This window comes from Lethenteron reissneri, chromosome 13 (genome assembly GCF_015708825.2).
Source record: "Lethenteron reissneri isolate LAM-NWPU_2019-01 chromosome 13, ASM1570882v1, whole genome shotgun sequence".
Classification (NCBI taxonomy): Eukaryota; Metazoa; Chordata; class Hyperoartia; order Petromyzontiformes; family Petromyzontidae; genus Lethenteron; species Lethenteron reissneri.
The window spans coordinates 3494528-3566616 of record NC_083791.1 but is presented as its reverse complement, the minus strand read 5'-3'; the positions used below and the strand labels follow the sequence as shown (position 1 = coordinate 3566616).

The following is a 72089-nucleotide window of genomic DNA, read 5'->3' as shown; positions in this document are numbered from 1 at the left end:
GAAGGCCAACACTGCACAAGAGGGGGTGGGTGGCCAACACCACGCCAGGCCACCGTTGTCTTCACAGTGCCGATGTTCACACGCCGAACCAGGTACTCATTTCAAGCAACTTCGACGTAGGGAGACACAGGGCCTTTTCAGATATTAATTCGTGTTGGCCGGTTCAAATATCAATGCGGGAGTCGAACTCGATCCACCGGGTTTGTAGCTAAGTCCGTTAACCACAACTCTATCACTGCCATACACAAAGATAAAGATCACCTTTATAGACTGAACAGACCTTTTGGGGCAAGTGCTGTTCGCGAGCACCTATGAAAGCCAGCACTGTACATGAAGAGGGGGGGGGGGGGTCAGCACGACACCCTTTGTCTCCCGAGTGGCGATGTTTACACACTACCCCAGGTCCTCATTTGAGGCTGAGTCCAGCTAGGGGAAGCCCAGGACCGGTTCAGGTAATCGCCACTGGCGTTGGCCGTGTGCGAGAATCGAACTTGGGACGCCGGTTTGGTAGCTCAGCGCGCCAACCATTTCACCACCGCTCCCCACATACACACGCACACAAATGCATACACACACACACGTGTTCTACACATGCAACAGGACCCGAAGGCGCCTTTGAACTCCAGAGGGATGGATCTAAAGGAGGTGAAGAGAGGAACCTAAACATCCCCACACAACGTCGCTGTACGTTCCGTGGCTAATTATAAACCGGTGCGCAGACGACCGTGTGGGTAGACGGGGCCATGCAGGTGTGAGTCCTAATTGCTTCACCTTGTGGGCTCTGAGCCTCTCTGTTCCCTCGACATTGAAAGAAAATTGCAGTGCAAACACTGCAGCGCAATTATCGTCCCCCGGAATGCCCTAATCTAGGGCATATTCTAGGGCATTGCGGCTAACATGCTCTGAAAATGCAGGGAGTTTTGAAATGTATGGAATTCAGTTGTATGATAATAGGTTTTTACCATTTTTTCTGGCAACAAAACAGGTGTTAAGATGTTAAAACACCAAACTGAAACTTTTTACGAGGAATCATATCTGCATTAACCACAGTGCTTGTGGTCAGAAAAAAACCATACTCTGATAATATATGCATTGTCTTTGAAACGTATTGCTCCACACCAGAGACAGCTTTCTTTTGAGCCTTTTGGCGTCCTCTGGTCTAACACCATATTCCGTTTGATGTTGTAAATTTTACATGCGATATAAATGAAATCAATAATTTCGTGTAAGAAATGTGGTATATGAAATGTGATTGGCAGCCAAGGAATAGAACACATCCGAGAGGATGAACCATCGGAGGAGATTGAGTGATTAAATCATTCCACGTGCAAGTGCTGGGTGGATTAATACATCACACGATTCGAAGAGGTGGTGGCTTGGGGAGGCCTTCGTCCAGCAGTGGACTGACCACGGCTGATAATAATGATGATTAAATGGGAAAAAATATTGTTTTAGCATATTGTTTACTTCGGGAATCTATAATGAGTGTGTATTTCCAGGAGGACTTGTGCAGAATATGTAAACGTGTATTTATGAGTAATTGGTAGAAACTGGAATGAAACTGGATTTTCTCAGTGAAACTCACGTATGCGACAATAATTTTTCATTTTACCAGGTAAGGCCCACTGAGCTGTATAGCTCTTTTTTTAAGAAGCGACCTGATCACAAATGATAGCTCAACAAAGTGGCTTATAATGTAGACATTTATCACAGCTAAATACTCTCAACAGCAGGGAGTCAGCGTCGGGATCGGACCCACGACCTCCTTTATACTAGACGAGGCAGTTAACATCTCACAACCGTGGCGAGTGAAATGGGCTTGGGCAGGACATCACGAGATGAGACGATAGCCAATGGACGAGACTGGTAACCGAGTGGCAGCCAAAGGAAAAGATGCATTCCAAAACTACGGCCACCGTGGAGACGGAGCGATGAGATTGGTCCATGCGCCCGAGTGAGACGGATGTTTGATGCTAGCGGTTAGCACCGGGCTGTGAGAGATGAGCCAAACTGAGCCTACCAGGCGAGGTATTAAACACCTTGGTCACTGTGGCGCCCACACACACACGAACACGTCAGCAACCTACTTGCCGTGCCGTCGTCTAAACCCCAATTGTCGCCCCTGCTGTTTGGGTGTCTCACATTCGCCAGAGTCTTCCTGATTCTTCCCCCTCGCTCTGCTCGCCTTTTTAACCCCCCCCCCCCCCTCATACCTATTGTCTCTTTCACCCAAGTTCTTATGCAGCCCTTGCTCAATCAAAGTAACGTGGCAACAACTCCTATCTCTTACAGATTTAATAACGGTGCTGGCTGCTGTTGAACTCTTGGCGTATTGGACCGTTGGGCATGCGCTCAGCATTCGTGATGAAAAAATAAAATCTATATAGCAGGTGTGACTTACCATTTCCAGCAAAAGTCATTTAAGTTTGCAACAGAAAATTAGCACGTCTCTACGTGCATGTTTATACGTACAATAAAACAAGCCAATTTTTTAACAAGGTCTTTAAACACGTTTTGTTTTAATGAAAAGACAAACGTGTATTTTTTTTCGTTCCGCTTCCCACTAGAAGGCAAAATATTTTGCAAAGAGCAAAAATATCCTCCACAGACACGACAGCTGGGCAAAGGGTGACGCACGTACACGCACGTGCGTACACACACGCGCGTACACACACGCGCGATTTGCTTAAGCGAGGCAACACACATTACCACCACATGTCTGCAGCACAGGGACCAAAAGAAACAACGTACAAGTGTTTGTGTGTTAATGAAGCTGTAACACAATATGGAACGTGTGTACGGCAAGGGCAATGATAGTTTCAACAATTCGTCACTCAGAAACCACCCGCGAGTCTCAAGGCTTATTTTCAGGAGTTTCCTGCTCTGGCAAGCTTCACCAGTTTCTGTTTTGAGTATTTCTTTTTGACGACCGAGGAAACTGGAAGAATTAAAAAAAATCTACGAGTGTCATGCAATACCACGTACAAACACAATTAGACAGTACCTGTATTCTAAATCTATTGTCTGCACTGCCTCCGACAGCAACTTTGTTTTTCGAGATGGATATCCTCCCATAGGCTCAATACGCGAACGTCCCACTAACCCAATTTCCATACCGGCTTGTGGTACCGCTCAACAAAGTAAATCACCAAAAATACTGCCTTTCCACAGTCTGATTTCAGCCAAAATAGTCTCAAACGGTGTTCAGGGAATTATTTTCGTACACCACTTCCATCTCAGCTTACTTTGTCCTAAACCTGTTCACAGCATTACTGTATAGGAACGCAGGGTACAATAATGTAGGATTGTTTTGGATATAGGTGGACCCCGTACTTCAGTGGAAGGGCATTAAGCCGCTTATCTCTCGTCTAAGTCAGCCGAGCAGCTTTCAAGAAAATATTGAGTGGGGAGAAATGTATCATTCGTATGAATGAGTTTGCGTTAATGGGTCGACGGTTCCCATCACGGGAAGTGAAATGTCCGCTGGTGGCCAAGTACGAGGTCCATCGAATCGTTCATTTGGGCGGGAGGGGGGACACTTGGGTTCACCTCATCATCATTATCAGCCATGGTCAATCCACTGCTGGATGGAGGCCTCGGCTTGCGGCCGCCACCTCTCACGATCCCGCGAGGTAACATATCCTGGTTTTAACGTGATTGTGATTTTTTTTGGGTAGCCATCAATGACGGTCGCTGCAGTGCGCCCTTTCAAATGTGCTTCTGCGGCTGTCTGGAACGCTCTTCCTTCTGCTATTAGTAAGCTGCTGAAGTTATGCACTTTTAAATCATATAGATCGATAACTAATTTCTTTGGAACTGCTTTTCGTGTTTAGTTTGTTGTCCTTCTCCTGCACCTCCGCTGAGCACGATGTTCTACCTACGGTGCGAAAGAAGTTCAACAAACATTAATAAAAATCTACATGATACCTGCACACGAGCTGATTCCATCGCTCCGTCTCCATAGTCTGCGTCCTCTTGGACGCGTTCCATTCCTTGGTTGCCTCTCCGTTATTATTCTTGACCATCGCCCACCATCCCTCCTGGCGACGCGTCCTGCCCAATCCCACTTACTTTCATTCATAGTACGTTCTCTCGTTCCCGTATTCACCTTTCTGCCTTAGCGAATCATTCATTTAGAGACATTTGCAATGCCGCGGCTAATGAATCGGAATATTGATTTATGCTGGAGGAATCCGATGAGCTAGAAAGATATATTTTTGGTCACAGATGTCCATGGGAGAGTATGAGCAAGCGCATAAGCGGTGGGGGGGGGGGGGGTCTGTGTACATCGAGGGGCTATTCTTGCTGGTGTCGTGAAACGGACACCTCGGTTTGTTTTTAGGTGGAGCTGCTGGTCGTGCATGTATTTTTAGATGTTTACTTTTTAAGGTTCACTTCCCCAAATCTGAAATGAGGAGAGGTACCTTAACAACGCTGGATTCTATTCTTCAGAATTCATCGTGAGCACGGTTATTACTTGAGTGTGATTGTGATGGACATATGTGTGCATATGTAATATGTAAATTGTATGCATAGGCCTTGCTTTTTTTTGAGTACTTTATGTGCGGGTGAGTGACAAGCTGAGCCTTGTTATTTATGCATATAGAAACAATAAAAGTCAACGGGAAAAGTAGCAAATTTGAAGAGCGATATTCATACTTAATATGTACTGTAAGTAAGCCAAGGCATAGACTGCAACGCAATTCAGAAACACAACATGATACATCGTACACCATTCTAGATTTGAAGCTTTCGTGACTGCAAGGATTCATATTCTTAGGTTTTTTCGGTAAAGTCACGTAGGTAAAAACATCAAAATTAATGAAAATAAAATAAAAGAAAAAAGAAAAAATCACTTGATACAGCTAATTCGGCTGTGACGGTCCCACCTGATGACGGAGACTTGTGTTGCCTCCGAAACGTCGTGATTTTTTCTTTTATTTTATTTTATTTTCATTCATTTTGATGTTTTTACCTACGTGACTTTACCGAAAAAACCTAAGAATATCGTACACAATATAATTTGCTTTCATACCGTCCGGCCCTTCAGACATCACACTGTTGTCTGTTCGACAAGTGACCCATCAATGGGCCTCAACCGTAGATGCAGAAGAGGGTCCCTCTTTGACGAATAGTGAGCGACTCCGGGGTTGGGTAGAATCGAAGTGAAGATTGACGCTAATTTAGAGCCCGTACATGATCACCCAAGTGAGTGCGTATTTGTTATCTCTGCACGTATCTGGCCAGGCAACTCGGTGGGCGAATGAACGGCTCACAAATCGGAAGGTTATGAGTTCAACTCCTGGTTAGGGTGGTTAACTCAGCCAATCTTCCCTCCGTGGTCGATAGAATGAAGAAGAAAACTTTGTGTGGAAATTAACAGTGGTTATCCCATTGGGAGATTTGCCCCCACCAGAGGAATGTGGAATGTAAAATACTCGCCCAGCGCTGTAACCTGGAGATGAGTACCACCTCAATGCTCACTTGAAGTGGTACTCGGTTGACTATGTACGGCGCGAAAGAAGTTTAACGTATCTTCTTGGTTCTTTCGGTAAAGTCACGTAAATAATAAAATAATAAAAATAAAACATAATAAAATAATTCTCACGACGTTTCGGCCACAACGCAAGCAGCCGTCTTCAGGTGGAGAACAGGTCTGTCGAGGTGGAGAACAGGTCTGTCGAGAAGGCCTTCTCGACAGACCTGTTCTCCACCTGAAGACGGCTGCTTGCGTTGTGGCCGAAACGTCGTGAGAATTATTTTATTATGTTTTATTATTTATTATTTTATTATTTACGTGACTTTACCGAAAGAACCAAGAAGATGAATCCCTGCAGTCACGAAAGCTTTAAATCGAAATTTAAGTTTAACGTACATACATGAGAAAGAAATCAGTTTACATGTTTTACTTGAATCCACATAAGCAGTGTCTGCCATTGCCTTCCATAATGGCGGCCAACTCTGATGAATGAATGCATAGTATTGTCACTTAACGTTTACTGCGAAATGGGAGTTCAAGCGCAATCGAATGAGTGGATGTACTTTTTGACGAACCGAGCCAAGACATTGAGTGAGCAGCTCAGACATTGGACTTAGCAAGGCGTTTTGGGTGTAATTTTAATATATAAATAACTACAACAAAAGTAAATAAAAACTTGCAGGAAAAACAACATGGCTTGTCAGAATTAATTCCACCGATGTGGACTAAGTGGCTTAAAACGAACTGAATAATGCCTTCAGAGAACACTCGTCGTGCATGCCACCCTTGCAGAACGTGCACGCGGCCAAAACGCAAGCAAATTGACACAACAGACGCAGAGGCGCACAAGTCGACAACCACGCACAACAACGCTCGTGCATGTGACAAACCCACTTACGAACACAAACACGCCACGTGACCGACGCACATACACACGCACACACACGCGAGCATGCGTCCACGTGACCGACACTATAACCCGCACACGCGCGCCACGCACGGACCACTCAAGAGGCAGACCACACATGCAGTGGGTGCCTTTGAGCAGCGCTTGGGTCTGTGCTCTGGCGGCTGAGATCACCCTGAATGTTAATGAACCTGGCAAACACAAGGTCTGACTCCACCTACCTGGGAGGGAGAGTTACTCATTCTGCGATTGGGTCTCCCCTTGCACCATGCGAGCGCGCACGGGGGTAGAGGCGCAGCGCGGACGCAGCCCGTGAACCCCGCTGCACAACGTACGTTGGTTAAGCGTAGTTTAAATGCACCGTCTAATGCTTTGCGCAGATTGTTTACAATAAGGGAAAAGCGCGAGTGACTGAACGCGACGTCAGTTTTGTTCGGGGTAGGAGCAATTCTCGCCGTGCTATCGCCAGTTTGAAACCGGTTCGAATTCTGGAGGAGTTTTATTGATAGGTTTTTTCCTCCCATGTTTTTTTTTAGTTTTCGCGAAATGAAGGCAGTTCTTGTAGCTTGTTATTTTTCGCATGTTCTACATTAAAGAGAGAACATTAAAATGTCTGAATAGGGTTCTCACTTGATTGCTTATATTTAGTAATGGTTACGATTTATTCAGCCAGCATTTGTTCAGTGAAAAAGTAAACAAATATTAACTTTAGTTTTTATGGTAATGCAATGGCCACGCTTACTAAATGTACTAAAACGACTGACATGGTTTTGAGAACACGATTATCTTTGAGTTGACAATGTGTAGCAGGGCATCACATTTTGTCATCAGGGATATAGAGAGGTTCTCAAGTGGCCCTTTCTCCAGCAGGGGTGTGACGCTTCAAGTCTTGTGACTTTAGATCAGGAGCTAAATGTCAATGTTGAGGTCTGGCTGGCCAGGAGATGGCTTCAGAAGAGAGTTCGTGTCGTTTTGCTATTCCTCCTCTTTTGAAGGAGCGCATGTCACAGTGGTTTACTATATGGCTCATAGTGTGCGTTGCTTGGCCACAATCGCACGACGTGGCTTGTCTTTAATTTTTTCATTCATGAAACGGATGTGCCCATCACCCTGCTGATGTTCAGATGCGGCTGATGGTACCTATCCTTATCATGGACGCTCATACAAACTTTAATACATAATTTAATGCATTTTAACATTCATTCTTATTGAGTTTTGAAACAAAACATCGACAAAAAATCCCTACAATAATTTGGACAAATGTAGCTCAAGTATAAACAAATATATAGGACGAGGTAAGACTGTCTTTCCTGGAAATAAGAATCAGATTTTTTTTTTTTACAAGCGAATCTATCCATAGCCTATTGACCTTTATGCACTTTACTTGTAGATGATGTCCGTTATGTGCCTTGCGTCCCCTTAAATGTGTGTGGCCTGTGTTTATGGGATATTGTTTATGGCATCAAAGCCAAAGCCCTGCTTCGCCCTCTCGTGGGGCTCTCGGTAATTGCAGGAGGATGCCGTCACGAAGCCCTTTTGTCTCTCGCATGGGGAGGCCCATTCACGCGGAGTGAATGCGTATGCCATAGAAAAATATGGCTGTAAGACGTCCTTTGAATAACTCGCTGTAAGCGAGGCCTTGTGGAAATTAGGCTTAAAGTTAAAACACAATGTCTACTGATCCCACACTCCACCCAGATGACTGTTAGTTCATCATCAGCCATGGTCAATCCACTGCTGGATGAATGCCTCTTCAAGCCGCTGACAGATCTCACGATCCCACTATGCAATGATCCACCTAGCACTTGCAAACAAATTCGTTTACATCGCTCCATCTACTCGGTTGATGTCCTCTTGACTGCCACTCCGATAATATTTTTGATCATCGGCCATCATCCTGTCAAGGGAATGTGCCCTGCCAAATCTCACATCGTTTTATTGGTGACATTATTGACATACGGTGCACTTGAAGCATACATTCTTGTGACATGTTAATATAATTATCTGATAAGTACATATTACAGTCTATGCCAATGTAATCGACTCACACATAAACTGTACAATGTCTTCAATGAATACATCCAGGAGAAATTCATGCAACAGGTGTTTACATATGGAAGTTTGCCTCCGAAAGATGTGGCCCTACAGCTCACTACTGTTAATTCTAATTAATTTAGGGGGAGACCAATGCTGGCATCTTTTAAAAAATAACGAGCAGCGGTACACAGGAGGGGAAAATGGGGCAATTTGCCCGGGTATCACACAAAAGAGGGCTCCAAAAATGCGCCTGTAGTTAGCATTCTGCCCCATGCCTCCAGGAACCTTTGGCCTGGCCCTGGTGATACAGAATGGCTTACGCTTGCAGGAAATCTCTGAACAGAGCAGTGAGCACTATGAACCAGTTCTACAGTGGGCCGTGATTGGCCAAAACAATCGGACGACCCACACTTTTAATCCAATCTGTCCAAATGCACAGGCACGAGCACAAAAACATCAATCTTATTAAAACGTGCAAAATGTCAAAAAAATAATGGAGGATTAAAGGAAAAAAAATAAATCTGCTGTCCGCAGTTAAGAACATAATCTCAGTAAATTAATTCTGGAAAGCTGTTGCGATAATTTAATTATTTACAATTATTACCGTATTCTTAATATTTATGATTATTTTATACCCGAGATTGGCAGCACTAATCATGGGGGTGCGAGAGCGTACAGGCAAGTAGAATGGGCTTTGGTTCGCAAGGGGTGAGCAGGTCTTTTTTCAATAACTGTTATAAAAGGATTTGTATTTAGGGCGCTGTGCATGCGTGGTGTGGTGTGGCTGTTCCCAGCACCCTGCTAAGAGGGTCAAAATACCTCCCTGCCTCACAGTCACCAGCGCCCCCCCCCCTCAGCCCCCCAACTCTCGAGCCCCAGCCACCCCACAGGGGCCCCCCTTCTCACCCCCGTGGGTCCCCACAAGCTCCCCCTTCCCAGCAGCGAGCGGCCACCAACTTTATCCCATCCCCCGTCCCATGCCATACTTCATCAACGTTTAGAATCGGACTTAGGAAACCAACGCTGCCATAATGCGGCCAAACCTTCCAGGATTTGAGCAACAAACAAAAAAATGTATGAAAAAAAGCCCTTGCACGCTAAATTATCCCCCCTCGGAGCCAATTTTTTTTTCTGTTAAAAAGGGGGGGGAAAAAATGGGACCTTAACCACCAGGGGCTGGGAATGGCATGTTGTCCTGGGACACGCCGTGCGTGAATGGCGGGTATGTGTATTGCTCGCTACTTCAGGAAGGACGGGTGTGGGTGGAGGGGTGAAGCAGTCTTAGCCTCCTCTTGACCGAAACACGCACTAACCTACTCAGCGCACCCTCTCTCTCCCGCCCCCTCCGCAACCTTTTGGCCCATCCTGTCAGCTTGACGCGGTTCACACACACGTTGATGAGTGCGATCCGGAATATATTTCACAAAACAAGGACCGTCACTAAAATGCTCTATGTGTAACACTTACACCCATGGAGCGAGTCTGGCTTTTGTATCAGTCTTCCGTCTGGCACTGGCCTCGCCCGCGTGCTTTCGCTGTGAAAACCCAGCATCACAATGGGAGAGAATCAATAACTAAGTGAATACACGCATGCATAGAAATGAAGAGGCTCATTAATATGGAGACAAATGGATGGATGAAACTAAACATATATCGCTAAGGTGTTGTTCTCAGAACGCAGGCCGTGAAAGTGCATGTTTTGAACTTTCCTGTATAACCATTGTAATGCTGTGGCCTAACCGAGAGACACAAAACATAACATGCATTACGCCTAATGCCTCTGATGCAAAGAGATGTGTATATACAACAATAGTTTTTTTAATGTACATATCACTTGCATTTAACACGTGCAACGTGCACTTCTACCATGGTATATTAATATGTTCACCCATTAAAACCTCTCCGAGTTTATGCACTGCCATGTTGATTCATGTCTTTAAATATGTTAGTTGGCCTCTGGGTGACAAGCACGGTTCACAGTGAGAACTCACGCACAGGAGAGATGGACAACTCAAACGAGGTCACATCAGGCACTATCCTACTTGCTCTACTGCCTCATACAAGCCCTCTCACTGCCGCATAAGTGGATGTTCTAAAGTGCATGAGCTCAGTGAAACTCTCCAACCCTGGCTCCGCTGTTGCTGGATTAGAGGTGCGCTGAGCCAAACCTGACACGAGCATTTGCATGCGTAATTTATCATAGCGTGTACATCCAATTTTACTCGCCCAGGAAGACACCGTGGCTGGAACGCCCAGCTCACAATCGCGAGGTCGTGGGTTAAAACGGCGATCGAAAATCAACTCAATCTGTCATTCCCCAGCGGTCTATAAATTTGCCACCGCGAGGAATCAACATCAATCAACTTTTTGTAAGTCTGTCTACTGGAATGTGAGATTTCTTCCACTGGCTCATGGCCACCAATGAAAAATTTAAAAGATTGCCACCATCCTCCCTCTTCGCATGTTGACTTGGCTGGATACAACAAGAAGTATTTTTAACTTGTTGCGTGTGTACGTTTTTTTGTGAGCACAATAACTGCTGTCCAACAACATTCGTCACGAATATCTAAACTCGCCAAAATGGGGAAATTGCGTGCGTACTATACAAGCGTAAGGTATTTGCACCGTGCATGCAATAAAATTGAGTTGACAATGGCTTTACGATGAATATCCTGCACGCATGCAGCGTGACCGTTGTTGTGATCATATTTCCAGGCAACTCTGCGCACCCGTGTCCACAAACATCACTCACGCTGGCGTGAAATATTACGATGATGGAGCGAATTTCACAATCGCAACCGTAACGAGCGGCAGAGTCTCCGATTCCAACATTGCCCCCTTTGTCTGTGGTTGACGCCGGGTCTGGCAGGGGCGATGTGACCATGTGCAGAATCCACCCAGGCGCCACGTAACGCCACAAATTACAGGGCGATTGCTCGATCCGCCGGGTTGCCTGAGGTCTCGGTACTGTAAAATTGTTCTGCAAACAAAAAAATCCTTTCATAAACTGCGCATGAATGCGCGACAAATTGAGGGCCTTAATGGAATCAACACACATGCACGCGCGCGCTCAGGCACAACGGCCAACGTGTCTCCGGGCTCAAAAAAAGCCAGCAATGGGACGGCTCTCATGTCTGTTGGCCACCCCGAGCCGTTTGCGGAAATGTCACATTCCTATGCCAGGTGCCAGTACCAGCATGATTATTGTTGACTCCTTACACAGTTGCAGGCATATCATGAAGCCAGTTGAGGACGATAGGCTTATTCGACCCCTGACCGGCGTTTGAACTTGTGATCCTTTGAGTGAGGCAAGTTCTCCAACTTGCAACGCCACCTGGCCGGATATGAATTATGCCAATTAAAATGACGTACAGTTATTTCGTCAATTCGCTGCTGAATGAAAGCCTCCCCATGCCGTGGCAGTCTTTTATTTTGACCGTACCTCATCACACTGGTCAGTGTGGGTTGATGATATTAGTGGGGGTCCCAGGACCAGTTAGGATATAATTTGCCACTGATGTAAGCCATGGCAGGGAATCAAACTTAGGGCGCCGGGTTAATCGCGCACGAAGCTAACCACTACGCCAACACTCTGCCCCAATAGTTAATGATGCATACAGGGCGATGCTGCCTTCATGTAACGGTCAGCACACATCACTTGGTCGTTGGTTAAATCTCCTGGCACGGCAATTGAAAAACCACCCGTGCCTGTCCACCGCCACAGAACAAAAGGGTACACCACCGTTAGTCGATCGGCAAGCTGCACGTGGTAGTGTAAAGTGTGAGTAGGCCCACCTCTTTGCGAGGTGTCTGGTGAGCACGGAAGAGTAGACCAAATGCCTTCTAGAGGGACTATCTTGCTCTCCCTGTACTGGAGATCCTTCCACCAGTCTTGTCAAAAGCAAGAAATTACACGGCTGTACCTTTACCTTTTTACAACGTACCATGGTGTGCGGTTTGTGAGCAGGAAACAAAATGTTAAGAGACCCATATTTATTTGAATTATATTTCTGAAAACAGGCATTCTAACCAGCTTCAGTTTCAATTTGACTCGCGCTAACCTTTCATATTTTTTACATGATGAAGGGCGTCACGGTGGAAATATGTCAACTCCCTCGCCTGGTATGTGGGAGCGATAGGTTCAATCCCGACCTTGGTTTTTCCCTCCACATTTAAAAATATGCGTCTCAAGTATTTGGCTGCTACAAATTTCAATACGAAAACCCGCTTCTCAACTATATATATATAGCTCAGCGGGCCTTACCTAGTAACATAAAAATGAGTTTTAGTTTTTACCTTATTTACAGCATCGCTGCTATATATGCACACTATATACACATCATACTATAACTGGCACCAAAAGGGGTCTTAAAAATAAACACATTCCATATAAGCTGCGTTAAGTACGTTTGTTAATCCTGTCAACTCAGAGCATCCATCCATGACCCTGGCCATGTATTATCATGTCATTGCCCTCTCTGCACAACGTTGACTGCAGCCTCCGCTGTGCTATGAGCACCGCATTAAACTGTCGCGTCTGTGTCCCGCACGTAAAACGCTGCCGCTTTCAGCGAGAGACCAGGACAAAACACGGTATTCATGTCGGCACTGTAAACGGACACCAGCACCATTCGATACCGATGACCCTGGTCACGTTCTCTACACCCCCTGAGTTAAACTCGAGGTCTAATTAATACGAGTTCACTGCGTTTCTATGAGTTCCCACTGGGAATTTTGGTTATGTCATCGAAGCAGCACTCGCTAAGACAATTGCCGGCTGTATTCATGACATGGTCGCACAAAACCCACTGGGTTTTAATATTTCCAAGCTTGCGTACCTACAGTCTTTTCATATTCACGTTTTAATAAATTTTCTGATTGGGGAAAAGTACCGGAAACACATACACGTGTGCCTTATTTTTGTTGGCAGTTCTGTGGGTTTTCTTTCTCTTCACCAATTTGGGAATGCTATTGGGAATTATCCTGGGAATTATTGAGAATTAGCCTTTTTTACATTAAATTCACACACGCTGGTTTAGCGTCCGGCAAAAAATGGAAAAATGCCGTGCTGGCAAGAGCCACACAAATCATTCCCAATCGGGGTTGACATTTTGTTTTGAAAGTTCCTTGACAAGATGCTCCATCCAGACTGACATGATCGTATGTCTACTATAGCTTTGATTACTCATTTCAAATCTAGCGTCCATTTTGTGAGGACTACACACAAAATTTGAAGGTGCACTGAAGTTGTGCTGTTGTAAAACATTTATATATGTATATCTCTAAGAAAATTATTCATGTTGAGGACTCCTTGGTGGCCAAAGCAATACCATCATCACAGTATCACGACACTCACTGGAAAACTGTAGCTAACGTTGAATGGAAGCCAGTGATCCCATGAATGTAACAGTTGCCGCTTCAGTGCTCTGAGATGGCCATTTATAGCATCAGCATTCTAAACCACTGAACCACTTAAAAGATGCCTTGATTTTCATTGTCTCTGGGATAACGTTTTTCAGTCATACTAATGCTGTAAGAGTAACTCTCTTACGTTGATTTGAAAGTGTGTTCATATAAATTAAATCTTGAATGTCTGTCGGGAATACAGTCAGATACAACCTCTTTTTCATCATGAACCATGGTCAATCCACCGTTGTGTGAATTCCTGCCCAAACTGCCACCGTCTCTCACGATTCGATGGAACGACCCACCCAGTACCTGCATACGAACTGATGTCATCACTCCAACTTTTCTGATGACGCCCTCTCAGGCGCGTCCCATTCCTTGGCTGCGACTCCGTCGTCCTTCGCGAACATTGGTCGTGCAACTCACTATTTGTAGATGTTTTGTTTATAACCCTAGCTGAAGTAGCACGGGGACTATCAGTTACCCACCCCGCATCTCACTGCTCCTTTCACAGGCTTTGCAATGCATGTGTGGTCTTCTTACCCATGCCACATTCGGTGTATTCTATGACAGTCTATAGCTGGGCATGGCTCACTTATATGAGTCCTCCGGGAGGGAAGCACATCCGTGTGTCTCGTGCCCAGGACTTCCTAACGCTATTCTCGAAGGACTAGGCGGGGGAAAAACGGATGAAGCTGCGTTTGCCAGCAGGTAAAACTTGCCATCGGACATGTGTGTTGTTTAGAATCCTCACTGAAGGCAGCATTCACATAATTTATTGCCATTGACACAGAGGGCAGCCAGGGTCAACGATGCCGATTCTATAGACTCCACACCAAGTTTATGCACAAGCGCAGTGAAACATTAATCTGTTTCCTGTGTATGGTTCCTTACACGACACATAATGCACTGCCAACTACCGCTGCAGTTTCTGCTGAATATTTTACAGTTGGCACCAAGTACCCAGGCAACTAAACCACATTTCCACGAATTTCTCGGCCTCTGTCTTGAAACCGCTTACAAACTAAAGGCCTTTTATGACTCTTCGTTACTAATGGATAACGTGCAAACACACTTTAGAGCTTCTGTCGGCAGTTAAAATACTCTGCGGTCTTTTATTTACTGGCCAATTGTTTTATAATTAGCTTTAAATAGCGTGAATTAACCTTCAGTTGAAATTGTACTTTAAGCATTATGTACATTGTACGTACGTAGTCAACATAAATATTTCACTGCTAAACTAATGTGAAGTGGTGCTCAATTCAGTTGGCAGATCTGAGCCATTGGTTGAAATTCCACGTTCCTGTGGCAAGCCCAGTTTATGTACAGGATGACCTGTGCTTAATTATGCCAGAGTCGTACTTATTTTATCGACTTTATGGAAATCGTGACACCGACCAGGCGTTGAACTTACATCCTTTTAATCTTGATTTGAAGCTTTCGTGACTGCAGGAATCCATACTCTTTGGTTCCTTCGGTAAAGTCCTTTTGTTGGTGAGTTGACTTCTACAACCCCAGCACAATCTGGCTTGCCAAATGCTAACGTAGACTGGAACTATAGTATGTAAATAGGGTGTCCATAAAAGTAGAATGTATTATTGAAGACATTATACATTTATAGCAGTTGGAGCCTGAAACGTAAAACTATACACACACCTACGTGGCATAACTATTTTATTGCATGAGCTTCATCCCACTAACGGGTGACGTTAATGCCAAACTCGGTGACCTTAATGTCAAAGTAGGTAAAAGTTTCATAGATAAGAGACTCGCTGTGCCATGAAAAGTTCTAAGTTCTAAGACCGAGGGAGTTAAACTGCTAACCGTCGCAAACATCGGTGGCAAATTACGTCTGAACCACTCCAAGCCTCCTTACTGCACCCACATGGAACATGACGGCGAAGATGTATCTCACCGTCCTGTGCGAGAATTCCACACGTTGCGAATGTGATCGTGCTCATTAAAAAAAAAATACTTTCATTAGATTTTTGCGCAGAGCGTTGGGCAACAAAAAAAAACACGTGACCGTGCTCATTTTAGATCACATGCTTTGCCCTCCTCGTCTCCCCAGTCCAGTTCGAGGTGCAGTCACACAGAAAGCGAATTGCGATTACATTTCTGTGCAGTTTTAATATTTATTTTGAAGCATAAAACAAAGCAAAAAAGTTGAACAAAAAATGGCCACAATTTCGGTTGTCACAAGCCCCCACGATCTGCTTTTTTATTACTTTTTTAGTGCCCTGAGTATCGCTTACCTCCATTAACCCTTGACCGATGGGAACAGTTTCCCCCCACACAGCTTACATTGCATATCTTGCGGAGCATGGGCCCTGAACAGATACAGTGTTTACAAAACTAAACTCTATCGCTCCAGCAATTTAGTATATTTTGCAAAAACTAAATCATAAAATCGCAATAAGTTATGCAACGCTAATTTATACTCCTCGGTCGACGATATTTTCTATCTTGAAGTGTTAATACTTCAACAGTTAGCCTGCTTCTTTATTAATAATCAGCTCAGTTGACTCATTGCTGCAAGAACAATAATAATATTAGCGGGCAGCACAACGTGGTGTTCAACTAGGCAACTTATAATTCACCTGAATACGCTATGTAACACAATTTTTGTTCCTGGGTACTAAGTGTTTTTTTTAATTGCTTATGCCTAAAAAGTATAGAAAATGGTTATTATTCCCCACAAACTTTGCTTATGTGACCAGGACTTTATGTGAACGAAAGACACAAATTCACACGTTTTATCATTGAAAATAGGTACATTTCAAAATATCAATGTCCTGGTCACAAAAGTAAAGTTTGTGAGGAATAATAGCCATTTTCTGTACTTTTGAGGCATAAGCAACTAGGAAATAACACTTGCTACCCATGAACAACTTTTTTTTGTTACACAATGATATATATATATATATTCACAGGTTTTGAATCTGCTTGAAAGAACCAATAATATAGGGGCAAGTGACTGCACGAAGGTGCAGCGCTGCTGCAGTGTTAGCGCACTGTGCCATGAACCCAGAAATTTGAGTTTCATTCCTGGAAGTGGCCAACATCAGTGACGGCTAATATCTGACTACAGTCCTTGCCACCCTTCAATGTTCTCTGGCCAGTGCGGTGAGGTATGGTCAGTGAAAAGAGCCGTGCATTGTGGTTACTTACGTGCAGTACACACATGCATCGGAAACTCGGTTTGTGAACCGTTAGTCTGGGAGTAAACAATGGACCTAAACTCCTTGTGCAGGATTTATTGTATCGTAATAGACTCCTCCTAATGGATGCTTAATGGATACTGTGTGGTAATGGAATCCAGCCGGGTGGCGCTGCGCTTAGAGTGCTCAGCCAAACAAACGGAAGGTTGTGGGATCAAATCCCAGTAAGGGGTCAACTCCGATTATTATTTCTCTGGGTTTAATACAATCGGTGCACGTAGATATCCGTGAGTCGGCCGTGATTGTCTTAGGGATAGACTTCCACCCAACTCAGGAATGCGGAATGTCAACTACAACGATGCAGGATTATATAAATCAAAGATGAAAACTGCTCTATGCTCGCGTAAGTTTGAGGAGACATTGATTTTTTTTAGTGGATCCTTACCTGGCGCTTAACAAAAAAAAACACAGCCAGATTTATCGACTGCGAGATACCTTTGACACGAGACAAGATCGATTAAAAAGAAACGGCGCCGTGAAAATGAGCAGGCGCAGGTTCGGCAGCAGACACACGCGAGGAAACATAATCCCGCAGAGCTGGGCAACAAAAAAAAACCGAGCTGAGTCTCCGTCCAACAACGCAGAGACGAGACCGAGTCGCTGAGGTCAGCGCAGAGACGAGACCGAGTCGCTGAGGTCAGCGAGATACGCAAAAGGCGGACGGGCAAACAAGCCCACAGGGTGCCCTCAATTGCCTGCATTAATATTTTTCGCATTTATTTTTAAAGTTGATGCGCTCTCTGATGGCGAGGCGCAGCTGCAGTCGTTTGAGCTTCCGGCGCGATGAGCTCACGTTCCTCCGCATTCCTCACGATATCTCCTCGGAGGCTGGAGTGTTAGCCGAGCACTCGAGGATGAGAGAACGTTGTCTCGTAGTCGTCAAGAATCCCCGCATCGTGCGCTGACAGCTTCCTGTGCGTACCGCGTTCGTGACTCTGGTCATCCTCGCTGCAGCGGCGGCAGCGGCTTTTGGCTGGCCGTCGAACAAGGACGGTCGCTGCATCGAGCGCTTTCAGGTGCGCTTCTGTGGCCGTCTGGAACGCTCTTCCTTCCGATGTTAGAAATCCACTGGAGCTATGCATTTTTAAATCACCTGCATGGAAAACGAATTTCTATAAAATAGTTGTTTTGTGTTGCGTTTCAACATCCATGCATGCATAGTGTCCAACCACGGAAGACTGCTGCACCGTGACATGACCTCGATAATAATGAGAATAATAAAATATTGTCAACAATTGAACGCAACTGCGCTCTGCTGCGCCGTGGTGCGTGGCGCTAGCTCGTGGGAGAAGAAGCGCCCAATTGCGCGGCACCCGTCCACTAAAAACCGCAAAACAATTCGGTACCCGAAAACACGGAGGGGCGGTATGGGGATAGACGATTGGGTTCGGGTGGCGACTGCACCGGCGGGGCGGTTGGCATCAATGGCATCGGCCGTGATGACCCCTTTCACCTTTGACCTCGATACAACTCAAAGAAACGGAACGGTGTCTTTGCGCATACTACTGTTGCCGCGAGACCCCTCGCTGAAGCAGATTTGAAAGGCTGATGTTTCACGAAATGGATATTCTCTTATACCCCCCCCCCCCCCCCACTGACCTCTGCAGGAGGGTTACTTTGCACAAAATACACTTGAATATTTTTGGTTATTTTTTGAGTTGCAATAAGCCTATGACACAGACGAACTAAGGTCTATTTATTTAATAAAACCATATTTTGTTGCAGCTTTCATAATATACCATTTTATCCGTAAACTCACTTTCGACCGAAGAATCGAGCACGGAAATTGTAGATTTTACTTCACTGAATAATCGTAAATGTTTCCAGATCTTTATAGACACACTCAGCATTCTGGACTGTTCATTCCCCGATGAAAATGGGAGAATTGCACTGGTGCTTAATGAAGTGCTATCAGTTTAAGTCGCGAAGAAGAATGCATTGATGCTTGTAAAAGTACCATTACCTATTTATAAGCCTCTTTAAATTCTCAACCCATTACTTGCTATGTAAACATCGAATATATATGCGTGTATCATATAAAGCCACATACTCTTTCAAACGGTATGTGTAAAACGTATGTTTGGGGGCTTTGAAATGCCATGAAATTTTAACTTTGAATACATTCAAATCCTACACCATTCACTCGGCACAATCTACACGTTTGCTCGAGTGACTCCCTACTCAGATCTAGTGAAGGGGCTGAGATAATCTCTGACGATGAGCCCGAGCGGGTGTTAGAAATCCACATTTTGATGCCGGGGGCTCCAGTATCACCTGCGGAACTATCGCTGTTACCTGACCGCAAAGCGGTACTAAATTGATGGATAGGGAGCCCCCTCTATTTATGAACATTCGACTTACGAACTTTCAGAGGTACGTACAAACCTGTCCATATGTCATGTAGATTCCACATGAAGAACCAGTGGCATCTACAGCTACAGTAGATTATACAACTTTTAAAGCCATTCCCCGTGTTTAGTGTACATGCCGGTCAACATATTTGGAATCGACAGGAGTAAAGTTGGGATTTACGAACAAACCGACTTACGAACAGACCTCTGGAACCTAACTCGTCCGTAAGTAGAGGCGTCCCTGCACTGCACTTCCGTATGGCCGATGTGTCGAGTCATTTCCCAAGCAGGATTTTTAACAGTGGCTAAGAGTGGCTGTGACTCGTGCACTCTCACCAAAGCGCCACCCAGCTGGATATAGGCGTTAATTAGTAATGCATTACAGTATGTTTTTTTTCCGTGGGAGGGGGGGTGGGTTAGTGAGGTTTTTTTTGTGATAAAAAATGATTCACGTGAAAACAAGAGAACTTCCACGCCAAGTCTCAATGGAGTGCCTGAGTTATATCTTCTCGCGAGCTGCCTTTGTTGGCTATTGTCATTTTGACCGTATAGACTTGTTAGTTAATGATCTTACAGGGTCATGTTCTCACACGCACACATCACAAAGACAAAGGGTGTCCTTGAAACCTTGTGCAGAATGCTACTTTCTCGCCCACTCCCCCCCCGTCCTCCATCTCTCTCTCTCAATCACAGCCAGCATGCGCTGCCGCGCTCCGTGACCAGGCACAATGGGTTAGCAAGTGAAGTGTTTTTACATCTCTGGCTTAGTTTTGTTTGCATCTTCGAACTTAACCAAGTGTAAGTCTCCGAGGAGAAGAAATTATGGCCGAGTGTGGCTGCGCTTCGAAAGTACGCCACGCTTTCAACGGGAATGCCCCCAAGTGCATATCTTGGTCGAGAATCAATGTAGCCATAGAAATTGGGGGGACGTCAATAGTGATCATCTAACGCATCAACTCAACCACCACCATTCGAATGTGGAATTGTCATCGTTGGATTTTGACTTAAAACTTTCGTGACTGCAGGAATTTATATTCTTTGGTTATTTCGGTAAAGTCACGTAGATAGAATAATAATAATGTGAATAAAATAATAAAAGTTAAGAATAAAAAACACGACGTTTCAATCGCAACACAAGCAGTCGTCGTGGTTTTTCTTTTTACTTTATTTTATATTTTATTTTTCTTATTTTTATTCACATTATTATTTTTCTGTCTCCGTGACTTTACATAAAGAATCAAAGAATATTGCCATCGTTGGCTTAGAGCAGCCAATGAGGATGAGCGCACTTCCATATCTTGATTGGGCAGGGTGGCATTCGATTTGAGTTTTTATTTAATTTTTTTATAAAACGTGAACTGGCCATAGATTGCATTGTGTTGAACTTGAGAAGAGAGCATACTGCACCACTTAAAAAAAATTAAACTATGCAGGTTTTTCCGGTCCACATTTTAAATTTCAAGACACCTCATTCATTTAGTTCCACATCACTGCAAACGTTGACAATACATATCTCATATCTGATTAACTTCATCACCAATATTGTCTTAACTTAGTTTCATTTTCCAATCGTAAGTAAATCGTTTCACTTATCACAAGAGTCACATCCCCATCATAAATGTATATGTTTATACAGAAATGGATCATCAGCAGTCCTATCCACGGCTGGTTCAGCGATGTTGCAATCGATCTAATTCCTGCACTTCAGCTAATTGCTATATATTAACTCCTTCGCCTGGTATGCAGGAGGTCGTGGGTTTGATCTCGACCCTGACGCCTGCTGTATATTTGGAGTTTATCACGTGGAATTTTTCTCCAGGTTCTCCGGTCTCACCCTCCACATTTAGAAACACGCGTTTCGAGTATTTGGCTGCTATACATTTCCACGTGATAAGCCACTTCCGTTGAGCTATCATTTGTGGCCAGGTCACTTCTGAGAAAGAGCTACATAGCTCAGTTGGCCTTACCTGATAAAATGAAAGATTGTTTAAATAGTAAACAAAAAATGTCTCCACCCCCGTAATGGTCATCTTCTCACGTGCTGATCCCTTGCCTGGCTGCCACCAGTCTTGGCCACGAGCGGCATTGTTCCACAATGGAGGTGTTTTACTTCTCGAGGGATTTTAGGTTGAGTTGACCTTTGATCCGTCATTTTATCTCCCAACGTTTCGAGCGTGTGTTGAGCGCCCTGCCACAGCACCTGCAACGCACAGGAATGCTACCCCTTTGCTCCTGTGACTTGGCTTTGACCTATCTTGTTTATGTGCAGCGTCTTCAATAATAACAATACATCATTTACAGCCAGCTGCAACTACTGCCGGATGAAGACCTTCCCAGACCGTGTCAGTCACGGCCGTCATTGACTATACTTCACTGCATTGGTCTGCAGGTTCTTGAAGAGACGTGGGCCGGGATCAGTTTGGATACCGCTCCCTACTGATGTTATCCATAACCAGGAATTGAACTCGGGCCATTGGGTTCACGGTGCACTGTGCTAACTGTTCCACCACGGTGCGATTGATCCTTGCGTTTTTAACAATAATAATCGCAACTCTGCTCCGTCTCTCCACGTAAAACAAAAAAAAACACATTCATCCATAAGCTTATTGACTTTCCCGACCAAAATTATCAAGCAGCACTCATTTTAGCAAGCAAACCCTGGACCGGTTTGAACCTTCTGGGAATCATCCGCAGAGTCTGTTCTTGCTAGACCAACGTCACTGGACTATCAATCTTTAACAGCGCACTCCGGGTGGAGAAGAAGCATCGGGGGATGGGGGGTGTGGAAGGCAGAGAGGGAGAGAGAGAGGTTAGGGGGGGGGGAGAGAATGGGTCACAATACCTGTTACTATCGCAGTGTAACGGTAAACAAGGGGGCAATGTGCTGTCAACTCTGCTTGCCCCCGTGGCCCCTGCGTAACTCCCGACTGGTGCCCCTCGCCCCCACCCCCCCATGCCTCCACCCACCCCGCGCAGCACGTAGCAGGGAGCCCAGACAACCGGCGATCAATCATACTCCAGACGCGGCATTCCTGACCAGATGGGGCCTCCTATCGAATTTCGCCGTATGGCACTTGGAGAATTCGCGCTGGCGCATTTTTCGCCGCCGCAGCGCAAACCTCCCTCTCTCACGCTCTTCCACGCCGCGCTCGCTTCGCACACAACGAAGGGCACGCCGAGATCTTTGCGCAAGCGTAACGCACGTTCAGGAGACCCGTGGATCTCGAGTCGAACTAAGAATACGAATTGACGGTGTCGTGATACTGCATTGGCGGCGGTGGACGAGCATGGGGGGAAAAAACGTTCGTCAATAACTACTGACAATTAAAACAAATATCTACGTATATATAGAATGTGACGATTTGAGGAATGGTCTGTCTTCGATTTGAAGCTTTCGTGACTGCAAGGATTCATACTCTCAGTTCTTTCGGTAAAGTCACGTAGGTAAAAAATGAAATAAAAAATAATTAAATAAAACAATGAAAATCACGACGTTTCGGAGGCAACACAAGTCTCCGGCTGTGACGGTCCCACCTGATGACGGAGACTTGTGTTGCCTCCGAAACGTCGTGATTTTCATTGTTTTATTTTATTATTTTTTATTTCATTTTTTACCTACGTGACTTTACCGAAAGAACTAAGAGTATGAATGGTCTGTCGTCATCTCTAAGAAGAAGAACCGCTGCTGAAAATACAGCCTACCGTGTGTTTTCCCCCCTATAGGGCAGTGTAAGTGACACGTAAATCGTTTATTCAAGCAAAACAATTAACACGTGTAAATATTTAATCGGATTGTTCCCTTTTGGGAGCATTATCAGTGGAAGGAAACCGAATTACCTGGAGAAAACACCACGGACAAATGAGCAACCTCAACGTGTGTTTACATTGGCGATGCATTTGCTGCACTGCCACCTACTGGTCGCGGCGTTGCCCTGAAGGTTGGGTGTCTCACGCGGATGTGACCTCTGCGTGATCCATCAACCCCTGCCGTCCAAAGCTGGATCGCAGGACGTGCCGCCATGCCGGACGCAATCACTAAACAAAAGAAGTGTGCGACTGCAAAACAGCTGAACAATTCAATACTTATTAAAATATATATATATAAACCACTTCATTGACCAAACAACAATATACTGGCTACGCAAAGGTGAATTCGTGAACGTGCTGAAATGGTAATTAGAATGATTTATGTATACTTATGAATATAATTAAATGACTGAGCAAACACATGGCTAGATGCGGACGTAATTATATTGTTATTTCAGTGCCGTCCCAAGCTTGCCCCTTTGGGACTGTCCGCTCAGCAGAGTTGATGTAATGATGCTAATTATGGTCTTCTGTTTAATTGTGGTCAATTAAGGCTGTCTGCCATAGACTTGACGGGCATATGCCTCCGGTTCCTGCTCGACTCTCTCGCGCACGGTTACTTGCGTGCAGTAATTGTACACAGGTGACCGTGGTTGTGATGCCATTTAAACGCAATAGCCACGAAAGAACAAGAGGCCTTGCATCGTAGAAATGTGGAATTCCCACCTATGGATGTCTTAGCACGAAACGAACGCTCTACCAATTGCATTCGTGTCCTTTATGAATACACAAATATTGTTGTAAATATTTAGGGTCTGATTCGAACGATGCCCGAATTCATTGGGGTCTTTTGACTGGCATGGCAATCATGCACAAATGTAACTTTGTCTTGGCTGAAGCGATGTTCACGTCACAGATTGCAGAATCGTGTACCGTTTATGTTGGTTAGATAGATATAATCTGGGCAAATCGCCATGGAAAATGTGTCATGGCCATTCATTTAGAATACGAATCTGGCCTACAGCGCAGGGTGTTGATGAGAATATCAAGAAACACCATAATTAATAATACTACAGTGCTAATTTTTGAAGGAATCGAGGGATTTTTTTTAAGGAGAAACATTTCTGTAACTAAAACAAGCCAATTAAATTTCCAGGAAATACAAATGTATTTTGGCACACTTCATGTTTTAACATTTAGCAAAATGCTACTTTAAAAAATATATGTTGTAGCTCTGGATGCATATTTGCAGAAAATAACCTTAAGCAGGATAGATGGGGCCTGCTGTTATGGGAGGGAAAACAGTGCTGATATTTTAACAAAAATATTCAATGTGAATGGAAAATGTTAGATAGCCATCTGGAGAAAATAGTGGTGCAATGATTTATTGGGTAACAGTTTATGTGTGCTATTGTGGAGTTCAATATGTGTATACATTAGTGGCAAGATGGCTTTCTGGCTGGTGTACATCAGACACATTATATCTTATAACCTCTAGGACTAAGGATGTACTTGATGGAGCCCCACTGTTCGCCCCAATGATAATACGATACAGACACAGCGGTCAAGAGAATGCAGTATGGTTGCTGTAGGATATTAGGTATCTCAAGACTGTCGGTGCTAAGAGTAGTCCATTATGTCAACCATGGAAAACTCTAGCTTGATAAAACGATACAGCAATAATAATTACTTTTTCAGGAGGGCTCTACTCTAGATGTTTGGTCAGTGAATTTATTTTTTTGCTATTTTTGTCAAGTATTTTCTTGCTCAATGAACAGTTTTGATGCGGTACTCCTCTCCTGTTTACAGTCCTGAGCCTATGGTGGAATTTTCACATTCGTATGGCGGGAGTGAGTTTATTCATAGGGCAGCCACTGTTCATTTCCCAATAAAGTGGTGCCTATTTTAGTAACCTTGAAGGATGATTGGCCGAGTCAACCCCAAACCATGACTTGAGCTCACAACTTTCCGATTGTGAGCCTCCTCGCTCTGCCACTGAGCCATTTGTCTGGTTTCGTTTTTAAAGTTTATTATGTGGGAATAAGCCAGTGTGTATGCGTAGTAGGGAAGAACCGACTCAATCTCACAATTGTATTCACAATCAATTCGCTGTACTCTCTCCTCCTGGAACCTCAGAGATTGATGTCGCATGCACATGATCTAAGCACAATCCACCAAGCCGATGTCCAGGTAACTGGATTACGTATGCTTATCACCATGGCTGGTCAGAGTTCAGGTAAAAATGTCACTGTCGGCACGCTCAAATGAACAATGCAGCTGCGCCCATTTTTCAATGGTGACTCAAAGCCAGGAATGGAACTTCCTTGTTCCCATGACGAAGGCCAGTTTCTCGACGAGATTACCATGGTTTACTTATCACCAAGTGGTACTCTTTTTTCATCAGCCCCAGGGAATGACGGGCTGAGTACAACCAATTGTAACGACGAGGCATTGTTATTCAGTAATTTAAGTGACTATTCCCCAGCGTGGCAGTTGAAACAATTGTCAAGTGTCTCATATCCACCGGGCCCTGTTCACTCGGTAGAAAAACTAGGTACAACACAGTTGTCCATAAGGTTGTTCGTGGTGGGGTAAAGTGTGGTAGCTCCCACCTCTTCCACCCCGTTTAGCATGGAATGGTATGCTAACACATTCTCCAGCGGGCCTTGTGAAATCTCCCTATAGTGGAGGCCCTTCCACCAGCAGAGGTGTGAGAAGGCAATTGCAGGGCTGCGCCTTCCCCTTGTATTACCTGTCCACACAGATGTTATCCTTACATCATTATATACTTCTTTTCACTATTGCCATTCAATCCCACATGTGACGCTTGTTGCAAAGGCCCACGGTTCGAACTCAGAGGCTGCCCCGATTAATGGACATCTGTGAAAAGGAGCTTCATATCTCATTGGATACCTCCAGTATATATATGTTCAGATTCTGAGTACTGGAGATGTTATACTCATACTACCGCACGCCATCGGCTGCACAGTGGACGTTGAAGAATCCCCATTTATTCGCCAGAGTAGACCATTGTGTGCTATCTTCACGGTCTAAATGAAAAAAGAAAATAGGGTGCAAATTATTCAATTTGGATTATGCGTAGCAATCATCGCCCCCTACTGGCAGACTGATGTCCCAGGTCACTCTTGAAAATGAGACTCATCCTGTTCCCTTGAGTTCTCACCTGGCTAAACAAAATGAACCAAGGCTAAATGTGTGCACAGCATGGATATCCGCAAATTAAAAACCGCACTGCACGGTAACACTGGGGCTTTGTGTGCCGGGTATGCTCAGGTGTGTGTGTGTGGAGTTTTATTTGAAGTGCGTTGCTCTGAATAAGGGGAGGTCGATAGTGGGTCCCAAGCCTTATTCAGCTGCCAAGTGCCTGGCTGCATGCTGTGATGAGAATCTACGATATGTAAAACTCTGACTCATTGCTTCACCTGTTGCTCACTTTTCGATTTAAAGCTTTCGTGACTGCAGAGATTCATCTTCTTGGTTCTTTCGGTAAAGTCACGTTTTTATTTTTATTATTTTATTATTTCCATTCTGTTGCTCACTGTTCGACGTTCGGGCGAAAGCTAGGAACTAGGTCAGTGATTCAAATCCAACAACTTCTGTGGATCACGAGAAGACCCATCAAAACAGGGAAATGCGTGTTGGTGGCATACTCACCGATTTACGGCTGAGAACATTTGACGTGCAATGCGGTAGTCACGTGACACATGTGCAAGGCATCATGGGAGTCGTGCCTCCCTGTGTTTATGAGCAGCAGTAGCACATCTTAGTTTGAGGCCAGTATATTCAAGCTTTTATATAATGTAATAGTTCAAGAATACAATTATGCTAACACCTATAAGAAGCAAATATGATGCAACATATATGTACTGGATTGTTCATACAGCAACTTACTTAATGCAGACCTTACACAGTTCACACAATACTACAAGAGATTAATATCTATCAAGGTCCCATCGTGCATGATGTAGTCTCCAACTTGTATTCAATTTATCTTCCAGGCCTCCCTATCTCTCTGCTATGAAAAAGGAGCATTGGCTGAAATGTCACATATTACTATCTATACATTTATCGAGGGCAGTGTTATTGATAGATGTGGTGAGTTTTTGTTATCAATACTGTAAATGCATTGTACCAAATCACAGCCATTCTTGGCAATGCCGTATATTTTATCGTGGAATTTTTAGTTCAGATTTGCTGTTCTGAAATGCATTTTGAAAGGGATAATTAAATAATTGCCCTTATTCCGGAACAATTGCTACAATAAAGACAGACAGACATTTAATTGCCTACTCTCATGAACAATGTCATGGGTTCATTTACAAAAAAAACAGCCAGGGAAGGTACGTCCATATTCCTTCGGCAAGGGGTCAGTATCCTCAACAGTATGACTCCTGTTGAATGCCCACACAGTGGTATTCATTTTATTGACACCCGAGGCAATGATGGGCTTAATCACCGACCGGGAGATGAACTCACAGCCTTTTAACAAATGCACGTGCGGCTCTCTCTAGCCACGGTGCCACCCGGGTGGACTGCAACAGACAGATGCGGTGAGATAATGTGTTTCCTTTGCATTGAAGAAATCATCAATAACAAAAATATAGCATGCAAAGTTTTTCTCAGCTCTACTAAGAACACACATGCGCCACATTTCCCGAGTTAAAGGGCCACACAAGGTCCCCGCAGTCTCCATCCTTGGCATATTTAGCACGAAAAAAAAGAGGTGCATTTACGGAAAAAAAAATGCTGATGGATTAAGCTAAGAGGACATGTTATATATTTGAGGTAAATCCTTGGAATTTGCCTGGGGCATTCAGGGGGTCCTCATTACAGCAGGCATCACTAGACATGGCTTGAGGGACCGAGACAGCGCTGAACAATGAGCTTGCTGGGCTGATTTTTTTTTTCGGATGAAACACTGCTCTAAGTGGAAGCATATGTTTAGACTCACAGCTTGGGTAAATTGCTGCAAAATTACTTGGTCAGAAGGAGAGATGGTTGGTTTGGTGGGAGGGAGGGGAACTCAGAAGCTTTAAAAAAAACGGAGTAGTTTTCCTTTCACATTACAAGCTGCTTTTGATCTGCTGGCCGAGGGAGAATGCAGTCGGGTCTTTTTAACCACAAAGGCAATTACGGATGCCTTGGTTGATGCGATGTTAATGTCACAGCTTGCCGAAACATGAACTCGGATGGCTGGCAAGCTGCTAATCTGCAAGAAACACAAGTGGCTAAAAATAAGCGTGGAAAATGCTGTGAATGACGGGCTTGCTTTAGTTGATTTTGCTGTGTAATGAGGACGTGCAGTTTCTCCCAAGAGCGTCTGTTGAAATGCGAGGCTCTTTGCCATTTAAACATACTCTCAAGAAAGCCGGAAAGTGATTCTGTTTAAGTGTGATGCATTTGGAATTGCACTAATGGCAGTCTGTGGCTGGGCATGGCTCGCTCCTGAGCCCATAATGCCTTCTTGGACGGCCTGTCGCCCCAAAGATGGAACAGTATTTGTCCGTGAGTAAAATCAACCCTTTTATTTTTACGATACTTGCGGTGCATTGAGTCCCCGGATTAGTCAAGGCCAAAAGGCAAAATGTCGTTCTGCTCAAGCGAGCAATGGGTCGGCATCCATCTTTGTTCGTGACCCAGAAACAAGTGTGGAAATTACATTATTCACACGGTGGGACTCAGTCTATATATTTTTTATTACTACAACTTTTCACTTCCCACAAAGTGGTGCCATTCAAAAAAATACATGTGAAATTGAAGCGTAAGTAAAAAAAGATACATTTAACAAACGAAACACTGAGTTTTTTTATTTTATTTTCTCCCGAATTATTAAAAGTAATGTCCAGTATTCCAGCTCAGTGAGATGCTATAAAATAATTTCAAAAGTGGTACCAATTTTATTCATCCTGACGGGATGATAGCTCGAGTTGACCCCCCAAACATAACTTCGAATCGTTGCCATCTTGCTCATAGTACTGTATTACCATCTTAGTATTATTTATTTTACGCCAAATATTGCCTTGAAGAATTTTGGTCAAAAGACAGAATACCGCCAGCTTAGTATTTCGAGTATTTCGTGTTTTGCCTGATTAATTCCACAGCACATTTAAAATGGAACACTCCATATTACTATTCCAATGGATTAAATACTTTCCAGTGGTTTTGGGGTCATGTTTACCAAACATTTGGACTGCTAAACCGGCCTGCTGGGCCTGTTTCTTCAAAGATGAAAAAAACGTCTGTAATGTTCACTTAATATCACAAAATGTGTATTTGATTGTAATGCATAACAAAATATTAATATCAGCCCTTTAGTGATCCACTGCTGGATGAAGGCCTCCCCATCCTGTGCCAGACAGGGGACTTGTTTGACCATACTTCAGGGCACTGGCCCATGCGGGTTGGTGAAGGCTGGACCGAGGAAGGGTTGAGATATCACTTGCCACTGATGATAGACGTGGCTGGCAATCAAACTGCATTAGCCAATAGAGAAAGGAGTTACATAAAACATTAAAGTCCGTCAACCTATTGACTTTCTGGGCCAAATTTTCATGAACCATTTGTGTTAAGCAAGCAAACTCTGGATTAGTTTAAACCTTCTGGGTCTCAACAGCAGTGAGGTTTGTTAAAAAAAATACTGCTGCGTTCCCAGATGTTTTTGGCAGGAGAATTCCATATACAAAATGGGATCCTCTTGCATACCAAAAAATAATATCAAGTTTGTATAGAGTATATAAATCTTATTGGATTTTAACACCTTCACAACTTGTCCATGACACATTCACAAAGTTCAGGCAAGTGGCAAAAGCTACAGACACATGGAAAATTTACAATGATAAAAAAATATAAATGTGATGCGCTGTGAAGCTTTTGAGGAGAGATATTGATGAAACTGTTGAAAAGTTCCACATGGGAGGTGTGTTGTTCAAAGGGGTGTTGTGCAGAGGTTTCCTCTCTGCTAACAGCATTGCACGTGTGCCAGTTTTTGGCAGGGCTTAGGGGTCCTTTGGAGTGCTAAGCTCCAGATTCTCATCTAAAGGATGGGCAGCAGCTGCTGGAGAAGCCTAAAAAAATAAGAACCACGGTGAATCCGGCAGCCACTCAATGAAATATTAAACAACCCACTTTTTTTAGATGAGGTGTTTCGTATGATGTTTTAGAACTTTGCTGACCACTGAATTGCCCCCTCTTACTGACCAGTCTTTACCTTCCCCTAAAACTCAAGTATACTGAAGATCAAAATATATAGAATCAGACAGATACATTCATTAATAATAAATACATAAATCACCCGTCAAACGTTCAAGCAGTTGAATATGGTTTTAACAGAGCGAGAGCATGTCCACTTCATAATATGTACTCATAGTATGACACAACAGTATGACACGGCACAGGAGTATATGTCATAACATAGTAGTGGTGGTGGCGTCTCTCTCACACCACATGTCATACACCTCGTACTCCAGAGATAAACCAGGCATGGCTCAGCAGTAGCGTTAGCGGGCTCGTCATCGGAAGTCTGCGGGCTCAAATTCTAGTTGGGCGTTGGTTAACTCAGCCCCATCATCCCTTCGAGAATGATAAAATTGACACCACTTTGTGAGGATGAGGTTTGTCCTTTGAGTAGACGTGTCCCCCAATAGGAATGTGGACTTTCCACCACGAAGGACTGTAAACACACGATGAATACCGCCTCAACGCTCATTTGAGAATAAACGACATTGCGTCGTATAGGTTCTGATGCCCGTGTTTTGTTTGATCCAATGTGGGCTCGTCGAGACAATGACTCTGTGTTGGGAAAAATTGGGAGTAATGCAAAGGATACGTGCGAAGTTTTCTATACCTCTTACTCACTTTCCAACGGTTTCCTGAACACACTATCCACTAAAATTATGTTTGCTTAAGAATCCCAGTAAATACAAATTGTGTCACCATTAATTGTCATTGTTTTGGAATGTCCAGTAAGGCAGCTTTGTCCTGCGTTTTTTTCCTAGGTGAAAGAAAGCTCGAGTGCTTCGAGAAAATCCCGATAATGTGCTGTATACGATGTAAGCTTAAGGGATTATTTCGCCATTTAGGTATTGGTAGTGTTTATGTTGAGATTGCGATATGAGAACATAATGAACTAACATTGCCATTGTTGTCCACTCAACAGCAGACGCAGCACGCTTTGGTAACTTAGCGAACATCCCTTGGTGGTGCCTGAAATTAAAGCATCGGCTCCATGAAAGCCGTCTTAGTTAGCAAGGCTGCTACCATAGTGACCATTTATTCTGGAACATTAGATTTTCTCTCATTTTCCATGCTGTGTTGCTTCACCACTTTGTTTTTCTTCGCCCTATCTGTTATTGTAAATTCCGAGCTGTGACTAAGCCTACATTGCAGATTACTTTCCAAAGGAATCTCTCCTCTCTTCTTCTAGTTACCTTCAAGACACCGATGCGAGTTAGGGAGACAACGAAGAAACAATATATGATAACTAAAACAAGACGATCGTTTTTATGGGTCTTGTTCTTGAAAGTAGAAGTATGGAATTCAACAACCACTTCAAATATGTTTCCAAAGGCATGTTTAAAATATATACAAGAATTATAGTAAAATAATATAATATACCACTGACTTAAAATGTAATACTTGAAAACATGAAACTTAACATATGCTCGACTGTGTGCACATTCATTTGTTAGCCTAAAAATATATTCACTGTTAGTAATATTTGTATAATCACTCTTCAATTGGCTGAACACATCTTAATATATAGAAAACTGCAGAGCTCGGGCAATTGTTTGCTCAAATTAGCATTGAAGCGATACTCATGTACTGCTTGCAACCCTGAACCAGTGGTGAAAAGTCCACATTCCTCTGGAAAGAGTGAGCCTATCCATAGGACATTCACTGTTAGTGGAGGGATGATTGGCTGAGTCAAAGGCCAACCAGGGGTTTGAACTCGCAACCTTCAGTTTGCGAGCCGCTCGCTCAACTGCTACGCCACGTGGCCGGATTACTAATGAAACAAATGTCATGAAGGAAAATCAACTACAAAGCACGTGCTTACCAGTAATGTCATTTATATGAGTCTTCTTTTACTGTGGTCGCTTGTTGCAGACAGAAAATTAAACCCAGATGAACTTAAATAACCCTTAAAAGACAATGTGCATTTGTGTTGGGCTAGAGTTTAACTTATTCTTTTTTTAATCAGAAGTGCCCTTTTCTCTGGGGTTCCAAAGTAGTCTATAAATGCACCACCTCCAGCCCTCCTAAACATAGTAAATGTTACCGTTTAGCACTGTCCCGAGGGATGTTTCCTGCAAAGGGTATCTGTGAGCCCTGCGCCAGCACTTGTGTCAATTCCTAATAAGATTGCACAGGCTACACTGCATAGACTATGCTCACGTGGCATATGCACCACAGTCGCAGGAATATTTGTTAGCTTTGTGTCAAGCATCAAATATTTGTCCAAACGTATCTAACCTTCTGAGCAGTGGCTCGGTGGTTCGTGCAATGCGTTATGAACACAGCGACCTGAATTGAATTGCCATCGATGGTGAGTGATATCTAAATCAGGCCTGGGCTCCCCAACCACCTTCACTCACCCGAACTGACCAGTCTGGTGAAGTATGGTCAAACCACCCCATGCGACCGGCGAGGCACGGGGAGGCCTTAATCCAGCAGTGGATTGACAGAGGGCTGCGATGTTGTGTTGGACTGGCAGATCTGGGATATAGTGAACGATGTAGAAATTTAAATCTAGTATTTGGTGATCGAAATGAGACCATTAACTCATACAACCTGGTTTAGTTACAGATAGCTTCCTGGATTTCAACCCATGTCTCAGACGTGCTGGCACAATGTCCTGAATTGGGCATTATAGGATCCCTATGTCACACATCCACCTAAATGAAAATAGATTTTGCTTACTTTTACAATTTACCACTGAAAATTCACGTTCACAATTATCCATTATATTCACTAAAAAATGTGCCAAAATATCTACATGTTCAAAGAGCATAAGTCAAGATGCAGTCAAACACACATAGGGTGGTGCTCATCTCAATTGGTAGCCCTGAGCAGGTGATGGCAATTCCACAGTCTTATGGTGTGAGGCTGTCTATCAATATCACAACCTCCGGTTATTGTAATGTTACGAACTGTAATTAGTTGTTTGCTGCAATAATGTATCCTGACCCTGACGCCTGTATATTTTGGAGTTTGCATATTCTCCCCATGGTCCTGTGGATTTTTGTCCGGGCCCTCCGGTTTTCCCTCTTAATTTATAAACATTCCTTTAGAGTATTTGGCTGCTATACATGTCCACGTGATAAGCCGCTTCATTCGGTGACCATTTGTGGCCAGGTCGCCTCTGAAAAAGAGCTACATTGCTCAGTGGGCCTTAACTGGTAACATACAAATGGTAATTCTAGATTTGAAGCTTTCGTAACTGCAAGGATTCATACTCTTAGTTCTTTCAGTAAAGTCACGTAGGTAAAAAATAAAAAAAAAATGTATTTCATTTTTTACCTACGTGACTTTACCGAAAGAACTAAGAGTATACAAATGGTAGTTGGAGCAATTTTCTCCAGCCACTGCAGAGGCAAAGTACACAATAGCGGTGAGGATGAGTGACGGCTGCTGAGCTATCGTTGTCCTGCTCCCACTAAACAGTCACCACCTAAAGGATAATATGTGAGTAAATTAATGAAGTAACGCCGTCTAATGTGCCGTGCGGCACAGGATTTACATTGAGTCTACAGGCTGGGTGGCTGCCGAGTCTGTCTCCCATGTGCCCTTGAACAAACTTAACCTGACCTTTGGTTCAATGATGTATGACCGTGTGGAGTTTTCTTCAAAGTTCTTAAATAAACAGCCCCAAATTGATTTATTTACTTTCACTTGCCGCCAGCTCCCGATAGCCAACTGCTGTGATGACCCAGAAGTGCCTAATCTGTTCTGGAATTAAACTTGGAACCGTGGGGATGTTTTTTTTTTATTTGGGTAAGGAAATCGTAAGATGGAATGTTTGTTGTGGTTTTTGGTAACAGCTGTAGGCACAAGCTCCATCTGTGCATTGCGAATGCTGCAGGTGATGAGACCCTGTTAACCCAGACATACTCCAGCCACATGTGTAATAAAAGGACTCGAACACTTCTTTCTGTCTTCGTGTCTTTATTCAGGTTCACGTCTTTACCCACACGGCACTCTGTTATAACTCCTGTATTTGTAGCCCCCGGCTATTCACTGCTATTATAGCTTCCTCACCCCTCTGACTCTCTGCTTCATCTACTGTAACCTCCTCCCTGCAGACTTGCTGCTACCCCTATGTGCAGACCCTCTGGCTGTCACTGTATGCAGACCCGCTGCCCACTCTCTCTGTGCAGCCCCGCTGCTGACTGCAGCCTCCTCGCTGCTTCGGGTCGGTCACCGCTGGCCAACGGTGCCGATCCTCGCTCCCCCCGTGTTCGTGGCGATCTCGCCACACCCCGCTTCGCCCTTCGTGGCCTTCCTCTGTTCCTGGTTCCCCGTCACTCCCCTTGCTCTTCCGGTTCCCCTCCTTCTATACTCAACCCCTCTCCCCCCCACGTGACCTAACTCCTCCCCCCCTGACGGCACCTCAGAAGGGCCGTTTACAACCGCATTACACATGTAAGGGCATAACAGTTCTTGTGGACGCTGTTGAGTGAAACAATTCTTTGGTGATACTTTATTGGCAGTGGTACACACGCAAAAGTAATTTAAAAAAACGCAACACATTGCTTTATAACAATGTCGCTTTCAAAGGAAATATGTAATACGTGACATTTCGACCAATGGACCATCTTCATTGCACATTATTGCTTATTGATGAGCGTGTTGAGTTATTTTTCTCGAGTAAGAGTATAAACGGTGCAGTCATACATCGATTTCCGTCTACCCCTTTGAAATCGATTCGCAAATACGTCGTCAATGTATTAATGCCGCTACCTGATTTGCGTCACCTCAGCTCACACTCGCGTTGCCGACAGAGCCGTTCGTCTATTCTCGTTATCCGTCGCCACTCAGCCTTCGCCACCACCCTCCTACCCTGTAAGTCGCTTTGATTTTACCTCGTTTCGATATTCGTCATCGCATATTTCAAGAACGCATCCCCCCGAAGTAAACCGGGGTATTACTCTATACGTAATCTATACAACCGATGGAGCAGCAGACACCGTGGTAGATTTATTTTTTATTTTACCATAAGGCCAACTGAGCAAATGTCGCTCTTTTTCAGAAGCGACCTGGCCACAAATGATAGCTCAACAAAGTGGCTTTTCATCATGTGGAAATGTACAGCAGCCAAACACTTCAAACGCGTGTTTCTAAATGTGGAGGGAAAGACCGGAGGACCCGGAGAAAGAATCCACGCGACCACGAAGAGAGAGACGCGCAAACTCCAAATATACAACAGGCGCTGGATCGAACCCACTATCATCCTGCATACCAGGCGAGGGAGTTAACATCTCGCCACCACGGCACCAATGATTCGCACACTGCCTTTGCAATCCAGAGACCGCCGGTTCAATGCAATATTCTGGTGCGGCAATTGAAACAATGCCCAATGAAACAATGGGAGCAAGTTTATCAGACCCTCCACCCACCACCACCCCTGTCCAGTCAATCGGCAAGTCACGTGTGGTGGTGGGCTCACGTGTGAGTACGCCAACCCCCATTCCATTGCGTCTGGCTAACGTAGAAGAGTAGACCAAATAACCCCCCAGCGTTTGCTCCGGTGGAGGTCCTTCCGCCAGCGGTGGGGTGAGCAGGCAGTTGCAGGGCTACACCTGTACCCTTTATACAGAGATGTAACGGTCGCTCCACGGGGGTGGATAATGTATACTGCGCACGTGCATATTGACATTACCAGGGGTACTTAAATTACCAAATAATGGGGACATTTGTTTTTAAATATGTCAGTTTTACTTCTTATTTGCATTAAAAGTGAATGAATGTAATGGCTCTGTCAATGGTTATTACAACCATATACAATCAATGTCACACGGATCTGTACATTTCTCAGGGGGGGGTCTGAGGGCGGGGGTAGTTAGGGTTGGTACAGAATTGTAAAGCTTTATAAACAGGGCCCTACATTGATAACACAAACATGCAACGAATTTTATCTGCTAAATTTCAATACAATTCCAATTTCCGTGGTCTCATCCACCACCCGCTCTCCCCCCTTGAGAACTGCCGCTGATCTATGGGCTTTATACTTTACAAAAAACGTACAACGCTGGTCTGTTAACTCAGGTGGTACTAATAAGTCTGATCTTGGACCAGAGGATATGCTACATTAAGCAATTTTTTTAAGGGAGCCATGCAGTAAAAACAAATGACAACTTTGAATACAAATGCAGACAAGTCTCGATCCACGTTGTTGCTGATACACTCTGCTACGTGGCTTAATTGGTGACTCTGAGCCAGTGGTAGAAATTCCACATTCACATGGCAGGGGATGTTGACTTCGCACTGAGTGATACTCACTTTATTAACTGCGGAGGTTCTTTTTTTTATTACGGCGTCGCGGTGGCGAGATGTTAACTCCCTCGCCTGATGTACAGGTGGTCGTGAGTTCGACCCCGACGCTTGTATATTTGGAGTTTGCATGTCTCTCTCTCTCCGTGGTCACGTGAATTTTTCTCCGGGTCCTCCGGTTTTTTTCCTCCGCACATACGTTTGGAGTATTTGGCTGCTATAACTTTCCACGTGATAAGTTACTTCGTAGAGCCATCATTTGTGGCCAGGTCGCTTCTGAAAAAGAGCTACACAGTATAACCCTGTGGGCTTTACCTGGTAAAATAAAAAAAAATAGTGAGTTAATGTATAATGAACACAGTGCACTTGTGTTCCATAGATTGTGAAGTGATTATATTTAGAAATTAATGGATGCAGCAATAAACAAACACTAATAAAACAAACAACGCAGGTATTACTAATTCACTATATATATTTGTTTCAAATCTACTTTAGTCGGCAGTTAATTGAAGGCATTTCTCGATAGACTTTCACTTGTTTTAACAGCGCATGTAATAACTTAAGCGAATTCTTAATGCTGAAATTTCAAAGAGTTGCTACTGCCAAAAATATCTCATCTAAGCTGCCAAGGGAGTACGATGGGAGGCTCAGAGCACACGTCCAGGGTGCATGGAAACATTTTTTCACCATTGTTTCATTCCATTCATCCTGTGTTGTACCTTCTCCCTCAGTGTTACCATGGTCCCCATATCTCCCTCCTTCATAGTTTCCACTCGGCAGCGACCACAATTCTTCATGGGTTGGAGGGTGCGGTGTTTTCAAATTGGTCTGCAAGAGTTGTCAGTGTTGTTATGTACGGAAGCAAGTGAAAGCCACGCTATAATGGCGCGTTAGCGCCACCACCTGTGCAATAATTACCATTGTCACTTTACAAACCCAGTCTTTTAACACATTCCTGCGGAGGGAGCTGGTAGGAACGTTGGGTTGCTCGGTCAATGGCCAGGGTCAACGGCGGCGTGGTGTATTCCGCAAATATGGCCGACTGTGAGGGCGGGCACAAGCCGGCGTGAAGTAGGTTAAACGTTGAGTTTTTTAAGGGCACCACGGGGTGACCAGCCCCTCCCCACAAAGCCCCACAGCTCCCTCCCTCCCAACCCAGCCCCTCCCCACCCTCCCCACCCAGCCCCTCCCCACCCTCCCCTCTCCACCCAGCCCCACCCCTCCCATGTTTCCATGCACGACGGACGGACGGACACAATAATCCCCTGTGGGCTGGTGGAACCAGGTGGTTCCTACCAGTAAAAATGTTGATTATTTCGAGTGCCGTAGTGTATTTACAGCAGTGGTGCTCAGCGATTTTGGGCTGGCGGTCCACCCAATCAAGACCACTGGTCAATGCGCCCCCACCACGCTATCCAGGTTGCTGGTCACACATCCACACGTCCAGTCATGTTACGTGGCAGTGTCCTGTGTTAGTAGTAGTAGTAAGGCATTTGTTTCACGCCGTGTATTCTTGTGTTGTGTCCCCTGCACATTCAAAACGTCTCCTGCACGGTATCCACGCCGCAGCCTGCGTCCTTCTGTCCTCTCCCCCCTAAAGGTTTTGACACTCCTCAGCGGGCACAACCCGCGGGTTAAGAACCACAGAAATACAACGGCTCACTCATTGTGTTTATAATCTTTACAGTATTGTTTACACATCCCATGGCATAATCTCAAGAGTGCATAATTTCATCAGCGTTAGTTCAAAACGTGTAAACTCTTGCATCGGTTTCAACACGCATTGTCTCGTCGGTATAGTCCAGATTACTGTGGATCAATGCTGATGAACCACCCCAGACGTTTATAGGAAATAATAAAACTCCTGTAAAAAGCAGTACAGAGAGTAGGTTTCTGCCTTTTGTTGAATTGGAATGTTACCGTCAACTGCGTGAGCTTTCTCAAGACACATACTTAAGACAACATCCAAGGTTTTTTTTTGTTGTTGCTAAAATTGTAATATGGTTAAGATCTTTCTTTCAAATATAAAGGGTCAAAGGTGTTTCGGTATCGTTTACAAAGATGACAAAAGTAAAAAAGAAAAGCTGCAATATTCCATGAAAGAGTTGGTCATTACAATCGTGCACAGACACATTAATCACCCCGTACTTGGTGCTTTATTCTCCAAACAAAGTCCTTTTTGTGTAGCTTTCAGTGAAACAATCTAGATCTGTGCACATACATTTTAACAGCATTGTAATGTTGCGCTTGGAAAATGTTACGAGAGCCAGAATCACACATTTGGAAATACTTAATAACGTATGTGCATGTAATAACCTTGTAAATTATAGCATTTAATATCAACAGACCTAACAACCTTTATAATTATATTATTGCCATGTGTGTGGAGTTGTAATGCGATCTTAAACGCAAGCTTAATTCACCAATGTATTTATAATGTGACGCATAATTTGTTGGGACCACAAATGTACAACACGTAATAACACAGGTATGAGAAAATAGGTAATTACATTTTTATGTTATTCATCTTAGAGCTGAAATGTAATATTTGTAATTTGACACGCACAAATTCTCACCGAGTATGCCCTAAAAGAAATGTTACATTCAAGCTCTGGGGAATTCAATATATTTTTCTCTCCCACCCTTTCAATTGCCAGTTTATTCCATTTGTGATGAGTCAAAAACCTGGTTGTATTTCTATACCATAAAAAGTGTAACAACCGTAATGATGTTCGTATCATAAGTGCATTACTGTAATTAGAGGAAATCTTCAAATGAGGCTCAAGGCTTTTTCAAGAGGTTCCTGCTCTCATTTATGAAATATTCACACACACACGTCTATGTTTTGCGTTTTTAATTGAATTTTGCTTTCCCGTGTCTCTTACGAATTATATTTTTGTAACTTCATCATTATCATCAGCCATGTTCAATCCACTGCTGGACAAAGGCCTCCCTAAGCTGCCGCGACCTCTCACTATCCTGCCATGTGATGGTCCACCGAGCACCTGCACACGAACCGATTTCATCGCTCCATCTCATTGGCAGTGGTCCACTTGACTAGATTTTTTGGCTACCACTCCATTTCGATTTAAAGCTTTCGTGACTGGAGGGATTCATCTTCTTGGTTCTTTCGGTAAAATTACGTAGAATGGAAATAATAAAATAATAAAAATAAAACATAATAAAATAATTCTCACGACGTTTCGGCCACAACGCAAGCAGCCGTCCTCAGGTGGAGAACAGGTCTGTCGACAAGACAGAGTCTGAAGAACGGCTACTTGCGTTGTAGCCGAAACGTCGTGAGAATTATTTTATTGTTTTATTTTTATTATTTTATTATTTCCAATCTACGTGACTTTACCGAAAGAACCAAGAAGATGTACCACTCCATTATCTGTTTTACCATGTGCCATATCGTTACATATTCCATGTAATTATTTATGTTGAAAAGTTTACAACTATGGCATCCTTGTTAACGAAGCTATTGCATCTCACAGGGAGTGTAGGCGAGTTTTTTTTATATATACATTTACAGGAATGCTACTGATAACAAATTCACAACCACCTGACTCAACGATGGCGACCTTATAAGAGGACACTTTTAAAATCATGCTTTCGAGGCCTTCACTGCATTAGGGTCAGATCGCAATGGATATACCAGGGCTGTTTAACGTTACTGTTAAAATACCGCCCAAATAGAATTGAAACACGCACCAGTGATGCATCTTTAATAGAAATGTAAGTAAACATTTCAGATGATAACCAATGCAAACACGGATGCTCGTATGCAACGAGTTTTTATTTAATAAATTATCAATATATATTTAAATAATGTAAAATTACATCCACAACCACGTATTTGGACCAAAGAGCGTTTTACCTCGGGGGCTCTCTGACCCATTGCGAGCTAGGCTGCAAACCGTATAAACTAATCATACACATGTACGTTCTACATGTCAATGCAAAAGCTTACCTATCAAGTTGCAGGGGAACGTGCTATCTGCTGCACCAACAGACCACTTTAATCTCGGTGTTCTGATATCTTCGGAGCAGGCTTTCGTGTCATAAATCACTGCTATGGGTACGTTAGTCGTGGCACTTATAATGGAAAAGTGTGCCGACCTTTGGAATGGACCATACTTCTATAACATCTGTTGCCAAAACGAACCCACATCATGCCTCTAAAGAGTAAGCCACAAGGAGGGGCATTATGGCCAACTTGTACACCTATAAGCCAAACATTTCCTCAAGGAAACAGGGCATTCATTGTGGAGAAGTTAGGTGCAGATTATCAGTTGGCTTTTAGGATCTGTAATGGTGAAGTCACTTATCCTCCCAGGGATTAATTTTGTCTCTGGGTGCTCAACCAGAACATTAAATGGAATTCGGGTCAATCTCTGAAATGTGTGGTACAAAAGTTGTCGTAATTCACCAGAAAATGAACACGCAGCCACGAGATAATGTTGCACATTTCCACAAAACACGTCATTAATCAGGAGCTCACTCACGATTCCCAATTCCAGCCAAGGGTGACTGTGTGATCCTTTGCAAAGGTTAAAACAAAATCTGGGAACCATACCGCGCGGCTAACTCCCATACATTTTCACGTTTGACACGGGATTTATTTATCTTACATTTCTGCAAGAGCAATTGATCACGTTCTACAAAACGCACATCGTACTGGGTTGGAAGGGTTCGTTTTGTTGCAATCATTGGAACACGGCCATTTCACTTACACTACATAAACAGTGGTCAATGTTTCTGAAATTATATGACCGTCAACTGGAATTATTGTAGGTGCTTCGTTCAGCTAGGTGCAAGGGACTCATTGCACCATTATCAAAATACATGATCATAAATCAGCTCTTAATATTGAAAAGGTAACACACGGTGTTACTCTTTATTGCACTTGATTTCTTTCATAATCTTTCCATCTCATTTCTAATAACTTAATATTTGTATGGAAATGGATATAGTCATGGGACAAAAAACATGTAATGATGAATTTTGTTAAATGCAAAATATTTAAACTTTCGTGGAGACAAATACAGGAATGTCGCGGTTTACGTTGGGGATGCGTTCCTGAGAAGTGCAATGAATATCGAAAACCGTAAATCGAAGCAAGTTTTCTGATAATTGGTGGAATAAAGGGGATGCGTTTACAGCGGTGCAACCTATATACCTTTTTTTTGTTAATGAGTTATATTCAAATACATATATGAATAAAAATGAAGGAATCTATTTAATAGTTTGAGTGTTTTTTACCGACTGTACTCGGCTGCTGGCTTCGCTTGCTGGGTAGGTGGTGGTGAGGCAGTGGTGGAGTTACGCGGTGGTCGAGTTATGCGTATAAACCGGAACAATATTGTCCTCAACACTAGCGTACAGCGGTAAAATGTAACACAAATTATACTGGGTACAATGAGATACAGTAGACTGTAAAAAATATCACCAAAATATTGTACATAAATAATATATTGTCCTCGACAGTAAATAAAAGGAGGAAAGACAGAAATTGGGATATTATTGTGATTGTATGGGAATTACGATACAGTAATGTGAAGAAAAACAACAGCTATGAATTGGGTGAAATGCAACATTTCAACATTCAAGGAGACATTACCGGCTTGCACTCCATAAGAATGCCATGCACTAAAAAAAAAAGAGTTGTTTCTAATGTAGGTGCAACGGGTAATTATCTCGTGTAATATATTAACTGTGACAGCGACACAATAACCAGTCATGGCAAATAATGTCACAGGATCTTTAATGACTTTCACTTTCCAGCAGTGCCCATGCTTTGGTAATGACTTACATTAGTGGATAATAAAACCATTGACCCAAAGCAAACTCTCTCGTTGGAAAGAGTCCTTGAGGGCATTGGCAATCCGGCCACGTTTTCATTACGTTTTAAATTTTAAAATGTACTTTAAAAAGGCATTAATACCCCATTGTGCCATTATTAAATTCCACCTCCATAGAAAATTTTACTCAATACCAAAAAACACCTAACCCGGACATTAGCACTTGAACATTTAACAAAAGCAGCCCTCACCAAAACACATGAATCATATACAACACAATTGTAATTAAACTGGTCCTTCTGTCAGAGGGATGCAGGCAACTCAATCACTTGTTTTATAAGGAATAAAACAAGAATGTGTATTAGCGCACGTCCAATTAGCACGGTTGGCTAGATACGGTGCAGAAGAAGTTGAACATACGTACATACCTGATGATTATTCAAGTTATCCGAAGAACATTCAGCCTTAGTACAATACTTCGTTTTAACATTTAACGGTTGTAGTATTTCACGATTCATAAATGGCTGTCAGTTATTCTAAGAACATTAAGTCTTAGTAAAATACTCTTTAATACGTAATGGTTGTAGCTCACAGCAGCACCGCTCTAATATGAACCTCAACCAGATAAAATTTTAATACAACATTGAAATCAACTCACATCAATGACAAAACAAACATCTAATTGAAACGTCGTACTCAAATTGTAAATGTTGTGGCTTCAACACACCGGTGGGCTAAAGCAGTGAACTATTTGTCTTTGTCAACGTGACACATTTTTACTGATTGGCCGTGTCGGGTGGTGGAGGGTTACGACACATGTATAAATAAACGCGATCTAAACCCAAAAACGTTGATTATGAATCTAATTGTTTATCAATAGCTGATGTTAGCAGGATTCTATATAATTTCTTAAGTATATCCATAACAACTCATTCTCAACACACAAAACCAATATTTTGCACAAGTTGATGCACGAACACGTGCGAGTGTGTAGAAATGCAAATTATGGGAAAAATGCCCGTTAGCTTATAACTATGTATGCATTTGAGTGATAATGGGTATGGACATGCTTAGTAACGTGTGTACACATTTATAAGTGTATTTTACTAACAGCATTCATCCAAAGAGCCTGTTTAGTCAAAAAAGTGGTTCTTTGTCATTTTATATTTCAGTGTACACCTCTCTGCATGAAGACTAATCAAGTTTGAATTGCATTCCTAGTCACATAATTGCATTTGTAATCGGTTTAATTAACAACACTCATTCTAACGGTTGTTTCCCTTCCTTTATTTTTACACTTCAAATAATTGAGCAAAAGCACCTTTGAGTGCCAAGATGGTGCATAACCCATATAACTACCATTATTATTACAGTGTGCACATCACTGCTGATGAGAATCGATCAAAGTGCTCAGTGGCATATTTTTGATCTGCAAACATTCACACGGATATGGAGCCCTCGCGGAAGTTGGTCTTGCCGATGAGCGTGTTGATGAGGGACGAGCGGCCCTGCTTACTTTCAGCTTGCGCCGCCTTAATGACCTCGTCGATCTGTGACTCTTTCTCCTTCCCCAGGAGAAAGCCTCGTGCTCCTAAGCCATCGGCCACCACATGGTAATCTAAGGACATTGGTGGGTGGGAGGGGAGAACGGGCGAAGAGAACAACATTTACTCCAGAACAAGTATCCGTGTTGGGTTATCTGTGCTGGTAGTGGAGTGGCAGGCGGTAAAAGCAGCAGCCCTGCAATTGCTTGCTCAGACCACTACCAGTGGAAGGACTTCCACTCAGAGGGAGCTCAATAGAGTGTCTGTCAAGGGTATTTTAGCCTACTCCTCCAAACTGACCAGATATCTTATAAGAAGCTGGAGTGCGCCTATACACGTACCCCACTACACGTGACCTGCCGATCGACTTAATGTGGCGTGCCAATTTCTACTGCTGGGTGGAGAGAGGCGAGGTGGATGGAATAAACGTGTCCATTGTTTCAACTCTCGTGCCAGGATATCAAATTAAACATGTGGCCACTGAATTGCAATATTACCAGCATGTTAAGAATGACACCACAGTAATCTAAGGAAAATGGAAAAAGAGCACAATATTGACTCCAGAACAACACAATCCATGCTGGGCTGGTATGCCAGTCGCAATGGCAGACAACACGAGGGGGGACAATTGACCGTTACCTGTGAATGCCAGTCCACAGGCTACGTTGCTGCCAAGCATTGGCACTTGTTCCCGAGCAATCTGAGACCAGCACGCGTCATTGCCCACCAACGCAATGATCGGTAACTGCAACGCACGCACACAAAGAGCATCGTATTTTCAGTTCATTGATGTTATTCCTCAACGAGGTTAATCTGCTTTTTGTGTTCAGTGTGTTGCCCTTCCCCCGCACCTCCGAACTGCAGGGTCAGCTATGTACGGTGCAAAAGAAGTTCCAGATATATACAACCACTGAAAACAGTTTTGCATTCAAAAAGTCTCAGACAAGTACACTGTGTTGACTGGAGTGTATTGTTATTACTGTATTTACTGTGCAAAATTATAATTATGTAATTTTGTAGAGTAGTACGTATAAATGAAGCCTTTCAGTAACGCTTAGTTTTAATTCGTGTCACATTTACATTTTACAGACTCCATCATATACCGTGCAGCAGAGATATATTTTCGTTCTTGTTTTAGAAAGTGGAGAAAACTGGATGTATTGACAAGAGGTAACTTAAGACACCCAGAGCAGCAGAAAGACAAAGAAACTGCCATCTCTCCCCTGCATTGAGCAAACTTGTGATAGCTTATGACAAATTAATATTTACTACAAAGAGCGTGTTGGTTATGACAAGACAGAGATAAACAGAAGGAAATTAAGACATTTTAATAGCGATTGTATAACCAATGTGTGCATTGATGGAAAACAGAAAAAAGGATTGAAAGATTGGTTGAAAGCGTTTGTCCATATCCAAGCATTATAAATTGCAGAGATTTTGAGAGCAGCTGACAACACACTCCTGCATACAATTTAAAAAGCTGCACGAAGAGCACCGGTACCTTGTGTCGGGTGAACGTATCAAACTCAGCCATGCTGAACCCCAGTGAACCATCTCCATAGATGATCCATACCTACAACACCCGCACAAACGAATCAGATACTTCACGCAAGCATTGCTGTTTTAGGCAAAACCTTGGGAGGATTCTTCATGGGAAAAAAATGCTCAATACATGGAACGACACGCCAATGAGACGTAGCTGGGGTTGTTTTGTTGTTCAATGGCTTTCTCCGACATTTGATTATAATTATCGGTGGGAGAAAGTCAAGCGTCTCCCCACTGGAATGAGCAATGGTGGTGGCATTAAGCCAGCGGTAGAAATTCGACATTCCCATGGCAATTTCCAGTGTACTCTTAGGTCAACCACTGTTGATTCTCACATTTCATCGACCGTTGGAGAGATGGTAGGCTTAGTTGAATGTAGACCAACATTTTAACTTGCAACTTTCCAATTGTTATTTTAAATGTATTTATCCAGGAAAGCCTCACTATTTTTTTTTCAGGAGGGTACTAAGTTTTACAGTGTATGAGGGTGACAATTGCCACGTGTTTTTTTCCCATTTCAGAAATATGCCGGTAATTTTTCTAATTTCTAACACAACATCACGTGATCTATAGCATACACTGTGAAGTAGATGGCACATATTTTACGTTTAATACACCCGCAGAGAGTCAATCAATAAAACCGCAATGTCACCCAGTAAAATTCTGCTTGACATACCTCAGAGTCTGGTCGGCAAAGCTTGGCTCCCAGGGCAAACCCTCCTCCAACACCTAGAGTTCCAAATGCCCCTGAAACATAGTAAACAGCACCAACAACATCATGTGAATAGTGTGGCTTGTTTCTGAATGTGTCAATTCTGTGTGTATATATATACCAAGTATAACCGTTAATCTGTGGGTATCATATTTTATCAAGTCGCTATGGGGGCTGTAGCAATAACAATAATCATACACTATGAACTCTAATTTATATACACATTATTAACAAATAAGATTATTTTGCGTAATTGTTGTGTGAGCATGATGGTACTGGCCATTTTAACTAAAATTTTCACAGGCAAGTTTTTCTTATTTTGGAGTATGTGTTCACATTTTCTGTTTAATGTTCGAAGAAACATTACATTGCACAATGGTGTAGTGAGCACAATGTACAGTTCGATCTATGTCCAAATATGTGACATTATTTATACAAACTGTAACAATATAATAAAATTCCACTATTTTCATTCAATAGTGAAAAAGTTAAGTTTTGTTTGCGGTAAAGTTACTTGTAAAAAGTAAATACATATTTACTGAAAAACAAGTTACTTTTTTCAAAGTTACTTCCCAACACTTATTAATGGTTTGATGCCGGTTGCTGGCAGAAATGAACAAACGCATATTCCTGTAAACTTGACGAAAGACCATACAACATCAACATTGACACGAGTCTATGGCAAGGTTTGTTCACGTCATATCTCAAATTTTTACTTTGGAAATTTACCAGTTGATTAATTGTAGGTTTTTTTGTCTAATATAGAATGAGAATATTGATTTTGATGGAAGTGGTGATGAAGATTGTGATTTCGATTTAAAGCTTTCGTGACTGCAGGGATTCATATTCTTGGATCTTTCGGTAAAGTCACATAGAAGGGAAATAACAAAATAATAAAAATAAAACAATAAAATTATCACGTTTCGCCCACAACAGAAGCAGCCGTCACTACACCATTGTGCAATTTAATGTTTTGTCGAATATTAAACAGAAAATGTGAAAACATACTTCACCTGAGGACGGCTGCTTGTGTTGTGGCCGAAACGTCGTGAAAATGTAATAGTTTATTTTTACTATTTTATTATTTCCCTTCTACGTGACTTTACCGAAAGATCCAAGAAGAAGAAGATTGTGATATTGGTGAGATTTTTCTTGAATGTGGACATGATGGAGATTGTAGGATTTATGATGAAAATAGTTGTGATGATGATGATGATGGTTGTGGTGACAGTGATGATATTATTACAATGCTACAATTATACCAGGGTCCAGCCAACACAGTGGCCCCCGTGGCCGAAGGATGTATGCCGCGCTGCCCACAAAATCTCCTCCGTCAGCTACGATGATGCTGTCATCCGCTAGCAAGTCATCCAGGCGGTGCAGAACCTTGAGCGGGTTGAGGTGTTGATCTGTCTCCTCCTCTGCCTTCTCGCTGCGATCGGCACACAAGGAAAGGGTCATTCCCATGCAAGACACTAAGCTTTAAATCTAATAATTCACCACTTTCATCATTAACACTGTCCACTGACTAACTTCATTGGAGGTCTCCCGAGAACTACACATGGCCACCGAGGACGCCATCGCATGGCTTGGCGATTACACACACACGCTGAATGAATATTAAACATTTTTGCAGACTAATGTATTTGGCAATGTTCATTTGTCAACTCAATTATTGGACATTTACTTAAAATGTCTTAGTATTTTCACACAACATGCTGTAAAGTGTGATTTCCAACTATCGCAGTCATCCAACTTGGATGTGATCTCTGCACTGAAGGGCCATTGCCAAAACCTTTAGCCTGAAATGTGTTCTAATAAAAACGAAAAAAAAATGTGTTCATGGGATGTACGTGTCATCCAGAAACAAAGGGCAGTACACACGGATTGCGCTATGAAATATAATAAAGGTAAAATGTAATCTAATTTTTTTTTACATTTTACGACCAATATATGGCAGGACTCCACAGAGTAGAAAAGGTGAGTAGTTGCTCAAGAACCTGTTGGCTTTCTCCTTCTTCTCATCTCCTTGTTTGAGGTCACGAGCCCACTCTTCAGGACACTTGTAGCCCTTGAGTCCAGCAGATAGACTCACCAAGAAGGAGCCAGGATCCCCTAGGCACAACACGAAGGGCACATCACACACATTCTTTTCTTGTTAAGTAGACCAGGCAGATGCTGTTATGGTATTCACATTTTATTTACTATCAAGTAATTTTAAAATAGAATTTTACAATGTTTTTCATAACATACATTTTATAATAAATGACAAAAACAGGACAATGATTACCAGTTCCAAAATATTGGCTGATGAGCAAAGCATAAAAAAGGATTGTAAATAAATCAGTAGTTTTATTTAGTTGTCAAACAAATCTGGATCAATCTTGCTACAAGTAACAGGCATTTTATTGCTATAGATATATTTAGAAGCTCTTACACTGCACTAAGATTAATAAGGTCATATATTTACCTTGCACAGCAACTGTCGGCTTCCAGAACATGTCTGAATTTTTAAGCAGCTGTGAGCGGTCACGATTTACAGCTATTATCGTGCTTTTCCGACTCAAAACCCGACCGTAAGACAGTCGAAAGTCGCACACAGTCCCTTAAAAAGACAACAAAAAAACAACATTTCTTGTTAAGTTATTACACGCCATGGAGTAAATTTTGACCTCAATAGTGAGTACTGTCAAGTCAAAAATGTCCCCATATTGACTAAGTAGTAAACAATGCTATATTCACATCTAAAACTCCACAGAAAAAAACAATATAAAAATTGAACATTATCTTCTTGTCAAATACACACATGTTAATTGACCTTTATAAGTATGTGGTTTGTAACTAAAGACTGCGCTCAGAAATTTACACTCATGTTGCATCACAGTTATAAAGGTACAAGTGCCTTGTATTCGACTCAAATTTTCACCTCTCCATTACTGCCTCTGTCATGGGAATGTCAGAACCACTACAGTGCTACCCGGATGCTTGAGTTGCGAAACAATTTGGCTTTTTTGTTTCATATAAAATGTGTTTATAATTGTTGTGGAAAACAAAGCAGTAGTTAAATTTCGATTTAAAGCTTTCGTGACTGCAGGAATTCATATTCTTGGTTCTTTCGGTAAAGTCACGTAGAAGGGAAATAATAAAAGAATAAAAATAAAACATAATAAAATACAATTCTCACAACGTTTCGGCCACAACGCAAGCAGCCGTCCTCAGGTGAAGAACAGGTCTGTTGGAAAGACAGCGTCCGAAACGTTGTGAGAATTGTATTTATTATGTTTCATTTTTATTATTTTATTATTTCCCTTCTACGTGACTTTACCAAAAGAACCAAGAAGATAAAGCAGTAGTTTTTCTACCAACAAGCAAGTCTCTACAGGAATAACTATGTCCATATTGACCAGGGTGCACATAGAATAACCAGCTGGCAGGTACAAAGAGTGCAACTTTTAATTCAGAGAGATATATCGCTGTTACCTAAGAGAATCACGAGGTCTGCCTCCTTAAGGGCATCCCTGCGATTTTGCCGGATATGAATGGGGCTGTCCCTTCCCAGCATGCCCCGGGCCATCCCACCCAGGAAGCATGGAATTCCCAAGTGCTCCAGTGTTTCTCTGTGGGGGGGAAACAAGAACAGCCATCGTTTGTTTAATATAAACACATCAACGGGTGTAAGTGAATGTAGACTAGTAGTGGACATACACTTCATTATGAATCGGGTTCATAAGTGATAATGCACCAGGATTCTATTTCAGAGCAAAGTGGCATTGTAAGAACAAAAAAAACATTTAATGTCTCAAAATGTATTAAGTTATGGGTTTCATTTTTGTCCACATTGTTTGTTGGTGTCAATATTTATTTATATTTCAAATTACAGAATCATTTCTCTACCATGATTATGGGTGGTCAAAATCCTGTCAAAATTATATATCACAACTACATAAAGACAATCTGATTATAGGTTGTCGAAGATTGAAAACCAGATATTTAATGCATCCAAAAGAATGTGTACTGACTTAATGCTCTTTTCATCTACCTGATCTGGTTGGCTGGTACAGGGGGCAGTGTTGCTTGGCTGCCCAACAGAAAGACCGGCTTCTTTGCTCGGCTTACCAACTCCACACATCTCTGCACCTGCACACCGCCACTCACAAGAAGTTAGTCACAATCTGGGGTGAGCCTTCATAATTTTTCATGTTATAAGTAACCCTGCTCATTCCCATTGATCACCATACACCGCTGGTACAAACTACAAATTCCTGTGGCATGGCAGGGGCCAGTGTATCCATGGGAAAACCAATGTTTACATCACATATGACCTTTTGGGAATGATAAGTTGAGTAAACTTCAAATTAGGATTTGAACACTGAACATTTTGATTGAGTTAAGTGCTCGAGCCACAGCGCCACTTGGCTAGATGAGTGCTGGTCAAAGTTGCATGTCAGTCGACCCGTGGCACCTGGGTCTGCCCCGTGACCTCCTGCCAGCAGGCGTTCGACACTTAACGTGGCCTCAAGGTGCACATAGCCTGGCACAAGCGCCGTGGTGACGTCACCGCCACTTAGTGGTGAATGGCGGTTGTTGTTGTTGTGTTAAAAATTGTCGCTTTTAAATAATAAAGAAAAGGCAAAGGGCACCTGTTCAGGAGTGGCCATGGGCCGCTGAATTGGCAGTGGGGACATGTCCCTGGGCTCCCAAGCTCCGGCAAACAGGTTCCGCAGGTGGTTCAAAAGGTACCTGCAAGCACCAATGCGCCGTGAGCTGTGCTGTGTGTCTATGTGTACTAACATGTCATAAGGGTGTGAGTCACCATAAAAAAAAATTACTTCTCAAAAAATAATGAACTAGCTCCAAAAGCTTAGTAGCTTGGTGTGCTTGCGTCTGCAGTAAAAAGAAAGGGTTATATGGTTCAAAGCACAACTTGAGTGAATTATCAGTTGATGGTGTTAAAGACACGGTTTGCGCTGTTCGCACAAGTAGGGATTTGTGGAGTGGGTCAAGGTCACCATTGTACTGCCTTATACGGAGAGAAAAGGATGCTGTAATAATGGAGACACTATTTTAGGTGACTGTCGTTTTGAATGGTGTGCTCACCACAAAACTGACTTTTAAATAGATGACTGTTCAACTCCCACAGTCACCCAATATTTAAATATGAATTAGTGTGGACTTATGTGTACTTTTGATATACTTTAATAACCTTTGATAGACTGTACCATCCTGTATAATTGTATAAGAGCCAGTTTCGAAAAGGCTCTTGTACGTACCATAATCACACACGTGGAACACAATTTAGGAATTTCATTGAGCCTTTTTCAAGTATTTAAACAAGTATCTAAATAAAAAATATATATATTCTTTGGGTCTTTCGGTAAAGTCACGTAGATAGGTTCAAATTAATAAAAAATAAAATAAACAAAAAACTACGATGTATCGATCACAACACAAGCAATCATCATCAGGAGGCAAAACCTTTTTTTTCCTCCTGATGACGATCGCTTGTGTTATTTTTATTAATTTGAACCTATCTACATGACTTTACCGAAACACCAAAATAATATGAATTCCTGCAGAAATAATATATGGTAATGCTAATATTCAGAGCAAACTATAACTAAACATACATGTTAGATTCAGGCACACAAAGTGTTTCAGGAAGAGCACTTAGCTGATATAAACACATAACATGGGAATAACTATGTATTTTTTTATATCAAGATGTACACCAAACAGTGGTTAGCATACTAAGCTATAAATCAGACAACCTGAGTTCAATTCCAAGCTAAGACTAACATCAGCGGCGACCGATATCCGAAACAATCCTGGGAATCCCCCCTTGACAAACGTACACTGATCAGGATGATGAAGTATGGTCAACACAACCCTCACAACTGACCAAGTGTCTTGATGACCTTGATTCAACAGTGGATTTACAAAGGGCTGTGTACATTCCAGAGGTGTGGACTCGAGTCATGTGACTTGGACTCGAGTCAGACTCGAGTCATGAATTTGATGACTTGAGACTCGACTTGGACTTGCATAACAATGACTTTGTCCCACCTCTGAGGTGTGGACTCGAGTCATGTGACTTGGACTCTAAGGTGAAACAAGGGGCAGACAATATTTAATTGAGAGGTCATGGTGACGTACCAGTTGATGATTTTACCCATGAGCCCCTTTGGTGCTGTTTTTGGAGCAAGTTCCTTTTGCACCACGTGGTAAGGGTAGAGGACATCAATAGGCAACTCTACAAACACAGGCCCTATGAAAGACCACACAACCAAACACAATCATCGGATTCATCATCGGATTCAAGTTCATATCTTTATATTTTTCAAAAGTCATCACGAGGAGCTTATCCGTATCAATTGGTCAATAGCTTCTCATTTACATAAAACATACCTATATTTTAATTATTATTAATTTACATTTTCAAGTGCTTGCCACTCTCTCAAACTCATGTGCGGTAGTGCTCATCTCTGTACGAGTGTCGTAAATGCCACTTATTATGCGGAGCCCAGTTTCTCCAAAGGACAAACACTAATTAACTCTCAGTGTTGATGCCACCCGCCAGGAGCATTTATCCATATGGTCTGACAGACTGGAAGCAATGGGAGTAACCGCACGTCACCCCCCCCCCCACATGTGAGCTCCCACACCCCACCACATGTTAGCTGCCAATCCACTTCTTGCAGCATATGCACTTGCCTGAGAGGCGAATTAAAACAATGCAATGTATGCTTATACGTCTTCATATATGAGACTGGCGGCTAATACCCGGCGTTGCCCGGGGGATAAATATATTTAAAAACTTCTGAATACTTAAAAACATAACAAATGAAAAGAAAACTCATTCATTTAAAATAAAATAAAACCCAAGCGCGCCAAGATTCGATTCTTTAAATCGCGCAAAGCAATTGAAGGTTGTAGATTTCTTTAGTATCGGCCTATTCCCATTTAATACAAGTTGGTTGCATGTCGGCAAGTATGATAAACATTTCGAACAGACACACATATTCACAAATTTCCCTTTTACATATAAGATGGCATGAGTATTGAAAATGTTTTACATGTGCAACATTACCTGGAGTGCCAGACTGGGCAGTGGCAAGTGCTCGTCTGATCGCGGGGACAATTTCACGCACAGTGCTCACGGTAATGCACAGCTTGCACAGCGGCTTGAACAGCGACAGCTGATCGATGTCTTGCAGCGCCCCTCGTCCCTGAACAAAAACAACACCAATCGTTCAGCACACACCGTTGGTTTCTTGCGTGCTTGCTAGGGTAGTGCCATGGTTAGAGCACTTAACAATCAACAGGAAGGTTTCAAGTTAAACAGTATTTGTCCTATGCAGTGTCTTGACCCTGAGCATGGCAATGTGAATTTACCATGACTTGTTTAGGGCACTTTCATTGAGATAGGCACCACCCCATTGCTCAATTAAGAAAGGGACGATGGCCACATTTTAGTGAGTTAAGCAGTGTACTGTTTAGACCTGACAATATAACGATAGTCACAGCCTAATGTTACGTGCACGGATTTGCAAATTATGAATTTCATAAGGGCCCAGTACCTTAAGGAGGGTAGCAGCTGCTCCTCCCATGAGCAATACTGGAGACTCGGCCATCTGAGCATTCTTCACTGCGGTGACAGTGTTGGTGAGACCCGGTCCTGCCGTCACCACAGCAACACCAACGGTACCTGCACATCAAATACATGCATTATCCTATTAACAGGTAATTTTCACAGCCGCTTGTGTTTTTATGGATTGAGCCACACACTGCTGCGGGCATCATCAGGAGTTGATTTAGGGTTTATATACAGGTGAGTGGATGTGTGTTGTTGAGTAAGAGAGTATATTAGTAGGTTTGCATGTGAGTGTGCATGTATGTATGTATACATGACAATGCAAGTGAAGGCAGATATGCTGCTGGGTGTACAGTCGTACACACGCATGTGTGTGTTAATCGATGTGCAGATAAGTGTGAAAGTGTGAGTTTCTTTGCACATTTGTGTGCATGCACATGATTGGATGTGCAGGTGTCTGTGCGTATAAGTTTATGTATGTGTTGAGAGATGTATAGGCATAGTGGGGAGCACAAAGTGGTGCATCTGCCAGTTATCTCGGTCAACTCATAATAAGTGTCTGTGCCGTGACCTGCCAGCAAGTCTACCGCACTTCACGTGGCGTCAAAAGTGCAACCTAGCCTGGCACAAACGCCGTGGTGATGTGACTACCATATAGTGGCAAATGGTGGCTGTTGTTATTGGTAGGTACGTGAGTGAGTGTGTCAGTTACTGTGTGCGTGGCAATAGATGTGTGGACAGGTGAATGAATGGGTATGAGGGTGTGTGTGTTTGTGCAGGTGTGTGGATGGTATACAGGGGCGAGTGTGTCGACAGACGAGTGGATGGGTACATGGAGGTGCGGGCGTGTGTGTGTTCTTGTGCAAGCAGGCGTGCACGCCAGCACAGCACTTTCTGTCGCGCCCGCTGACCCGAAAGCCGTGCGACGGCGTCGGCAGCAAAGACAGCGGTGGCCTCGTGCCGCACGTCCACCACACGCATGCCCAGCTTCTCGCTGGCCGTGAGGACGGGTGACACGTGGCCGCCCACCAGCGTGAAGACGAAGCGCACGCCATGAGCACGCAGAACTTCCGCCACCAGCTCCCCACCGTGCCGGCTGCTGTCCGATTCCACCTGTCAGCAGGTAACAGATACCTCTCTTCCACTGTACAACCGAGCCATGCAAGTCATGCCGATCCAGCCTGCTGTGGCTCAGGTGACAGGTTTTTCCACTGCAATGCCTTTTGGAGCACTGTTTATCGTCATGTGATACGAGTTGGGACTCTTGATATGCAATTTAATTTTGAGTAATTTTCTAAGAATAACAGTCACACGCAGGTTTACAAAAGTCTAAATTTAAATATCAAAGATAAAAAGATATAGCATAATTCCTGCTATGTGTGAATTATTCGTGGTGCATGCTAATGTGGAGCTGCAGGAGTGGAGTTGTAGGCAAACGCAGCTCATATTTTTTATCTCGCTTTTTTATCAGCACAGACTAGTTGTGCTGATGTGATTCTGTTTAGGAAAAAGAATATGCATTTTTTTTTTACTTGGAGAAGCAAAACGAAAAATGCAAAAAAACATTACCCTAGATTCATATGAAAGGTTTGCACCGTTTGCGTCTCAGAAAACCTCACGATCTGCAAATGCATTGCGAATTTAGCCGCCAGTCATGTGCCTGTGCCTCCCCTGTTATCCGCATTTTTTTGCAGATTAATGGAAACCGCGTGGCTCTTTCCACCCATAATTGACGGCACAAATATGTTTTGCATATAGCAAGGCCCACGGGCAACAGGTGGCCCCTGATGGCCTTCAGTGCGGGCCCCTGACATGCGGCAATCGACAATATGCAACATGTGAAAACACCCTTTGCAGGCGATGTGGCGACCCTCACAATGATGTCTTATCGGCGAAAATGCCCCTCCTCCCACCCCCTTTGAAAATTAGTGAATAACACTGGGCTACATATCAACGTGGATTATTTGAGTTATGTTGTAACATAGAGCATGTGCATTTTCTCATTGGAAGGTTGTGGTTTATGGGACAATGTTATACATTACAAGGCTATGCATAGTGTATGTAATGAAAATACTACTTGGACAACAAGTGCACTCTTATGGGAATAATGAGCAAAGTCCTAAAGTCTAAAGTGACAAGAGTTTGTTGTACAACCTTGCACCATAAAGAGAGATTATCAAGATAGGGTTTTTGTTGGTTTTCCCCAAGAAGTATCCCATAAAGAATGAATACTTTAAACAGAAAACAAGATAAGTGCATGACTGCACCTGTTGTTTTACCAGAAAATCTAAGCAAAGGTGCAACAATTAAACAATGTTTTATGCAGTTATGTGAAATAAATCTTAACATGTCACAGAATCCATTCTTGGCATTCCTGTTTTCCTGGCACGGGGTAAAAAGAGCACAACTTTTTATGATGGGAAAAATTGAATTGTCCAATATAGAAACGTGTTTTTGGAATAATTATATGTAATACTGTCCAAGTAGCTTTGGCTTAATGTAATGATGAAACGGCTAATTGAAATTTGACAGAGAATGTACGAGAGAGAAACTTGCCTTTATGCTCATTTGCAGAGGTATCTTAGAGAGGGATTGTCTTTGTTAAAGTTTCAAGTTTAATTGATTAGGTATAGCCCTGTGAGCCATGCGGCTCTTGAGTCGGGTGCAACCGCAGCAAACAAAATATGAACAGGGAACATCTTAAAGTGACGACGCGCAACAGAAATACAGAAATAAACCAGCAAATCTTCCAGAAAAAAAACTTCGCATTACAACGCTGTGTGCAAAAGGCGTGCACCTAAAGTTGTTAAATAAAAACAAAACCTACACCGCAAATTATTTTTTCTATATGAATTAATACTGCACAAGACATACAAAATGGCACATTTCTGTCAAAGGTTTTAAACACCTTAAGTCAACAATCCATTTGTATCTTTCCACAATGCTGACTCAACACAAGGCACTATGCAGTATTGAATTTTTTACAAGTTAGGACATTTCGTTCCCTTAACCATTCCAGGAAGGCTATGGGAACCATCACAATCAAGAGCCAATATCAATTAACTGTTGGATGAAAGTGTCTCCACGTCGTCAAATATGTATTTCGTGCCCGACTTTAGACATTTTCTTTAAGTTCATAAGCCAGCCTGGTGTTTTACCCTCGTAAAAGTGTACTTCCACTAACACACGCGCAGCATTGTGCTTTAATTACGAACAGAATATCCAAGCGTTCATTGCTTGGTAAGCATAAGCTAAAGAGGAGACGGGGGTGGCAGGTAAACTTGAGTTTAACCATTCTAGTGTATGTGCCTTCGTGATGTGCATATAATCCTATTAGCAGCAGGTGCGCCTTACTCTACGTATGTAAGTCAGCACCCATTAACTCCCTATGCATCAGTGCACCCTCATAAGTTAACGCAAAGTGAAGGGGACACGACATTTAGAGTCTGTCCGTCCGTCAATGCCATCGGGAAAGTCAACGCGGCGGCTTGTGCGCTCTGGGGAAGAGGGCCGCGACTTGCAGCGACTCGCCTTGTGCAGCAGCTGATAGAAGACGCCAAGCTTTCTGACGAAGTAAGCCGCCGCTATCGACAGCGCCGCCACCGCGACGAGGGCGACGCACTCAAAGGCGCAGCAGCAGCCCATTGGGGTCTGTCGGTCGCGTTCAAAGTTACAAAAATGAAGAGTGAAGAAAGGAAAAATAAGAGAGGGGGGGGATAAATCGGAAAAGTAAACACGACAGCACCGACACCACCGCTACGGCGACTCCGAGGGCGCGTGCAATACGAAACGCGCTTTGCGACGTGTTAGCGAATGGGGTGAGACGCGGCCATGTTGGTACGGGTACAACTCCGTGTTGAATGGGGCGAGACGCGGCCATGTTGGTACGGGTACAACTCCGTGTTGAATGGGGCGAGACGCGGCCATGTTGGTACGAGTACAACTCCGTGTTGAATGGGGCGAGACGCGGCCATGTTGGTACGGGTACAACTCCGTGTTGAATGGGGCGAGACGCGGCCATGTTGGTACGGGTACAACTCCGTGTTGAATGGGGCGAGACGCGGCCATGTTGGTACGGGTACAACTCCGTGTTGAATGGGGCGAGACGCGGCCATGTTGGTATGGGGTACAACTTCGCGTCGTAATGGGGTGATACGCGGCCATTTTGGTAGGGGTACAACACTCGTGTTGAATGGGGCTAGACGCGACCATGTTGGTACGGGTAAAAAAAAACTCGTGTGTCATATTCTCAATTTTATTTATAGGATCCTTTTGTCAGTATCGAATTTATTCTAAATATGTAAGAACATCTTATTCTTTGGGTCTTTCGGTAAAGCCACGTAGGTAGAAAAAAAGAAGAAAGAACATGCTTTACCCTTTCTAGAAATAAAATAAATGTTAAGACGTTCGAACGCCAAATAAAAAAACGCGTTTTGTTTGTCCCGGCAGAGTCGCCGTAGCGGGACTGGCGCAACCGTGCGGTAAGTGAACCTCACCGCACTCCCGCTACTCGATCATTGAAAATAACAACAACCAAAACAACAACAACAAACAAACAGCGCAACAACAGTCGACGCATCCGTCGGCAACACAGCGGCCTCAGATGGGCGACGGGGTGCCACGCCTTCGTTGGGAGTAAAATAAAAGGCGACGTTTCGGACAAAAAAGGGCTGTTGCCCGAAACGTCGCCCGTTGTATATTGTGTCGTTCTTAAGGGCCGCGGCGTTGACGTCCCGGAATGCGTTTGAGTTGAACAGTGGTAGTGTATATTTATGCGATCTAACCCCCCCTCCTCCCCCAAAAAACTATTATTAATATTGGTCGCGAAAGCCTACGTGTTAATCTCGTGTAGTGACATCGGGGATGTCACTGTATGGTGCCGGCTCGTGCCGTTCGATGTCCCTACATCGTGGACAGCACCGTGTGGGTGGCTGTGTAGTAGTACCAGCCCTAGTGGGGCTTGGCGAGCACTGGGATCGTGCGGGCACCACCACGCACAGCGTGTGGTGTGGGGGCTCCCCCGAGGGGAGGGTGAGCGTCAGCCCAGGGTCAAGGTTTCCCCGGGCCGTGGCACTCTGGTTGACCCCGTAGACACGTGATCCAGAATGTCCACACAGGGGGGCCCAGGTTGGGGGACTAGGCGGTGATCACGTGTCCGGAGAGAGCTCTTGAGAAGGATCGAGAGGGAACGAGAATGCTCGAGAAGGTGGGCGGGCCGAGGGCGGAGCGGCCCCGACCGGAGAGGGATATAAGGCGGGTCCCTGAGAGGGTCCAGGGTCTCTTCGTTGTACAAGCTGGAAGCGCTTCGTCCTATGGGGACCACGTGGTCGGAGACCCGAGCGAGGGTCCGACCCTTCGTAGCAGTAACTCCCCTGTATAGTGTAGTTACTGTATAATGTAGTTAGCTGGGTGGTTACCACCCTAGGTTGTATCTGGTAAAGAAGGGGCAGTTACCCCTTTGTGTTATGAATAAAGGTGTTGCCTCTAAAAGGAACAACGTCTGCGACTCAGTTGGACTCACTACACTAGTGTAGATGGGTACCACCACAATAACCACATTGCCTAAAGTGTGGGCGCGCTCACCTCGTCCAATTCATCTGGAAGAAGAGACCAAATATCCCCCAAAGAACTCTCTCTAGTGGAGGTCCTTCCCCAAGCTATAACCACCAGGGCTTCAAAGTGTTGCACTTTTAAGTGTGCATTGCGTGCATCGCTCCCGGTGCTACCTTGTGCTTGCTACGATTGTGTTCAACTCTTACATTTCATACAGTGCTGGCAGGCACCATCGTTGTCTGGCTGTCGCCTGATGATGCTGGTTGTAATTACCGGCAAAACTTCGTACTCAGATTGTAAATGTTGTGGATTTGCTCTCCAACGCACCAGTGTGCTGTACGAGTAACGAATTGGCATGTTCCGTTTACGTGACAAACCTTACTAATTGGCTGTGGCGGGTTTAATGACAAATTTACGCGATCTAACCTGAACAAAAATCTATATTATGAACCATTATTGTAACTCTTTAGTTCACGAATGTGCTACCGCTGTTGCGAATTTGCAATCCGTGTAAAGCTTGAACGCGAATAACATTGGTACTTCGCGTTGCTGTCATGTAAAATTATTTGGAAGAAACTCACCCCGAATATCTCGGATCTGGGAAGCTCAGCAGCCTGCATAGTTCTCGGATGTGCTACCACCGTGCACAGATTGTACTCGACCAGTGGCTTTACGTGATGGGCAGCAGAGAGCAAACAGCCGAATCCATTGTTGTACTGCGATTTCTGTGCTCTCCCAGCCCTCGTCAACCCACCATGAGGCATTATGGAATTATGATGAATTTTGATCAGGTAGCCCACAACCTGCATGGCGTGGGAAGGCCCTCATCTAGCAGTGGATTGACAAGGGGCTGCGCGTGGCAAGCGTTATGGAATGTTCAGGATGCTGTGGACGCAAGGCTTTATCAGAATAATTTAAGTTGTGCCATTTGCAACTCGCACATCCCAACTCCTGCATCTGGGGTGGACAATAATCTGACGTCGCATGCATTTTTTTGATGAAATGTAAACTTTGCTTACGTGTTTGTGTGTTTAGCTGGCAAGTACAGGCCCGTGAGGAAGTGATCAGCGCTATACACACGGGCGGCCACTGCCGTCTCCCCCTGTGTGTTCACACACTGCACCAGGTACAAGTCTGTTCTCTCATAACGCATGTTTTTAAAACACGATCAATGTATTAGGGAACACTTTTTTCTATAACGCGGATGCGAATTGGATATAACGTGGATGTGAATTGGATATAACGCGGGTGGGAATTGGATACAACGCGATCGAGTGAACCGAATGACGTCGCACGAGTAGGAATAAGCGGTCGTACGGCTGCCTCGGCATAGCGTCGCACAAGGCGGGATGCTGCTGGATCCTTCTAGATGCTACCCATTCGCCTCAGTCTTTATTCAGCCCGCGAATGACCTCAACCTCTCGTTGCCTGATTGCATCTAAAATGAAATCATATTGCAGTTAATCGAATGCAGTCTAGAGAAGTGCTGATGTTCATAGACTACAACGAAATTTTCAACACTATATCTTGCCAACACTGCTGTATCTTGCCAACACTGCTCAGAACTCTAATTGCACCCAGGCACAAAACAGGGAATACACAGATGTATGATGTGAGCCCATAATTTAGTTGTACTATTCAGAGTTGGGCTTAATTGAGTTGCCCTGGGTGGCCCGGGACACCACACCCACGATGTAGAGTTTCCACTGCCCAAATTCTACCTCATATGATAACATTTACATAAAAGTGGACATAGAAAGTCCTGCATTGTATTGTAATTTAACACCTAAGTTGTGAAGGTTCAACGAACACATGTTTGTTTTGTGAAAGTATGCTTTTCATTTGCCTTATTTGTACACCCAAAGGTCCAGGGCACATTCATAAGTAGTGATTGAGCAAATGTTAAAACCCAAGGGCATGTGATGAGCAGAATCGTTCTAGCACTTATTCACACGGCATTTCACTTGACAGTGGTAACATTGAAAGTTATATTCAAACACGTGACCTTTTGTCAGTAAGAAAATATTTAAATTTGTCAGTGATGTATTGAAACTCGTGGTTAAATGGTCATTCCAAAAATATACAACATATTCTCAGAATATATATTTTTTAAATACACAGGTTGAAAACACCTCTTTTATATATGTGTTATATTATCTGGGTGAGCACAAATTAAGATTAACATTCTCTTTTAAAATGGACTATTATAATGTAGATATTCACATGGGTGTGTTTTTCTTCTTTACTTTTCACATTTGTGATTTTAAACTGTGGCATTTGCACACGGTGATAAACTCTTGCACTTGGCATAATAGAGTCTTTCAACATCTGATTTACGGCTGGCAATGCGCTTTTTAAAATACGAAACATCACACGTAGCTTGAAAGTTTGATCAAACTCAATCAATATTTATTTTACGTGCCAATATCGCCCACAATAAACAGGAGCGGTACAGGAGGGCATGGAGCAACAGGAATAAAAATCCCGTTCAGGACCTCAGCGGCTAACGCCGACCGAGCCAAGTAAATTGCAACCGCATGCAAACTAAATTTCAACCTGTGTGCAACGAATAGCGTGAACTGGTTCAGTGGCAAACACAGTGAACACAAGGCTACCCAAACAGTAATGTGCTCTGCACTTTGTGTAACATATCTTTTTTGTTGCGTCGCAGTGAAAACGTGATCATGAATTCGGATCAAGGCAGCGTGATTGCAAAGGATCGGAGTGGTGTGGAGGATCGGGGCTCCATGACTGTGAATGATCACAATGCCCAAGACGGTGTTGTGCCTGCTCATAAGACAAGGTATGGTCCCACATAACCAAACTGGGAAAGTGCTGATATATGCTCCAAATATATATAGTATTATATGTCAAATCCTATAATGTTTAGGATTCTTTCAGGAGGATCCTGCTTTGGTAGTTACATTATTTTCATGTTGAGTATGTTTACATGTAGGAGGAAGTTGGGATATTAGGAACATCCATATATGAGAGAACACTCCCATAGACAGATCAGAGATTTACTTGTACAACAGCTTGTAATCGAGTGTTGTTGGAGGCAGGTTTGGTGGATGTCGTAGAATTAACGGATACAAAGTGACGAGTAGATGGCAGTAGAGAATATATCACTGGATTTTACTTTAGATGCTTGGATTCAAGGTTTAAATGGGCTTGCTCGCAATACATTCATGAGTTAATTCAACCATACACTGCACTGAATTGGCATATGTGTCCATTTCGTTTTAATGTGTTTCACACTAGAAAGGAAACTAGAATATCAAGAGAAAACCCACATGCATGCGGTGATTACACTAGTACTGCCATCTTAGGGCTATGAACTCGTAGCGCAACAGGTGTTTCAATGCACACGATAATGTTTGCATATTCCAACAACTCCTACAAATCACTGGATCGAACACATTTACCACCGTACCTGTAATATTAAGGGTGTTGAAGAAATCGAACCTCTCTTTGGTTATCACCAACAGCCACAATGCTGTCCTAACTCCGATATACACTGTGCCTTGCGTGTGTACATGCAGAAAGCTGCTGCCCAGCCTGAAATTGAAGCGGCCACAGGAGCTGGTGCTGGTGATCGGCACAGGGCATCAGCGCTGCCGTAGCGCCGTGCGTGCCCGCGCTTAAGTCCTGGAAGGGCCTCATTCAGGCGCTGCTCGACGCCTCGGGCGAGTTCGACCTCCTGGAGGACGAAGAGATCAAGCGCTTTCACCGCAGCCTGCAGGAGGACCGCGACCTCGTGCATGTGGCCCACGACCTCATCCAGAAGCTGTCTCCGGTGTGAAAAGGGAATTGCTGTGAAACCTATCTCACTGGGGTTGTGCATGTCGAGGCATGGTACTTGCAATATGTGTTGTTAATGAGGATATAGGTAGGAAACAAGGCTGCTGTATAATTGAACACATACGTAGTGTGTTATACGGAGGCACACACTGGAGTTTGAGGCAACACGTTTATTTAACGACCCAACAGGGCTAACTACATAAACATACACTGGTTCTACATCTAGGCTGATAACTACACGGTTAACTAGACCACAATGGGGTAACTACATAACCGGGTCGGTCAGTAACACACTGCCCGACCCACGATGCCGAGTGTAACATCGAAGACCGAGGATCGAAGAGACGTAGCACCGACGGATTCCATTCCAACAGAGAGCCCAGAACCCTCTCAAGACTGCCCCTTTATGCTCCTGAGCGTGGCCTAGCCCCGCCCTCGGCCACGCCTAGATCCTACTAGAAGGCTCTGGCCCATATCACGTGTCCCTCGAGCCCCCTTTTGGACCCCCTTGCTACCCTGCCCCGGCCACGTGCCCTCTCGGGTTCACACAGAGTATCACGTCCTCACTTGCTCTCTCTCTGACCCTCACCAGAACTATGCCCCCTATGGCCCGCTGTCCATGCCATATCCACTCTGGATGCCAGAGAGAGACTCAAGACTGTACATTTCCACTCTTCTGACAGTAGCTAGCGCTAAACACCATAGTGACTCCATATAAGTCACTACACATACACTAAATAACAGGTTAATTTTAAGCCATATCTTAACCTGTTAACCTTTTTCGAAATCACCTAATTACCAAGTGAAATCCCCAAATCACCATAAATCAGCGTTAGTTCTCGTGAGATTATGAGGATCGTGCCTGGTTATTGCTTGGACAGGTGATCATCAATGTTTATTAGGATTTGAGTTGTAGGCATGGGGATTTGAGCTTAGAGGGCTTAAAGATGCCAGTAGATGTTCCTGCAGCAATGGATGCAGTCCACCATTAGATTTAGTCCATACACTGGATGATTATGTAGATTAAATGTAACTGGAGAGCTCCTGAGTGTTTTCTGCCAAATGTCTCAGGTGCAGGACCCTGCTCAAAATAGACTCTTAACACTCGGTGAGGCTTTCCTATGCACACAGCAATATTATTGTTAATATTTGGTGCTTGTTCGACTTGTTCTACTTCACCGAAAGAACCAAAGAGTATAATAACAGTAACATTTAACATTTAAAATCCTGTTTTTGTTTCAATTTCTCATTCTTCCCACGATTGGGGGCACAAGCGCACGGGGAACGTGCGCTCCACCTTCTTCAAGGACTGTCTCTACGACGTCTTCGAGGGCCTCGAGAGCAAGATGGAGGAGACGGGCAAGTGCCTGCTGCAGTCTGTGCTGCAGCTCATGGATCACGGCGCCCTGGTGCTCACCACCAACTTTGACAACCTCCTGGAGATCTACGGCACGCAGCGCGGCAAGGCCCTCGAGTCTCTGGACCTGACCGACGAGAAGAACGTGCGTGAGCCTAAGCCTGCATGTTTCCACTACAGTGGCCATGTTCCCTTAGCTGCGATGGCCTTTTACGTTTGAGTCCACAGCTTACCTTGTTCAAATCATGTCTGTGAACACATTCCTGTGGAGGGAGCTGGTAGGAACGTTGGGTTGCTCGGTTAATGGCTAGGGTCAACGGCGGCATGGTGTATTCCGCAAATATGGCCGACTGAGGGACAGGCACAAGCTGGCGTGAGTAAGTTAAACGTTGAGTTTTATAAGGGCACCACGGGGTGACCAGCCCCTCCCCACCAAGCCCCACCCCTCCCACCCCCCAGCCAGCCCCACCCTCCCCTCCCAGCCCCTCCCCACCCTCCCCTCCCCACCCAGCCCCTCCCCACCCAGCCCCTCCCCACCCATCAATAGTTTCACAATGGGTGGCTGCCTCGATTTGAACTTTGGACATCAGTGGCATTGGCTCTTTATGACCCCGCTAAGCCAGTGTTCTGCATTTTTACTGCTACAGTGGAAATCGCCTTACCCAGATTTATGTGGGAGTACTACAGTGCAAATCAATCCTTTCACCTGAATAGTTGTCCCCGTGTAAGTCTTGGATAATACGATAAATTTAGCACAACTGCCAACCCATCCACGGAAATTGCTGGGATAACAGAATGAATCTACTGCTATTCCTTGTTCACTCTTTTCCACACAAAGACTTGGATCATAGGATTAATTGACTACTTTCAGAAGACCATGTTGAAGTTCCCCTGACGTCATTCTCAACGAGTAGACCATTCTTTGCCGAGGGTCAAGAAATTAGCCGTAAATTACTCATAATTTACATTTATACAGTAAAACCTTGGATTGCGAGTAACTTGGTCTGCGAGTGTTTTGCAAGACAAGCAAATTTTTTAAAGAAATTAATTTGATAAACGAGCGATGTCTTGCAATACGAGTACTGTAGTACGTACAGTATACGCTTTGTCTGCCGAGCGTCACGTGATCACAACTAAGCCAATGGTTCTTCTCTCTCTCTCGCTGCGGGATTGTGGGTAATCGTCTCCCATGCTCGGTCTCAGTCGACGTGCCTCACTTGTATAGTCAACATCCGTGCGAGCGCACAGTATGCTGTTTACTATAGTGTTATGACCACGAGTGTGTGCGTAAAGCATTTTTTTATTTTGTGTCCAAGTGTAGTGACTGTTCTTTAGTAACTGTACTGAAAGTGAAAGTCCTCCATACAAAATGACCCTCCTCTCCTCTCTCTCATCTCCCTCACACCAGCCACGATAAAATGTTATTAATTTATTTGATTACTTTATATTAAATTTAAATAATAAAATTCTAAAAAGGTATTTTGTATTATTCATTTTTTTTATACAGTATTTTTGGGTTGTGGAACGAATTATCTGAGTTTCCATTATTTCTTATGGGGAAATTCGCTTTGATATACGAGCGCTTTGGATTATGAACACGTTTCCGGAACGAATTATGCTCGCAATCCAAGGTTTTACTGTATTTGCAACGTTTGCATGGATAATAATTAGTATTTGATCTAGCACCCTTTACACCAGGTCATCTCAGAATGCTTTACATCAATCTCATCTCAAACATCACATCAGTCTCATCTGGCCTGGACATATGTGAAACTCCTGCACATCTGTGTAAAGAGCTTTATAGCTCATCTGATTCCTCCAGTATAAAAAAAGATTCTGAATCGAAAGGGCACCCCCAATGGCACCTGCCCCTGTGGGCACAAGGTGACTTAGAACCTGGCCTGGAAATCGCCATTTGCCTGCCAGTAGGGTGCAATTTTGCAATGTGTTATTCCAAATTGAGTAATTTATTGGTAGTTTTTAAACTTGTAAAAAGTGTACACATCCGCCAGCACACAGTGGCCTGCTCATTTCGAATGACATCAGGGGATATTTAACATCCACTGTGAAGCAGACAGCACGTAGTATTTTTATGGTTATTACACCCATAGTAATAACCAGTGCTGCAATCGGACTTGAACTTGTGAATCTCTGCAACAAGTGGTGAATTGTCTACTTGCTGGGCCATGTCACTGCCCCATGGATAAGAGGTCATTCTTCACACCCATGTCGAGGCTCGAATGATTTGATTAAATGTCTTGCGGATCATAGGATTTTGCACAAATATCTTCTGGGGCATAGATAAGAATGGATTATAGGTATACAAATAAGAGGAGTTTTGCTGTATTGTTAAGTTAGGGTAAAGCCTTATTTTCAAATGTAATTGTTGTTGACACCAGTAAACTCAGTTAAAATTTTGTATTCGTCTGAAAAATATAAACACGTATTATTGTCTCACGACACATTTATATTGGTGTCCCTGGAGAGTATATATAATGCCACCCCCCAAATGTATTACAATTGTACTCTCAGTTGGATTTCATGTATCAAATATATTTTCCTTAAGAACTTTAACATCAAACCGTGTTACTTCCTGTGAGGGAACATCCTCTGGAGGTCATCCAAAAATCAAAAGGCCACTTTTCTTCATGAGGTGGCATACTTGTTAAATGTCCTCCCAATAGCTGGGAGTTAAACGTCTTGACTGGTCTAAAGCAAAGGTAATACATTCATCAATCTATTCACAGCTTCCTTTTTGCTTTCATGTGCACAGGTTCTTGAGTGGTCACAAGAAAAGAGGCCATTCAGCGTGCTGCACATTCACGGTGTCTACACCAACCCGACCGGCATTGCACTGCACCCGGCTGGCTACAAGAACATCTTGCGCAACACGGAAGTAATGGTTCGTGATTGTACTGTGAGCACACTCCCCTTGGTCAGCCAAGGCTTCCTCTAGTGCCTTCGTGCATGTGGCCTTGCAGTGGTCTTTCCACCTGTCAGTCCCTCACTGTGTATTTTATCCGAGGTAGCTTTCATTCTGTCCAGTGTTTGATGTTGGACATCCAGTCAGCCTAAGCATATAGATTTCATTTGATTGAGCATTAAATATTAGAGGTGTATTGATGAAATTGATCTACAGTAAAACCTTGGATTGCGAGCATATAATATAAAGTAATCAAATTAATTAATTCAATTTAATCGTGGCTGGTGTGAGGGAGATGAGAGAGAGGAGAGGAGGGTTATTGTGTGGATGACTTTCACTTGCAGTACAGTTACTAAAGAACAGTCACTACACTTGGACACAAATTAAAACAATGCTTTACGCACACACTCGTGGTCACAACACTATAGTAAACATATGCTCGCACGAATGTTGACTATACGAGTGAGGCACGAGACCGAGCATGGGAGACGATTACCCACAATCCCGCAGCGAGAGAGAGAGACGAACCATCGGCTCAGTTGTGATCACGTGACACTCGGCAGACAAAGCGTATACTGTACGTACTACAGTACTCGTATTGCAAGACCTCGCTCGTTTATCTAATTAATATTTATTATAAAAATGTGCTCATCTTGCAAAACACTCGCAGACCAAGTTACTCACAATCCAAGGTTTTACTGTATATCTATTGTTAGGATTTCAATATTATACTTGGCTTGAATCGTGTGTGTAAGAATTCACATTTCTTGTGTTGTATATTTGATTTTTCAGACAGTCAATGTGCTGTATGCAGCAATGGTCATATCAAGGTGCCCTGTTCATACCAAGTGCTGTTTATACCCTGCTACATAATATTTGGTGAAACCAAAGTTACAGGTGACTGATACCCTTCATGCAGGCTTTGGGGACAGAATTTAGAGACCAAACTTAGAACACAATTAATGTTGATGACCCTTGATATGCATGTTAAGTAGACATGTTCCCCATATTTGTGCTATATGAATCCAAATTGTATCAGGATCCCTTGATGACTGTGTCCACAGAATTCAATCCAAACTTTGTACGAGACCAAGTCCTTCCTGTTCCTGGGGTGCGGCCGCACTCTGGAGGACCCCACATTCCAATCGCTGTTCCTGGAAGCGCTGCGCAACAAGTCGGACCTAGAACACTTCATGCTAGTCTGCAGGGACAACCCGGAGAACTTCAAGAAGCTTCGTGAAAACATGCTGGACAAAGGCATCAAAGTGATCTCTTACGGCGATGATTACTGCTACTTGCCCGAATACCTGGAGAGACTGGCCAATGAGATTTGCCAAATAGGACGCATCTGAGTGCAACCAGTAGCCTTGGCCTATAAGCCTAGCGTTTACATTTGAAGGTTCATTCTCGTGTACGTTCATTCGCAAGTATGTGGTAGTGGTACAGGGTGATGTGGGTTGTTAGGACACTGAGCCAGCACCTGTTGATTCCAGCACTGGGAAATGAGTTATCGTTACCCCTGTGCACCGAGTGTTTACGCCCGAGTGGGCTGTATTCATTCATGAGGTGATGGAAACAGTCTTGAAGGTAGAACAAAATGCTTACACAGTTGAGTCTTTACTCGACAGTTATGCATACATTTGATGAGATTATAGGGGAATTATTGTGTCTGTGAGGTTGCTGACTGTCAGGATGTAGAAAGTGGTCCTGACAATGATGTACAATGGAAACAACATTAATATTTGTTTTCACTGGAACCTATTATGGTAAGTGAAATTATACATTTTTAAATGATAATTGCAAATTAAGTGATTGTAAAAAAAACTGGTATAGTTAGCACTGAACAAACTGATATTACAAAATCTACAGACTGTCACTTGAAATACCATGTGGGCTATTTCTCTCTCTTAGCCTTAATTTTTCCATCAAAGAAACACTATGCAGTGATAAGTATGAACAACATTCACAAAAATGCTACTTCTTCCTACACCTATATTCATCTTTTTAAGAGTTAGAATCTAATTATCTGATATGTTGGTATTCACATCGTTTTCTGTTGTATATGGTATTGGAATTCTTCAAAATTGACCACATTGTGCAATGAGTTAGCTCAGATTTTAAAGGGAATTTCAAATGACTAGAGTTTAAATAAGTTTAAAAGGATTGCATTTTATATTTTAACTGGACAGATGTTATTTACTTCATTTGTGAGTATGTAATTATAATTGTGTTTTAACTAAGCATAACAAAATATCCATGGTATACCAGTGTATTGCAATTCCTAAGGGATTTTGTGCAAGTCATTAAATGCCATTGCATTTCAGAATAATTATGGACTTTTCTTGTGTCAGTAATATCAACGGGTGGGGGGGGGGCACTTGGTCCTAAACTGAGTGCATGCCAGCAAAAAAAGGACACGAATACCTCATACAAGATTTAACAATAAAGCGTGATGCCACATTCAACTAAATGCATGTTTACATAGCTATCATAAGCCAACTAAGTGCACACTACTTAAATATATGCATTTGGACTGCACCTTAAACATTTTTTTGGAATGAATCTGCATTTGAAGATGTGAGGTGTAATTGTTAATTATAATTAAATATTGGTTAAAGGAATTGGGCGTGGGTTGGGAGCGAAACGAGAGATATAAGCAAACATCGCGTTGCAAGATCGTCGTGGAAATCTTGAGACCCAGCGATGCTTTCATGAGTACATCCAAAAAAATACAAAATCAGTAATACCCCGATTTCCGTCTTCCCCATTTTACGTCGTTTCGCAAAAACGCCGTCACTTTGGTATTAATGTCGTGACCTAATTTGAATCACCTGAACCCCATACTTGCATCGCTGGCAGCATAATCCGTCCTTTCTCGTATCCATCGCCCCAGCCTTTGCCACCACCTCCCCTGTGCACTCGCTACTTTGCATCGTTCATAAATACATGTCATGTATACTACAATATACTGTTCACAGTATTTTGTTGATTTCAAAAAATTGCTTTGCTTTACGTTTTGATATTCGTCCCACCTTTCAGGAACGCATTCCCGACGTAAACCGGGGTATTACTGCAACTTGCCAGGTGGTAATGGGGCTCAGTGTAATAGAATCACAATTGGAGGGCTCGCTTTTCAAATCTCGGACATGGACAGCCCATCCTTCCAGTGTCAATAAAATAAGTACTGCTTTGGATTAGTGGCTGTCCTGTCTAGTGATTGACCTCACACAAAAGGAATGTAGAATTTCCACCACTGGCTGAGGACCACAGACATGAACCACCACCCATTGCTCATTTGAACAGAGAAACACATGACAGGTATTCATGGTAATTGTTGACAATACAAGTTAACAGTTATTGGGCAGTAGCTGCATATTGTTGTATCCTAACCCTTCTTCCATAATTGAGATTAATAATATTTGATGATTTTTATATATTATCTTTTTACTTGTTTTTTTTATGAGTGGAACACACCAAAAAGCACCAAACTGCAAAACACCAGGTGTTGTTAAGTAATGAACTGGAGGAGGGCTAGGATGGCAGAATTTGCAACCTTGCTTCAAGGGAAGATAAGGCCTGATGAACGGGCACATGTCACCCGTGCAAGGGCAGAGACAGTGGGAGTGTCAGCCAGACATAGTTAAGGCAAAGAGCCCAACTATCCTGCATGGTTTTAAAGTAACGTCAAAATTCGAAATTCAACAACAGGGTAGGCTAAAGTTATTGATATTCACACCCACTCCAATTAAACCAGGCCACAAGTTACGCCTACTGAACCATCACCATTATTAAGTCAATATGAAATGTTATTTCCATACTTTAATACTTTCTATACAACTCGACCCGAAGCATATGACAATCAGAACCTTCCTAAGTCAAAATTGAATCGCACCCAGACAGGAGCGAATAGTCGATATAAGGTTGAAGAGGGAAGGAAATCAAGAGCACGGCGAACTGCAAACGTAAGCAAAAAGCCGGGAACAACACCAGCCCAGCAACAGCGAGTGGGGCTTCGACAGGCCATAAAGTAGAATAATAACTCCCGGGGTCAGGGGACACAAGAAGAAGCAGGCAGACAAAAACCAGAACTGACTCCAAGGTTCAACCGCCCTCACCTACTCAGGAGGGACGGAAATTAATGAGGCCTTGAGTTAACGGCTCAGCTGGACGGCAACAACAACGGCGAGCAGAGATAGGGTGGGGCAAAGACTGCGGGACTATGAAATGCAACTTCGTGTCAGTAAAGCTCTGACAAACAAGTTAAGTTAAAGACATCACAATACATAATATCGCATATAACATCAATGTTAACGCTATTCACCGTAAACTATATTCCGCTTATATAACCATGCAGGCACCAAGGAATACGAATTCCTAGGATCAAGAAACTTACCCCTTAACCTAAGATATCGGAAATAAATTAATAGTAATAAGTATATGCATGAAAAGACAAAGTAAAACTTATGGAAAAGCCAGGATAACGGGATGAATCACAACCAGGTCGAATATAATACATAATAAAAAAAAACGATGTTAAACCCA

General features: G+C 43.3%; 2 protein-coding genes across 2 annotated transcripts; one reads left to right on the top strand and one right to left on the bottom strand.

Annotated features, from left to right (window-relative positions):
- Positions 1–42467: 42467 nt before the first annotated feature.
- Positions 42468–57673, bottom strand: ILVBL (ilvB acetolactate synthase like). Its single transcript, XM_061550875.1, has 15 exons — positions 57445–57673; positions 54825–55026; positions 53900–54027; positions 53410–53548; positions 52476–52587; positions 50963–51062; positions 50362–50459; positions 49803–49939; positions 48793–48927; positions 48323–48437; positions 47585–47754; positions 46287–46357; positions 45567–45638; positions 44705–44810; positions 42468–44139 (listed from the first exon to the last, which is right to left on the bottom strand). The coding sequence occupies exons 1-15, from the start codon at positions 57556–57558 to the stop codon at positions 43961–43963; spliced, it is 1878 nt and encodes a 625-aa protein (XP_061406859.1). The 5' UTR covers positions 57559–57673; the 3' UTR covers positions 42468–43960.
- Positions 54944–70927, top strand: LOC133342011 (protein FAM118B-like). Its single transcript, XM_061550876.1, is given in 9 exon segments — positions 54944–55036; positions 58363–58394; positions 60502–60592; positions 62138–62269; positions 63009–63069; positions 63071–63262; positions 64542–64769; positions 67398–67526; positions 68612–70927. Coding segments are annotated over 6 exon segments (1017 nt in total). The 5' UTR covers positions 54944–55036; positions 58363–58394; positions 60502–60592; positions 62138–62150; the 3' UTR covers positions 68900–70927.
- Positions 70928–72089: the final 1162 nt, after the last annotated feature.

Bases quoted from the DNA above. Each gene is read 5' to 3' on its own strand.
- ILVBL (XM_061550875.1), bottom strand. From the start codon at position 57,558: ATGGGCTGCTGCTGCGCCTTTGAGTGCGTCGCCCTCGTCGCGGTGGCG. The intron at 48,438-48,792 runs GTAAATATATGA...TGTTGTGCCTAG, and splicing joins GCCGACAGTTGCTGTGCAAG to GGGATCCTGGCTCCTTCTTG. The intron at 44,140-44,704 runs GTAACGGTCAAT...CAATGTCCTTAG, and splicing joins CTGTGGACTGGCATTCACAG to ATTACCATGTGGTGGCCGAT.